The sequence below is a fragment of the Parasteatoda tepidariorum genome, chromosome 1, assembly GCF_982258835.1.
Source record: "Parasteatoda tepidariorum strain Cologne lab strain chromosome 1, Ptep-v5.0, whole genome shotgun sequence".
Lineage (NCBI taxonomy): Eukaryota > Metazoa > Arthropoda > Arachnida > Araneae > Theridiidae > Parasteatoda > Parasteatoda tepidariorum.
The window spans coordinates 10,908,151-10,980,239 of NC_141755.1; the positions used below are offsets into that span (position 1 = coordinate 10,908,151).

The 72,089-nt window shown below is 27.8% G+C and overlaps 1 protein-coding gene across 2 annotated transcripts; it reads right to left on the reverse strand.

The window, feature by feature from the left end:
* Nucleotides 1–7,967: 7,967 nt before the first annotated feature.
* Nucleotides 7,968–56,897, reverse strand: dia (diaphanous related formin 1). Of its 2 annotated transcripts, none has more exons than XM_071180199.2 (26): nt 56,440–56,897; nt 53,282–53,320; nt 50,725–50,889; nt 49,652–49,753; nt 45,097–45,218; nt 44,268–44,336; nt 43,306–43,372; nt 41,953–42,086; nt 39,857–39,962; nt 37,486–37,596; nt 37,267–37,391; nt 35,287–35,403; nt 28,539–28,657; nt 28,202–28,368; nt 27,737–28,123; nt 27,396–27,510; nt 24,971–25,063; nt 24,642–24,838; nt 21,014–21,100; nt 20,771–20,923; nt 20,554–20,683; nt 19,591–19,712; nt 18,698–18,862; nt 15,633–15,765; nt 15,441–15,545; nt 7,968–8,901 (listed from the first exon to the last, which is right to left on the reverse strand). In XM_071180199.2, exons 2-26 carry the CDS (start codon nt 53,312–53,314, stop codon nt 8,786–8,788), a joined length of 3,240 nt encoding a protein of 1,079 aa, XP_071036300.2. In that variant the 5' UTR covers nt 53,315–53,320; nt 56,440–56,897; the 3' UTR covers nt 7,968–8,785. The 2 variants fall into 2 exon arrangements, with proteins under 2 accessions (XP_071036300.2, XP_087015236.1); XM_087159110.1 differs by lacking the exon at nt 7,968–8,901 and adding an exon at nt 14,523–14,622.
* Nucleotides 56,898–72,089: the final 15,192 nt, after the last annotated feature.

Sequence of the window (72,089 nt, forward strand, 5' to 3'; positions counted from 1 at the left end):
TCAGACAACATATTCTAATATGGCAAAATTGAGCCAGAAATTAGCCATTTTGTGTGACACTTTTCAGTCATATACTCCCAAATAAAAAAAAAATGTAGAGTTTAATAAAGAGAACTACTTAACAAACATATATTTATTGTAAGTACATTACAACAGCAAAAACAGCTCACTTTTTATTATTAATTGTAAGAGAATAGAAATACATTTTAAATTATTTTCTTTCTTATAAAAATAAACAATTGAATAAGCTTTTATATCACAATTAAAAGTGAAGTAAAAAGGTCATGAAAAACAAACCTTCACATCATTAAATAATGAGTATTTAAAACAGTATATGAGTCATTAATGTCGCCTTATTTAGTCAAGCTTTAAAATAAATTTCACACAAATAGTATGAAAATTTGAGTCATCAATAATGTAAAAATTAATCAATACATAAAGCATCCTTTTGGATTTTCGCACACAATGATAAAATTTATTTTTATCGTATATGTTAAGAAATTCAGATTTTTGAAACAAAACCATCGTTCTAATCTTTTATCCTAAATTTAGTTGTGCATCCTTAGTAATAGTCATTTAAGGATAATTGAAAAGTTTAATGATGTTTACTTTGAAAATCTTAGTAAAATATTTTTTTATCAAGTTCATGTCAGTTTTAATTAACGAAGAATGTTGAAATTCTACTGTATAAGGGATGTATGGAATATGCATGCACATAGCTTATAACTGAATTTTAAAATGCTATTAATGCAGATGAAAAGCCATGAAAAATCTGGTTTTGGAATACAATATTTTCAAAATCTATGAGATGCTACAATTTAAAATTTTATTTAAAAATAGTGAGTATTCAGATAAAAATACCATAAAAATTTATATCATGGTAAATGATACTTTAATAAATTTGCAGAAATAATAATCTTAAGTATATAATTAAATTTAAAAAATATGTAAACAAGTTTGGAGTACATTCAACTAATGAATAAAGAACCATTCAGATAACGAATTGAAAAAAATTATAATCAAAGTTAAAATAATTAAAAAAATCTGGGTTGCCAGACTTAGAAATATAAATAAACAATTAATCAATAATAAATAGCAAAAATTGTAAAATTGAAGAATTAGCATTACAGCAAAAATTTATATCAATAAAGCATATATGTTGATATCAAAACTAAAACAAATTTTTAAAAAAAAGGAAACACTGCAGTAATTCAAGAAAAAAAAAACTCAATCATAAGAAAAACAAAAACAGAAAGAGAATTTTATGAGTACAATTCTGAAAATTTCATTAAAACTTTATAACTTAACGAAACAAAGGCATGTAATCAAATAAAACAATGGGGGAAAAGTATTAACTTAAACCTACATTCACCTTCTATAAGATACTTTTTCATTTTCTTTCTTTCTTTTAATAGTATTTTGTGGGTGGCTGTAGTGACTGTTAACTGATTGTCCACACATCTTCCTTACTGATATATGAAACGTCGAATAATATAGGCTTTGTAAACGTTTGTTGAATATTTTTTTAAAAATAGCTGTGATAAAGTTCTTTTTAACTCTCTTAATTCTCTTTTCTTGACATTAAAAACAAATTATTCACATATCTTAATTAAAAATTGATAAGCAACTAATTGCATGATTAAAAGTCTAAAATAATTCGAATTCAAATATAAAACGAAAAACTGCTTATGATCACAAAAAATTAATTATGATAAAATTAAGTTTTAACCTGAACAAAAATAAACCATCTAACTTTAGTCAGATTGAGTTTACTGCAGTAAAGGAATTAAAAATGAAACAAAATAAGGCATATATATATATCTTAATTAAATTGTGTACTTATTACTATACAAAAAGCATATACAACTTGTAATAAAAACTAAGCATTTAAACAAAAATAGCAACATAACTAATAAAAACTCTCATAACAGAATAAGTATGGAACTATAAAAATACAACTCATGTTTTAAGCCAAAACATTCGCAAATATGTCAGAAATATGTTCAATAACCAAACAACAGTTAATAATTTAAAAACAGTAATCTCTATTTAGACTAGTTATACTATATACAGACATAAAAGAACTCCATACATTTACCCCAAACAAATACTGCTTAGTACTGATGTTACATTCAGAACACCAGATAAATTTTCCAAAATTAATTAATCCATAAAAGAGTAGTGTGCTAATTTCTACATAAAAGGGTTGCCGAAATAAAAAATGGACACTTGTAATAGCGTCAGACATATACAGTAGCAATAACAGCCTTTTCAAGTTATGAATTAAACCATCAGTGGTTTCGCTATTTTCATTTCTACTGATAACAAATATTCACACTTTTTTTATAAGACTTTAGTTCTTTCTCCCTGATCTATAATCAGAAAGAGGTATGAAGGGTCATTTTTCTCTTATCTTATTCTAAATAGGTGGTTGTTTTAGCCCCCCTCCTCCTAAAAAAAAATCTCAGACTTCGTCTACGTATAGGGCCATTTGTAGGTAGAAAAAAATGTGAGTTTTCTCACGTGTACAATAGGGGTGTACATGTACAAGTGCTCATTCACTAAAAAAAAGGTTTTAGGCTCATAATAGAATTTTCAAAATCTAATTTACTACTTTTAAACAAATATTTGGTTTAGTTATTAAATATAAAAACAGGGGTGATTGTGAGCCCAAGTCAAAATTCCGGAAAATTTCCCGAGTTTAAAAAAAAAAATTTCAATTGAAAAAAATTTAAACTAGGTTTTTCTAGGAGAAGTAATTAAAATTTACAAATATGTCTTACTTTCTTGAGTTAATGATTATAACTATTTACTGATAAAAAATGTATCTGGCTCTCCCTTACAAACAAAATAAATTGTGTTTTTAAGTTCCACTTTTGAAAATTTGATTTCCGGAAACTTCTGTGATCAATGATTTTTTTAAACGTCTGGACCTTCGATCTCCGGAAACTTCCGGATCACTGTTAGCGAAAAATCCGGAAATCCAGATTTTTTCAGGAGCACAATCAGCCCTGTAAAAAATTAAAAATTCATAAGGTATAAAAAATTAAAGCAATTTGTTACTTCTGTTTGGTACTTTTGCTTTATGGTCGCAAAATTTGGCATCCATCCAAAGAATATTATCTCATCTTTACTGTACAACCATACGGGAAGATAAAAAAAAAAATATGGCTGTCTAGGTGCAAAACCGCTGGTGGGTTAAGGAAAGATAAGAGCATCACAGATCCCCTGTAAATGATTAAACAATTTGCAAGAAAGCAAATAAGAAGAATGTAAAGTTATGCTAACAATGCATCCAGAACACACAAATTTTAGTGCAAGAAGGAATTCATTAACAAATAAATGCTGTTTATGCAAACTAAAAACAAATAGTGCAACAATTTTCATGAAGCGCAAATATCAAAATGTGTTCTAAATAGTCCCATGGCAAGCAAATCTCCCAATCTTCAACAAACTACTATTAATTATACTATTCTACATTGCGTTCCTTCTAATACATATAACTCAGCACAACTTTGCAATCTTTTCTGTGAACTGATTAACCTGTGCACTTCTTTTACTTTTGTTTATAACCCTAAAGAGTGATACTGCTATTGCTTCTATATTTCTGACAGTATTGTAAGGTGCAACTTTCATGTGGGCAACATGTACATAGATATAAAAAAAAAATAGATAATATTCAATAGAGTGCAAAAATAACCCATCTAGTACATATTATAAAAGGAAAAAACAAACCATAAATGCATATAAAACTAAGTAGTTTATTATACGAAATTAGCGTGAGGCAGCTATAAAACCTCATTATTGGGAAAGCATTTTGTTTCATTAGAAGCACTTGAGACATTTGGTTCCGATCAGATAAGCGACTTCAAAATGTTTAGAGCAAAAAAAGATCCTTCATGCTAGTTTCAGCATGTTAATTTGGGAATTTTTTTTCCTTGAAACAAAGTTTATGATTATTTTTATAATTTTGGTAGGAAAAAATTTAATGTTATCTAATGACCTTTGTGGTTCATATGTGTTTCTTCATAAAAAAAAATTAATGACCAATGGATTACAAAAAGGTAATTTTTTCAACATGAGGTTAATATTTTGTTTCTTAAATTATAAAAAAGTAAGAAACCTACATTTGTTGAAAAATTGCTGCGAAGGTAGAAAACAAAAATGGAACAAAACTTAATGGAAAAAAGTTTTTGAAACAAAGTGGACTGATCCATTTTCACAACCAAATGTCTCCTTTACTAAAGCTACATAAAATGATTGTTCTCAGCAAACAGAATTATTTATTTAATTAATAAAAAAAGGTAAAAGTAATGATTGTAGAAAACCATAAAGTTACCAACTCATTTTTATAAAATGAATCTTAATGTGTACAAATAATCTGAATATTTTTCACTTTTGTACAACAGTATTTATGAATACTCCAAATAATTGATTGTGCGTAAATCAAGATAAAATAATTATTTAAAAAAGCAAAAATACGGAATGCTGCCAATTCTTTTAGTCTCGGATTTAAAACTAATTTTTGTCTGCTTGACTTATGAAGAATAATTTCTATTGATGAATATAGAAGATAAAATACTATTAAACTAATTAAAAACAGAATTTAAAAAATATGGAGAAAAAATAGGTCTTAATTGACTTAATCTATCTATTATCAGAATCACCATAAGGTTATTAATACTGATTATATATTTAAAACTTGGATGTAAATGCGAAAATAACTTCTATAACTATGCCAAACTGCTTCAGAGTCTATAAACTATCAGTCAAATTATTTTTCTCAGTCATTTTGCAAGTAAAGCAAGTTAAAAAACATATGAGGCACAGATGTGGTCGTGTTATTATTAGATTTGCTTCAAAACAGCTAGTATAAAAGCATACTTTTGTGCGAGTTGAACATCCTCACAATATATTTTGGAGTAGTTCACACATGCAAGGCTCAGTAAAAAGAATATTATCAATAGTAATTCATTTCTAAAATATTCATAGATTAAATTTATCTTCAACAGCTTAACATCTTTTCTTCAGCACCACTTAAATACCAACAACAAAAGCAAGAATATTATTAGTGACATATTCGTACAAAATTAGTTAGAGATTTCTAAGAGTTAATGGCATAAAGATACGTAACACGGGTGCAAGAATTATTGTAAAAAAAATCAATAAAAAATAAGTGGCTTCTAGATTTAAATAAGAAAAATATCTATTTTTTTTATCAAGTTAAAGGGTAATCTTAAGTCAGGAACCTTGAAAAAAGCCCATTGAGATAAATAATTAAAAACTAAAAAAATTGCTCCTCAGATCACTTACTTTGACATATGCATAGATATTTTGGTAAACTGAGTTCATGTCATATAGCATATGAAAGCAATGTTTGATACAGCTTCATTTTTTTTTAAAATTGAAATACACAAGTTGATTATCAAAAAAAATATGGTAAAAATTTCTTATAAAAACAGGGATGCAAACGCAAATATAATTTTAGTTGTATTAACAAAACTTGCATTACGAAGAATTAGCCCATGTTAAGTTGCACAGCTTTAATGCACCTTTTTCTGAGAAAATACTGAATTCTAAAAAAAAAATTTGTTTTTTAGTTACTTCTTTTTCATGTTATAGTGGAAATCTTATTAATTTGTTTCAGAGAGTGGAAATGTTGACTCTTGAATTTTTATTTTTGTCAAACAATTAAATTACAAAATAAATAAGAGGTCAAACTTTTTTCCTATAAATTCTTTTTTTTATCTGAATCCTTTATCTAAATCTGAACCTCTTGACTTCTAAAAACTGCACAATACTGTGCATCGTAATAGGAACAAAATTTTAAAAAAAAGGATTACAAATCTCTAAAGTACAGTACTAAAATATTGACCATTTTAAAATGGACTGTGACAGGATATCTGGTCCCCTTAAGTTGCAAGATTAATTAAATAAAAGCAGTTTTGCTTGATTTCAATGATTAACTCTCCCTTTTATTCAAAACAAATTATTTATTGCTGTTATATCTCACAAGGGTGAAGGTAATTACCTACTATTATTTTAATTACTGACTAATCTAAGTAAACAACCAAAAAATCAAAATAATTTGCATAAATTACAATACATACATTACTATGGTAAACAATAAATTAATATTTTTGAAGCATATTTTTAAACTAGTTTTTTTTTATTTCAAATTTAAAGATTTTAAAAAATAATTAAAAAAATAGTGATTAAGAATTGCATGAAATTCATTAAAAATTTTTATAGTAAATTAAAAAATTATAAATTATCATAAAATAATTTAAATAGCAAAAATGTGCAAATTTTAAACATATATTTGAAAGATTTTAAATTTAAATCGAAAAAAAGCATCATATTATTAAATTAAATACCCGTAAAGAGTGACAAAAATTACTCGATGAGAAACCAAGAATCACATTACTCTGATTGCACACCATTATATAAAACCTATACAAAAATATTCTAAATAAACCCTAAAAGCTTTGATAGTGTTACAACAAATTAAAAAATTTTCTAGACTCGAGAGAAATCTTGATTATTAGTAAATTAAATTAAAGAATGCAACTTAGTAAAACAGAAGCAGTCAGCATCCCTGAACAAAGATAAAAGTTTTTTGTTTGTGACAATAAAACACAAATAAGAGAAACAATTAACTTTGTTAATGCAACAAAAACGTTAACTTAATATAAGCAAACAAAAGATTAATATGCGTATTTGAAATATAGAATTAATGAGAGCATATGCTTAAGTGCATAGAGTTTGGCAAGCATACTTTGTTTGTTAATCTATAACTAGAGTTATGTACATTGTTTGGCAAGAATCCTTCTCCTTACAAAAGTAGAACTCGATTATTTGAGTATTATGCTTGCTGTCTAAATCTGCAAGTCAAGGTTTTAGAATTACTTTCTAATGATTAGGCTATGTCAAAAAGATATCTCATTGAAACAAAACAGCCAAGGCAATTTCTTTTCTTATCTATATCCTGGCATTTATTTTCAAATCTATACCGAAGCATTTGCATACTTTTTTTTTAAATGTTTGAGTCCAGACTTAGAACATTCAGTGAGTCTTCTTTCATCATGATACAAAAATCATAATGGAAATAAGTTTGTAAAATGCTCCCCTCTTTGTACCAAGTATAGAAAATATTAGTTCTAAAAATGCCTTTCTTCAACAACAGTCACTAATTTAATGATCCAAAATAAGTTAAATCTAAGTTAACTGAAAGCATAGATCGTTATCTTTTCTATCAGAAACAAACTGAATCACTTTTCATTTAACTTGGTTGTTTTCCTCGATAGAAAATCATTCCTTAACCGGATTATTCCATGAGAAAAAAAAAATTTATGAACTCATCCAGGGTTTAGCACTCAATGTCTCAGGCAAACAAAAATTATGCTTCTCATAAATTTGTTTGAAAGTGCATCTATGACCAGATGACCGACGATCCATTATCTTACATTTTAATCCTCTGAACATTTTCAACTTTAATCTGGTGACTTTCCTGCATCTAAAAACAAGTTTCTCAATGGGATAAAGTGCCTAACAAGAAGATTTCAGAACTATTTTGCCCATGAGCTGAATGCTTGAATGGTTAAAGAACACTCAAGTGTCACGAGATTTCCCTTACTAGTTTGGAAAAGGAAGTTATGCCCCCTCAGGGTTATGGGGAATATCGATATATAAAGGTAAATGTTCCATTAGTCATTTGATCAGATAATTGGTATATCAGGTTACCTGGCAAAAATTAAGGAGATTTTTTGTTTCCTGTCCTCGTAGTAAACATAAATAACTCTTCAGGATTCTATTTTAGCTACAAAAATGCAAAAATAAAAACAATTATTGCTCCAGACGAACATTCCTTTCAAGTCTATATTTTAATCTGATTTCTTGAAGTTTATCAGCACAAATAAATCAGATACAATATATCAGACATACGATAAATCAGATACTATATCGACTTAAAACTTTTGCAGGTTTTAAGTTACTAAAAGATCAATTAAAGTGACCGCTGTGAGAGGTATAAGGTCATTGAGATAATCCGCACTTGATTTATTGGTAGATTTAATGTATGAAGTTAAACTTTGCAAATTATATCTTGTTATAAAATTACTTGTCTCATGTCACTAGGATTTTTCTGGTGCCTATTAGCAGGATTATTGAGCTGATGTTATTTATAAAAGTTCATAATATTGATTTCTGCTGCATGGTGGACAATAACACTTTAATATTATTTGAGCTTAAAACTTATTTCACAGTAAACATTATCAGTACTTAGTGACCTGTTCATTGGCAATCAATTTGTACTTTCAAAGCTAATTTTGACCTTGAGTATTCGATTATCTTAGTTCACTTCACGTTATATTAACTCAAATAATCAAGTTTTCACAGAATACTGCAACATACAATGGACGTACATTATGTCTGATATAACACAGAGAATATAAGGCAAGGTGGAACATTGTTGCATTCTGAGTATATATATTACAGTTTAAATCCATTTTTATTTTCATACATAGAACTAGTTTATTATGAAAAAGTAAGAATGAAAATTTCGAAAATACAAGCTTTCAGTTCATAAAAATCTTGCTTATTCTTACTAGTTTGAGTAAGAAATTTATTAAAACCTCTCTGTACAATATCTCTTTTTTTCTAAAAAAAAGCATCTGTATTTACATAAATACTTCAAACCCAGCACAATACAGATTTCAAAACCTGCAGCTTTTACACTACAAACAATTTGTATTAAGTCTTTTAGCTATTTGTGTTACAACTAATCTCATCGTACAACATCACCATTTCTTGAATCAAAATTAGCTAAATTTTCTCTACCAAGGTTATGTTGAGCTAAAATATTACTCCTAGAGCGGCTGCGGTTTAATTGTGCTCTCCTTTCTGAAAAAAAAAATGAACAAATATAATTATTACACGCACATAGGAAGAAGAAAAAAGATGTAAGCAGCAATGAAAATAAAATTGCACATTTTTCTATAATACGATTATCATTAGCAAAAAATATATATATATATATAAACTCTATATATATTTTACAACTAAAAACTTGCTTTTTTCAGGAAAAATAAAGGCTTAAAAAGAAAGGATTAAAAATTTTCAGGGCTTCAGATATGCCTATAACAAAGACTTACAAGACTGGTTCTACTATATTGAAACCATAGAATATTATTTTAAAGACTATGGTATAAATGCATGAAATTAATAAATCCAGAAATAAATTACAAACAAAATATGACTTAAGTTTTTTCTTAGTAAGTTTTTTAAAGAAAAGCTTAATTCTTGTCATAATTTGTACAGTGAAACCTCACATTATAGACACTCCTACAAAACAGGCGCCACTCATTGCAGATATATTTTTGATTTCCTGCGAATCTTTTAGAATGAACCATTATGTACCCTTTCCGAAAAACGGACACTCCAGTAATTAGACGCGGACAGTCATGTATGCCCCAAATCGTTATCTTTTCTTTTAAACAGAGTGCATAGCCCAATCTTTCAACAAAAAATAAGCACCTTTTAAGTACTTTTTAAGCACTATATGCATAACAAAATGCAAAATAATTTTTAAAGACTACATGATCATGATAAAATAACTAGTTTGTGACAAAGAACTCTTTTCTTGATTATATTAGCCATTAAAAAATGATCAAGAGATTTTTCGGTTCGATTTCAGAGGGTGGAAATTGAAGCGTGAAATTGAGATTATATTGCAAAATGTAGTCGTAATTCATTTACGTCGCACTAGAGCTGCACAATGGGCTATCATACCTGCCAACCCGCCAGGGAAAAAAATAGGAACACGTCACGTGGTCGCGACATTAAAGTTTACTTCTTTACACTAAATGTTTGCATAATTGTAACTGTATAAGATTTAATGTAACAATTATTATTGATTATAATACATATCAACTGACAAGATTTCTGATTATTATTATTCAACAAACTAATTAAACAGAAATGATAGCTGATTTTAGTAATTTAAAACATATTTAAAAACAAAATATTTTATTATTACTCAAACATATGTGACAATAAACACATATAAAAAAATAATCAATTATTCTTGTTAAGTGCTACAATTGTAGTAGATTTGGCTGATTTTAAAAACTTTTCATCAAACACTTGTCTATAACAAGGCTGAATCATTTGGGACTTGGTAAATCAAAATTGCCTGCAAAGTAGACGCATTCATGCTACCCCTAAACTCAGTCTCATTTTTTGGAAACATCGCACAAAACAACTTCGATGCGTGGTCCGCAGCAGCTAACGTAATATTGTGTTCAAGGAGAAATCCTGTGAACAATAGTTTGCTTCTAATTGATTGTAGATCAATAGTGGACGACACAAAATCGGAAATTTTTGCTGACTTTTTCATATTTGTATATACGGTAGCATGCTTGGCTGTTTTCCCGTGTGAAATATCACACTTTCCGCCATGTGCTATACTAATGTCTGTATTGCAAGCAATACATAACGCGTACGATATCCCCTTTCTTGATTTTTTGATGAAATCAAATTCTTCACTATAATTCCCGCAAAAACACTATCTTCGCGGAATTTCTGACATTTTTTCAGATTACCACGTGGAAAAGCATTCAAAGCTAAACTTAAATCGAAGAGATGCGCTCCGAGTAAACATTCAACACCGGTACGGTTGCAAGTAAAAGACAAGGAGTCAGGAAGCTAAAATTTCCTCTTGATGTCTGTTAGAGCCCCTGAATTAGACAGGCCAACTCATCATCTATTTTTGCTCCAAAGAGCTAACATAAGCACAATACTAACATAACGTTAACTTGCGAACTTTTTTGCTCCAATATTGCTTGATAGGTCAGCTCTGATAGTATAGGAGCCTTAATGTCTGTGAATCGACCTGTACATACGTCATCAAATATACGAATGTAGCTAGAGGCAGAGCTAAGCGATAACGCGACTTGATTGGATTTCGCCAATCAGACATGGATCACTTTATAGAGTAAAAGAAAAAATTACGTTATGATGAAAAATCGGAACATTTTGACCCAAAATCGTTTTATCGGAACAAGGCATAAAAATCGGAACCGTTCCGATAAAATCTGTACACTTGGCAGCTATGGGCTATTGGCGACGGTCTGGGAAACATCCCTGAGGATGATCCGAAGACATGCCAGCAGAGTTGCACATGAGAGTGCAATAATCTCACCAAACCTAGCTCACAATACGCACATGTGGACTCACAAGTATTTCATCAAACCTGTAAAATAATTGGCGCTTTCATAGATTATGGACCGACGGTACACTGAAATAGATTGTGGTTGAATGAATTGTAAGACGTTGAATAGAACAATGTGAAAAGCACATTTTTGTATAATACATGTCGAAAATTGGCATGGTAAAAAAAAAATCTCATTTTTTAAAAAGAGAAAATTAAGCATTTTTTAAAAACATCCAATGAAAAAAGCACCTTTAAGGGCTTTTAAAAAACAAAAATCCAAAATAAGCACCTTTAAGCACTTTTTAAAAATGCTGCGCACCATGTTAAAATAAGACACCAATTTTTCTAAATTATTTTTTTTTTAGCACAATCATCTCTGATTATTTCTAAATCATTGCAATTATTCAGAAAACAATTTATGGTATTAAACTTCGTTATTAGTGTACCTTTCTTGAAAACGAACAACTTTCGCAAGCAGAAAATTTTTTTGGTCTCAAAAGTGCTCGCTCAACCAAGATTTCACTTTCGTATAAATATTAACAGAATAATATACAATGCAATATTATTTAAATTTGTATGATTATACACAAATATTGAAATGCTTTGACATGTAATAATACAGACAAAAATAATAAGTTCAGACCAAAAATAGAGAGAATCATTTTAACACAGCCCACCTAATAGGTAAAAATAAAATTCAGCAAAATAACCTTTTTCAGATTCCACAAAAAGCAATAGTATAAAGAAATTTCATTGCAAACATTTTATAAATCTTCAAGATAAGCAATAGTGCAATCAATCTTTCAAAGCAAACAAAATTTATTACTGATTTAAAAATAAAGATAATTTTACATTTATTCCTGAAAGCAAATCATTATAAACAAAGTTAAATTTTCATTCTTCATAGAATACATGCTGAAACTGAATATAAAATATAATACTTTTAAATCAGAGCTTGAATTTTAAATTTTACTGATTTATAATTGGTTCTTTTCAATAGCTCTAAGAGACAGGGCCAGATGTTTGGTCAATCATTAAAAAGTTTCTACTATAAGACTGGATAACTCGATTGTAAAGGATGAGATAACTATATAATAATGGGCAGGAGAATGCAAAAATGTTCACTAATTAGAGACATCAGATATTCGGGTGTGTTCCCAAACTTAGGGCCTACACTGAAATTAGTATGCTAAAATAGTTGCTTTAGTAGCCTTTAAGCTTAAAAATAGTAGTCTAATTAATATCTTCTGACAAGAAAAGTAGCACATAGGGTAGAATAAATTTAAGAGGAAATATAGAGAATGTTCTGTAAAGACTACTCTTGACATGTTTTTTTTTTTAAGGATACTTATTATAAATGAAAATATAAAGGAATACACATTGGCTCTTTGCATCAAAGGATATAATTTGCTTAACCTTGCAAAAGTGAGGTTAATGATGTAAATTTGACGAGCCTTTTTCACAGGCTTTTGACGTTCAAAGTTTGCTTCTAAGTACCTGTTTTCAGTCATTGCCTAAATTGGGTACAAGAAATGTACCGCTGTTATTTATTTGTGAGCATTGGTAAGTAAATAGAAAGTTTTGGGGTTAACATTATATGCAGACCTGTATAATATACACAACGCTGTTCATGGAAAATTTGCAATCACTGCAAAACAAATTTACTATTACTAAAAAAGAAACAACATTTCTTTTTCAAATTCTCAAGAAGAAGAAAAAATATAAATATTCACTCCATTTCCTACCAATGCAAACACAATTTATAACTACCTTCACAAGACTTAAAATCACACATTGAGACTCCTATTTACGAAATATAAGATCGCAAATCATGTTTCGTATTTTTACGATTTTAAACCAAATATCACGATTCGTATTTATGCAACTTAAAAGCCACTATTATGATTCATGTTCAAGTGACTTAATTGTATATAGGAATTCATGTTCAAGTAACTTAATTGTATATAGGAATTTGTATTCACGCTATTTTAAAAAGAAACATGGAGAATCGTATTCAAACGATTTTTAAATCTAATATCTAGATTCATATTCAAGCGATTTTAAAATCAAACATCGAGATTCATATTCACATGATTTTTTAAATTAAAGGTTGAGATTTGTATTCTGATGATTTAAAAATCACATATTCACACAATTAAAACAAATAAATAACATCTTGCCTCAATTTTTTTAGTAAAACATTGATAACATTCTGTCAATAAATGCTTCCTACATCAGTGTTCTCCCTAAGCGTTTTCAGAAGGGTGGCCCATTCTGCCTGCTCTTTGATCCCTATAAATGTGCCCTCTTTGTAAAAATTAGCCATCCCTTAAAAACGATTACATTGTAACCCCACAGCAACAACAATTACATTGCCTTTTTAGATAATTTATTTGACTGTTATTTATCCCTTTAGCTGTTTCTATGAGGTTTTTCAAATTTTAATATTTTAGTACTATTTTATTACAACACATGAATTTCAAATATGAGTGACCATATTTTGGTGAGTTCAAATTGCGACGATTCCATCACAATTCTACGCTGTTTTCCAATAATTTTCTCAGTTTTTGGTTGTCATTTATTTCAATTTCCATATGTTTCTCCAAACTCTAATATTTTAAATACGATATTAGGAGACTAGAATTTTGAATTAGAGTAATCACATACGGGCGCACTTGAATCGTAAATATTCCCTCGGAATTTTGATATACTCTTATTTTTCCAGCTATTTTCCCATGCAAAATCTGATATTTGTATTATGATTTAAACATGTTATTTCAAATTTGAGCAATCACTTTTGACGCACTTGGTTCACAGTGATTTCATTGTAAATTCATTATCCAATCATTTTTCAAAAGCTATTTATCGCTTTTTTTGCCAGTTCCATATGGTTTTAATAATTTTAATGTTCTTATATTTATTTTTTATGTAATCTGCCTGTTTGTCAACAATATTTTTTTCTAAATAGTCACCTTTTTATGAAAATAGTAGCTCTTAAGCTATTTTTTATAATAATTATTAGCCATACTCTCACCTTCCCTTGGTTTTGATTTTAGCAGCAAATAGTTGCCAATAGAAGCCCTGGAATTGCGAAAAATATCTGAATTTTGAATAAGTGGCTGAGAGTAATCATGTCTAAGTTTCTATTTTAGATTGAAGATCGGATATTCAGACAAAGGCATTGCAATCTTGTCCTTAAATTCAAGCCCTTATTTTTTTTAAAAAATTCAGTCAATTATATAATAAAAAAAAGAGATTTGCTTTTCATCATGCAAAAAACAGTCATGCAATTTTTTAGACACATTAAATACATGCAATAACATTGCATGACATGGTCATAAAAAACAAGACCTGCTTTTCTATATGTGATGGCAATTCTAGTGCTGGTTACTGAACTTCTAAAAAGGTAACTAGTGAAAAAATACAAAGAGGAAATGTTAAAGTTACTTGAAGAATAGTAAATATGGAAAAATAAAATCAGCTTAAAAATTATTGCAAAAATTAATATTCCATCAAAAATTAGATGTAGTAGTTAATTTTAATGGAGGAAAACCAATACAGAAACTACATTAAGTTATTCCATTCAAGAATTTTTAAAAAAATTACTATAAATAAACATTAAATATTATTCACATTTTAAATGTAAACAATTAATGTTTCAAAAATATATAAAATAATTTTAAAAAAAAGGCAAATTTAATACCCTATCCAATTTTCTTTCTGACAAAAAAAGGTGAAAACTGGTCAGTTAAGTTACCTTTTGCTGTACCTAGTAGAATATTTCTCACAAGATCTATATTGTTTTTCTGCTAAATTTACAATACACTTACGATTCTTAGTTACATATTTAATTTTTAATCTTTAATTATTAATTTTTTTTTTACCATTGATATAAGCAAATTCTAAATCTACTTTTAACCGTTGCTTGTAAGACAAATTTGAAGGTGCCAGAATATCTGAACCACATATAAGCCTTATTACATATATCTTGTGTCTTAAATAGATAATTTTTCACCATATTATTGTATTATATCTACAATATGACATTCATAAACATGAAGAGGCACAAAAAGTAAGAAAAAAATATGAGAGTTGGAAAAAGAAAGTGAAATAATCCTATTAACTTCCAATTTAAATTTATAAATCATTAGAATTTGAATATGTTGTGATAGAAATAAATGCAACTGGAAAACAAAATAAAAATTGGATTTAAATACTAAATACAGACCGGCAGCCCCTCTGGCAGGTGCTTTACGTCGAGGTTTGTGTGAAAAAGCAGAACCGGTTTTGAGTGCTTCTAAAAGACTGTCCATAACACCTTCCTGATCTTCTCCTAAGCGAAACAAAACAAAGAAATATTTAAAATTTCATGCATTTGAGCAACACAGCAAATAAGGAACGGATACAGAAAAACAGCTACCTGTTATATCTACTAATTGTTTTTTCTTAGCCATTCTCTCTTGTTTTTCTTTTGCAGCTTTTTCTTTGGCTTCTTTCGCTCTTCTCATCTTCTCCTCGACTTCTCTCGCATGGACAATATCTTTATAGGCTTCCTATTTAAATATTAATGTTAGTAACAGATATAGTTTAGATGTCATGATTGAAAATACACGTAAAAATATGATAAAATTTAATGTTAACTCATGGTAGCAGCTAGTCCAGTTAGTGGTAGAAGAATTATTGTAGTAGTGGTGACGTTCTGATATACATATACGTTTTCCTGAAGAGGCATTATTGCATATGTGTATATTAAACATTGCTTTATTTCAGTCTTTCTCAAAGTGGGCAATAACGCCCCCTTGGGGGCGTTTGAAACCTAGAGGGGGGGGGGCTTTAAGGGGCCCAGAAAAAATGGGGGCGATGACGTGGGTTAGGGGGCGATGTATAATTTGTAATTCCATTTACTTTATATAGTAACTACAATTAAAACCCACATACTACACAATAACGAATAATTAGTTTATATTTCTAACCTGTATGATGTTATAAAAACTTAAAATACTTAACATAGATTTCGTAGGATAGCCCGCACACCGTACGCAATCCAGCTGTAACAAGTTTCTGCGGATAGATAAAGGAACATGATCGATGATAGTTAAAAAATTAGAGCAATTTTACCTTAATTACATTGCACCAGAAATTATTTTAAACATTAGGAAAAAAACTACCATGCAGAGTTTTAAAATATTATACATATGTAAACTAACTTAAATTGAAGTTTTCTTTACTTTCTTTCTTGTTTTTAACATAAGGGCATTTTACAGCATTTTCCTAGCATTTTATAAGAAATTACTGATGTAAAAATCATCATTTTTACATAAAATGGAAATACGTATATAATTATTGTTCAAAAAGTTGTGTTAGAAAATTTTTTTTACAATTATCCCATTACCGTCCAGTGTCAAATAATATAGTAAGCCTAAACAGTTCACTTATTGTAAACATCGTTTACTATTTCTATATATTATAAATATTAAATATTAAATATTATTAAATATTAAATATTAAAAATGCAGAATTTGGCGGCGGTTTTTATTTGAACCAGTTCTAAATTATAAACTAAAATTCTATGAAAAATTACCCATACTTATCTATAATACGAAATGATATTAATTTATTTTCCGTAGTTAAATAAGTTATTATTGTTAGTAGTATTATTTACTAGTCGAAATATAAAATTTTAATTATCTTATGATGAGAATTTTATCTAATATTAATGAGAAAGATATTCAACAAAAATAGTTTCGTTCTAATAAATTAGTACAATAATAGTACAATAAAATAGCAATGTATTTTTCTTATAAATTAATATTTCGTATTAAAACTTATTATGTTTGTTTATGATAGTTGAACTGCCTATGTAAAAACATTAGAAACGAAACAAGTTCCGGTTGCTCCGGAAGTTCATGTGGATCAATTCATCTGCAAGCAAAAATAAGCTCCGCCTACGGATAAGGTGAATATAAAAGCTTGTAATTTTTCTTATATTTTCATTTGTGGTTTCGTGCGCTATCTTTAAACAAGTATTTAAGTTTAACACTTTATTTACATATTTTTGAAAACAAAGCCATATCGGAAGCAAAAAAGAAGAAACGGCAATACAGTGTAGAGTAGAATATATTAAATATGGATTCATAGAAAATTCGACAAACTCCTGTTTGCCTTTGTGCCTTCCTTGCTCAAAAACATTTTCAAATGAAGCGATGAAGCCTTCAAGACTTCAAGATCATTTGAATAAAATGTATCCGGATAAGAAGGACAAAAATGTAGCCTATTTTCAAGATCTGGAAAAGAAGCATAATGCTCAGCCAAGTGTATCGAAACTTTTTTCGATGGCTGCTAAGCAAGATGATGACGGACTTCGAGCTTCATACAATATCTCTCTGTTAATTGCTCAAACAGGTAAACCACACACACCATCGGAGAAACGTTAATTTTGCCGGCGATAAAAGAAGTTATAACTTCTGTGCTCCATAAAGCGGCGGCAGATATAATTCGAAAAATTCCCTTGAGCAATAGTTCTGTCCAAAGACGAATTGATGAAATCGCTGAAAACAAGTCATTGTGCAATCATCTGAAGACTAGTAAATTTTCAATTCAGTTGGATGAGATTTATTAAAGATGAAAAATTATGTCAAGATCTTTTATTTGCTAGAAATTTAGAGACAGACACAATAGGAGAAACCATATTTAAAACACTGGAAAAGTTTTGTGATGAAAAAGGAATTCCGTTGAAGAATATTATATCAGCTGCTACAGATGGTGCTCCAGCTATGACGGGGTGTCAAAAAGGCTTCATATTGTACTTAAAAAAGAAAATTCCTGATGTGCTTGCTGTACATTGCATTATACATCGACAGCATTTAGTTGCTAGAAATTTAAGTGAACGACTATTTCAATCATTGCAACATGTCACCAGAGCAGTCAATAAAAACCGAAAGAGCTCTTTAAATGACAGATTATTTAATCAGCTTTGTGTTGATAATGATGAAGATTTCAACAGATTGATCTTTCACACAGAAGTGCATTGGCTATCAAAAGGAAATTGTCTGACTCGTTTTTACAATCTGTTTGACTCTGTGTTCAAATTTGATTACAGTCATATAGCATAAAAACGAAACAAAAGAATTTGTTATATTGTAAACACTATAATTATAATAATATAGGATGAAGTGCTTTTTCACACTCAGATGTAAAAATAAATCAGAAGTAGTAACCCAGAAGTTTTTTTTACAATGAATTTTAACCTCTTCAAGCTTAAAGTACTTAAAACTGAGGCCTTTTAATTTTAAATATGCGGCACATGCGACTACAAATAAGAAAATGAGGAAAAAATTCTAATTGAAATAGCTGAAAAAAAATTTCAATTAAATTGTCAATTACATAATTTCAATGATATAATTACATTGCAGCAAAGGATACATTATATATTCCTATAATAATAGAAATTACTTACTAATATAAAAACTACTTAATTTTACTTACTTGGAACATGTCCTTAAAAGTTTTAATGTCATTGAAAAACTCATCTGATTGATATTTTTTAGAATCAAAAGCAAAATATTCAGACAAATCATTATAAAGCTTCTCCATTTGCTTGAACATATTTTCTAAAATTTCATACTGCATTGACGCTTCCGTCAGAAAACTCTAATAATTAGTTAAGATTAAATAACTTAAAAACGTATTATAATACAAACAAAAATCAGATGTTACTTTAATATTATAAAGAATGTCAGAACTATATGTATGTTGATAACTATACATTTTCTAAAAAGAGAAAGATAATGGTGAAAAAATACTTATTTTTACTGTTACAGTCAATAAGTCATAAAAGCTAACAGAACTTAGTATCGACAGGTATATTGCTAATTATAATAAATCAAGGCCCATTCTATCATCTTCTTATTAGTTAATAAAATAGTTCTCACATAAAGTTTTTATTTTATTCCGATAAATCGTGCATAGGAGGGGAAAAAAACATCACATTTTTATTCTTTTTTATTTTTAAGTTAAGTGATGTACAAACACTAGGTTTTAAATCAAGAATGTTGAGTAATCTTCACTTTTGAAATAAATAAAAAATAAAAAAGAACTCAAATTATTATAAAATTCTATTAACATGAAAGGGAAAAAAAGAGAATTTTACAATGTCAAGAGAACAGCACCTTAAAATGCATTTTTTACATGCTGAGTTGCCAAACACATTTTTAAAACAAAAAGGTAAATTATAGCAAAAATTATAGCAATTATATAGCTTTACATAAAATTATATAAAGGCAAAATTATAGCAAACTTTGCCTAAATACTGAGTTTTTTTTAAAAAAAAAAAAACATATATTTAATTCATTTTAAATAATTTCCTGCTGAAAGGATACAGACATTACTTCAGAAAATCTATCTTCTTCACTATGAGGACGGAAATTTTTCAAATCAGTCTCTAACTGTTTAACTGACTTCTTCATTTGACTTAAATTCTTCTGTATCTGTTCAGATGACACTACAAAAAAAATATCATGTTTAGGCAATTACCTGTTAGCTCTGAATGAGTCAATATGGTCATAAAGTATTACGAAGAATTATTACAATTAGGCTTGGCTTATTATTTAAACATGTTTATAGCAATCTTCGAAGACTGTTTTTTTTTCCTTTCATTTTAAGGAGAGCATTTGTTAAGTATTAAAAAATATTCAGGAAAACTTTAAAATATTATTAAATATTCCACATTACTATTATATATGTGGAATTAGAAGTTTTGATCATTGAGTATCAAAATTTAAAACAAAACAGTACAGTTCTGCAAGGTTTAAGCCCCACAGGACAACTCCTACTCGCAAAAAATCATATAAATTATCATAGTAGTTCAGACGCCATGAAACACTGTGCCAACCTTTTACAGGGAATCCATGATTTTGTTAAGAATATTACTAATATAAAAAAATATAAACTATAAAAAAAAATATAGCAGTAATACTAATTATTACTGCTATGTTTTTTTAATGGTTTTTATCTCTTTCTTGGCCCTTGGCTTCAGAACTTAAAAAGTACTCTTGGTAAAAATTAAAATGAACTATTTATAAACCCAATGATTGTGGCAAACCTTTTATTACTTGATTTTCAATTATGAATTTTTGTGTAAATGTTCTTAGCAGTAGCAGAAAGACAATCATCTACTTATAGAACTGATTTCTCCTCATCAATAAAATATTAATGATTATAAAATAAAGAGGATAAATTGAAATATCAGTCAAATTTTAAATTTTTGGAAATATGTAATGCTTATTTTGATATGGCACTCCTAGAGCAGAAAATAAATAAAGCAATGCAAAAACCACCTTTACCTCTAGCCGCTCTATCAACATGCATCAATTCCTCAGCGAAATTTAGGACATCAGGATATTTTTGTTCAATGACTTCAGCCAAATAATGCAACAGAGTTGTTTTATGATCTGCAGCTTTTGTTGAATTTAACTGTAAATTTAAAGATAGATCATGAAAAACCAATATAACAATTATAAATCAAGAAGATTACAATAAAATTTATCAAATGACAAGTACTTTGGTCAGCAAACTAATTTCAAATCCAACAGCTTGTTCATTTCGAGAACCAGCATTCATGTAGTTTCCTATTAAGAGAATGATTTGCAAAAGGAGGCAAAATTTTTTGCTTTTCTTCACTTCCTCACAAGCAGCAGTTGCAGCAACAACATCCTAAAATGGATCATAAATGTTAAACATAACTTTTCAAAAGCTAATCAATGTGCAGCACAAATTAATTTAGATCTTTTTAATATCACTCACTGGCTTGATATCTTGCACAAGTTCTTGAAATCTCATTTTAAAACTGATGGATTTTAACCTAGGTACTAATCTTTTAATGCTCCCCATCTATAAAAATTAAAATCGAATTATGAAAGGAATACATATCAGAAAAGATATAGTTTAATTTACTTAAATAATCTATGTAGCTTTCAGGAACTACAACTTTTTGTTCCAGTACAGAAATCCTACAGCATGACAGTAGGCGCTGCGGATTATCAGAGCATCTAAAGATTATTTTCACAGATTTTTTTTTTTAAAAAAAAGCATAAAATATTACTGAGAACAGAAAAAGAAAAATGATTTTTAATTAAATAACTATATGATTACAGAACTTCACAAAATTTGTTTGCCAAGTTGCAAATATATAAACAAAAGAAAAGTAATGACTTCTGAAAATTTTAAATGTTTTTTTAATTAACAGGAATTTTGAGAAGGAAAAAAAGAATTTAAAATACAAAAAAAAATTAACAATTAAATTCTTAATTTCTAAAAATTCTAATTACTTGTTTATATACTATATAGGGACTTATTACATTTTTAAAATTTCCAATTATTCCATTCATATAAAAAGTGTGTAAGAATATTTAATTCAAATTACAGATTTTTAATAAATTTTTTTACACTAATTTTTATCCACCTTACATGTGCTGATTCTGCTGTAAACATGCTAGATAAAACCTGATTTTTACAATGATAGTCTCTTTCTGAGAGCGTTAGAGTCAGAAACATATTTAAATTTATGAAGAATGTGCTGCAGGTAGACTATGTAAATTCTGCTACCGGGGCTACTGCTAACAGTAACTTAGTTACAACATCAGTTTTTTTTTTTAAACTGTTTCTACAAGAAAAATTTTTTATATAATGGACACCATTTCTAATAATCTTAAATATGAAAAGTCAAATGGGATAAATATTGATCTCTTTCAGATGAAAATAGAAAAACATGTGGGTTTAAATATAATAAATTAATCTTTACCATGCAATTAATTTAAACCTACATATTTTTCAAGTGCATTCTGAGAAATAAAAATTTCTAACCCCTCACCTCAATCAATGATTTTAAAGTTTTATTTGACTAACTTTTATTCATGGAATAGTTTTTGTGTGTGTATGTATTTTGTATGTTATTATATATATATATTTGTATGTTATATATATATATATATATATATATATATATATATATATATATATATATATATATATATATATACAAGTTCAAAATGAAGAATAAAACAAAGAAAAATAATAGACATATGAAAAAATAGAGACTTGCAGCTTAAGCTCAATAAATGAAACTTATTGTCTTTCTTAACTTTCTTCGTGTTTTCTTGTATTTATTTATTTATTATGTATATATATATATATATTCATTTATTAGGTCTAAAATTATTGACAATGAAGTTAATCTGAAATTAACAACTCTTTCCTTTTCTTGCTAGATTTATCAAAAAAAAAGGCACAAAAATTTTACAACTGAAAAGTTTTAGGAGAGAAACAATGTTCTAATTGGCTTCTTGGGAATAAAAATTTTTAAAAAAAAAAAAAATTCTTTTAGAAGAGATGTTTTTTGTCGTATTTGGAAGTCAACTTTTCATTCTAGTTATTCGTAAACAAAAGTACAAGAATACATATAAAATTAACAAAATTCAAATTACACCAATTTCAATGGGGATGAAAAGGACCTTAAACAGGCCAAATGCAGCATACACTTCAAGTCGAATATCCAGTATCAGGGAACAGTATCTTTTATTTTATCTTAGTATTAATATTTAAAAGTATAAGATTAGACTATATTTTAATTTTGTATATATTTTCATCTATTTTTCTTTAAATAAGCTTTTAATTTCAAGTCAATGTATATTTTAAATAACGAAATATTAATAATGCTAATAATTGACAAAGATCATTAAAATATATTATTTGACCCATTTGAAATTTAATTTTCAAATATCATATATGCAAGATTTATAAAAAAAATATACAAAAATATTATTTGAATCAATTTAGTCTCTGTCATATTTGACATCAGTCTCAGTAACTTGTTTCATTGCAATATTACTAAATAACTTTCTCGGAGACCATTACTTTATTGCAATATTTGTGTGATGCAATAGCTGCCAACTAAGCTGATTTCTATTCAAAATGAAATTTGAAAAATTAATAAAATTACAATCATAAATGACTAAATCTTTATTTTATAAGATTTTTAATTTTACTTCCTTATGAAAATCACAATGGTATCATCTTAAAATACATATAGTTATGCTGTGCCTACATATATAGATGAAACTATACATATTAATTAATTTATTTATATACTAAAAATACTACAATATGATTTTCAAACTTTTAAAGCAACATGTGTGAAAACATTTATATCAGTGGTTGATTACATAGCTATAGCAGGACTGCCCAGCATAATTTCATTGTTTTGTAACAATCATAATTGTAGAATATTTGAAAGTTTCTTCAAGAGAAAGAAATATCAGTATAAAATTGCAATTTCCAGCATAAATCTGAGTTATTTATTAAATATTACTTTATATTTAGATAAATGAAAAAGCAGCATGGCTCAGCAGGAGAGATCAATGGGTTGAAGCAAAATAAAGATTTTTACAAAGTAATCATTGTATGAGAGCAAGAAAATGAATGGAATAATCCAAAATCAAAGTGCTTTCTCTCATAAGTAAGGGAAAATTTTGAAAATAAGTCCCGATGAGCTTTTAAATCACACAGAAAAAAGGGGATATTAGTAATTACAATTGGTCCATTAAATAGGTCGAGGGAATAATGTGGTTCTCACAGTTAGTAAAGGGTAAACTTTAAAATGTTAATTCATCTATTCTTGAATCCAAAAATAGAAAGAGGAAGTGAATAATTAAGGGCCAGAAAGCAGTTAATTTTGAATAAGAAATTACGAAGGAGAATTTAGATAAATAAAATGAAATAATTAGTCAAAGCTTCTTATGTTACATAACTATTTATTTTGGGCCAGATAATACTGCCTGATAATCAAAATATCCGGCCAACTGGCCAGATACATACTGAAAGCTGAAAATATCTACCTCTCTAAATTTCAAGGTGCTTATTCTACTCAATTATACATAGTTATGTACGTAATATTAATAATATAGTGCATGAATTTTCAACTAAATAAAAAATTTAGTGTTACTTTTTTAAGAATGTTGGCTGCAAACAACAAAACTTAGTAAAGCTTGACAGTTAAGGTGAAAAAAAATATTTTTAACAGATCATTAAAAAAATTCTCAGAAACCATAACTTTTATATCTTGACGGTAAGACCATCGACCACCTCAAGAACACAAAATGGTAACAATTACGAAGAACCTGTAATAGTTAGTACTTCTGAACTATACACCATTACATGAAAGAAATAAAGGCAGAGCAAACTCAAATGAAATTTCACTTATGAGTTTCCAATCATTCTTCAGCTATTCAATTTTGTCAAAATACGCATTGAGCATGCAAGGTGGCAATCAAAAACAGATAAAATTTGTTTCTTTACAACTTTACATTTTAAATTATCAGATCAATTTATTATCTATTTTTTTTAATTAAATATATATTTCTATAAATATACATACTGTGACGGCAAATTGTTCAGCTTCTGCTAAATCATTATACTGATCTTTAAATTGTTCTAATCTTGCTAGCTGTTCTGGTTCCGGCATGTACCGTATTAACTGTTGTAACATGGCATCAGTTAGTTGTTCCTCATCAACATGCAATATGTATTTTACCATGTCATTTGTAGATATTTTAACAGATCCCAGTAGAATCACTAAAATAAAAGTTAAAATAAAAATTAAACAGCTATAAGCAATATTTTTAAAATTATAAAAAATAAACTGAACAAACGTAAAAGTTGTATTGTTCAATATAAAAATTGAAACTCAATTTTCTTCACACTTACTTAAATTTTGTGCAGATTTGGCATCTAAAACTTTCAATTCTTTTACTTTTTTAGCTGGTTTCTTCTCATCAGGTTTATTTGTATCTTTTTTAACTTTAAAAATGAAAGAAAAAGAAATTAATAAAGGAAAATGAGGGGAAAAAATACAGCTAAAATATAAGATTCAAAATAAAATAAAAAGGTTTTTAAAACATATCTTTACCGAAAAAGAGCATTGAATTTTGTTTTTCCCAAGTATATAAAGCTTGATTACGGATTATATTGCTTATAAAAAGTGTAGATTACATAATATATAGATCATATATAATAGTAGTTGATACATAATAGTAGATTATATAATACACATCAAGCTTTAGATTACTTAAAGTTTGAGTATAGATTATATAAGAAACTTAATCAAATTGCAATTAGAAAAAAATAAATTTTTAATACTTATAAAATTCATGTCAATTATAAAACTTGGGTTTGGCATTTAATCAATGGCACTTAAAATAATATACTAACCATACTACATCAAAATACTAAAATATTTTAACAAAAAGCATTTTAGTATTTTGATTATCATAACTGCCATTTTATAATTAATATTAAGAACAGATACAAAGCACAGTAGTACGTTAGAGTGAAAACATACCAAATAATCTTTGTATTGACGAAATTTTAATAATAAATTATGTTTGTATAAGCACAGCAAAAATTGATCTTTTTAAAAACTTGGAGTTTTTAAAGGTTTCAGTCATGAAAAACAAAATTCAAAGAATTAATGCAAACATTTCATAAGTTTATAATAGTTTAAACCTTTCTTGTTTGTAATTTTTTGATGTAAATCAAACCTTAATATCATAAACTGGGAAGGTGACACAAAAATACTTAAAGCATGAAAAACTGGCATTTTTAACCTTTTAAGTGAAGTAATAAATGCATTGGACTTTTAAAAGTAATATAGGATATCTGCACTTGAAGAACTGGAAAATAATGAGACTCTATTTTCTATTAATATTTTATCATCAATAACTTACTCGATTTTAACTAACAATTTTCATCAATATAATAATAATCAATATAATACATTACATATTTTTAATTTTTTTCCTGCTAAACCAGGTTTTCTGAATTTGAAATAGTTTTAAATTCAATAGATTTCCTTACAATGTTTTATCTTTATTTGAGATCTTTGGAGATACTTTTTTTTCATTTCAACTTGTTTATCTTCTGACATAGCAGTCGAATATATCACCTTATTTATTTTTTTCTGATTTTTCTTGGAGACGAAAAATACCAAAATTGTTCGAAACCCTTTATCAGTATCAATTTCTTCAGGATCCATTACATGTTTTATTCAATCATTTTGTAAAGAAATTCTTTAGAATATTATAATTGCATGGTTGCTTACAATGTGCTTAGGCAGGAATAAGTTTTGGGAGACCACTACAATGCAGTCAACATACAATATCATTAACAAAGTAGGTTTTTATTTAAATGGTTCTCACATTTTATGTCTTTCTTATTGTTAGGACAATAAGTGAGTCATAAAATTAATCAAGAAGACGCTACTGTCTGGAAATCATGAGATGAGCTCTCCATGAAACTATCAGTCAGTCACCACTACAAAATCCACAATAAGTACCGACATACAACAAAGATGTATTTTTTATAAATGGATTTAAAACATTATCTCCTTCTTATTGTGGTGACAATAAGTGATTCATAAAATTAATCAAGAGAGAAGCTCTCTGTGAAATTGCTGTTAGTGGGGACAAGGACTTGTCACGCAATTGTCTGGCAGCATGAAAACTGATTTTCAAGAAAGTATTTTAAAAAACTAACATACAAGCAGCAAGAATATTTCATGTAAAAGGAAGTCTAGAACTAAATTTTTTTGTCTAAAAAATTTCTTTTCTCATGCGTGGAAAAATATTACAAAGTTTGACTTTACTTAACAAAGCAAAGATCATAAGCAGTATTGATACAATTCAAAGAAATGCATGCTATAAACAATCTCACATCCTTGAGTCGAACTTATCCTGAGTTTTATTTTAAGAATACTTAGTCTTCTGATGGAGAAAAAATCAATATCATTATTTAAAATTTTTTTACAGAATTTAGCATTTAGAAAAAATCATAATACATATTTAAGAATGTGAATCTCAACCATTTAAAATAATTTTTAGATTTTTTTTATACATTTATTTTACTAAGAACCTTTTAGATAAAACCTATAAAGATTCCTTTCTGCACTCAATGTTCAAGTGCCTTAAACAGTTTTCACAATGATAATAATAATATAAAATTAAATTAAATGCTGATACTTTTAGTGTAATTTAATTATTTTTGCAAAAAGTAGTGAATATTAACTAGCATATAAACACTCGTTAGACACATTTATAAATATTTTGACCAAAAATATTTAACAAAAAATTTTCACCTTGAGGCTTAGAAGAAAATTTGGAGGACAGCATTTCAAAAATATCTTCACTAGCAAGCTTTTCTTCATGAACTGATACCCAAAAAGCTTTTTCTGATAACTTCTGTGGATGAATCTACAATTGAAACAGAAAAATATCAGTTTACGACAGCAAAAAAAAAAAGGAATATCAAAAAAAAAATCAAAAAAATCTGAGATTTATTTAACAAACAAAAATACTATAAAAATCCCTGTTAGCCCAAGAAAAAATTTCCATTTTACTTAACACGCCATAAATGTAACAATTTATCATACCAATAATTTATTATTAATCACTAAATCAAACAAATTTTTAGCTTTACCTTTTTCCAGTTTACTCGTTTTAATGGAGTGTCTAAAACATATTTCTTCTTGGGTTGCATTCCATGAGGCAAAACATTAGTTGGCGGTGGATTAGGGGAAAGACCACCAGGTGGAGGAGGTGGAAATCTCATTCCGCCCATTCCAGGAGGAGGTGGTGGAGGAGGAGGACCACCCATACCTGGAGGAGGAGGTGGTGGTGGCGGACCCATTCCAGGCATGGGAGGAGGTGGGGGAGGACCCATTCCTGGCATTGGAGGGGGAGGAGGTATTCCACTGCCAGGCATAGGTGGTGGTGGTGGAGGACCACCTCCAGGAGGCGGAGGTGGTGGAGGAATAAAAGATCCACCCATTGGATTAAATCCTTCTGGTAGTTGAGGTAATTTGCCCTAAAACAGAGTGTTCATCATAAAAATTTAAGTATTGGTAATCACTTTTAAAAAAGTGCAAGTTTGATATAAACTTACTCCTTTACGAACTTCAGAAATAATTGCTTCATATTCCCGTAATTTATTCTCAATTTGTGATAATTTGGCTTCAGATTCTTGTTTTGCAGTAAGTGCATCTTCAAGTTTTTTGCTAAGCTCTTCGCCAACCCGATCTTCTTCCTGTTTTGATTTGTCAATTATGGTTTCTGTAATAAAAAAAATAAATGCAACGAATAATTTTATATACATATATATTTTTTCACTTATCAAAAAAAAAATAGAGAATTTTATGATTTTTAATTATTTGATTTTTTTTTTTTTAAATAATAAACATTACAAACCAAAAAAAAAAAAAAAATACTACTTTATATCTTACCTATTAAAGGTTCAACATCAATTTTAAAACGCTTTGTGTGCCTGAAATCTGGATCACAGCCACTTTTGTGTAATATAATTTGTGAAACACATTCTTCTATTAATCTATAATATGCAGACCTAAAAGAAAATAACTTAATTCAATATTTTGTTTATTCTTGTAAAACACAAAAAAATATTGCTCCACATAACTATCTAATATGATTCATTGAAATAGCTACTCAAAGATTTTAATAACACAATAAAATGAATAATAACACAAGATAGAACAGCTAAAATATTAAACAGCACATTGAATGAACAAATACAACTGTTTTACATGTTTCTGTAAAGGCATGCTGAAGAATTCTCAGAATTCTTAATTGAAACATCAATAATTGAAAGCATATGTCTGTGTAAAATTTAAGTTTTTTTCAATAACTGTGTAACGAAAAAAAAAGTTCATTATAAGTTGAATAATTTAAAATTGTATATTAGTTTCGTTAAACAATATATTAATTTGGTTAAAAGTTAACTTTAAGAGTCCCCCTCAGGCTTAAATAAGATTCAACTTCTTCCATGCTAACTTATTATGAATTATAAAAACACAATTTCTTTATAATTCAGAAATTAATAAATAATTTTTATTCATTGAAACATGTTTCATTCAACCTTCTCAACAAATTTTAAGGCTCTACCTTTAAAACATTTTCATCAAAGTTCCAGATTTAAAAATACCTACAGGTTAGAAATTTAAAATTTGGCCACTAGATTCAATGGAGCATATTTCAAAGGAGAAAAATTATTAATTAGTTACTGAATATATATAAAAAAAATAATAAATACCATTTGTAATTCTTCAGTTTACCTAAGGAAAGTTGAATCTCTTTACTGCTGAATAAAAATTTTATCTAGATTTGAGTAACAAATGTAAAAGTGATTACATTACAGTAAATTCAAAATGTATTCATGTTCTGAAAAAAAGCTACGAACAGCCATTTTGAATATTTATGGAGATACTCAGCCATTAAGTTTGATTATACCTATTAACTTGTCATTACTGTCTAAAACAGTGTTTCCCAACCTTTTTTGTGTCATGCCCCACCTAAGCCATTCTAAAATTCTTATGTCCCCCTATGTAACATATACATAATTTTTAATATTAAAAAATTTAATTGTTCACTTAAGAAACTTAAATGATAGGTTTTAGAAAAAAATCACTAAGAAATTGCTAACGAAACACAGTAAATAAATTTTCAAAACATGTAATGAAAAAACTAAAATTCAAATAGTTTTAATAAAGATTTTTCTATAATAATTTAATATTTTAATTTAGTGAGATCATTGCTGCACAGAGATTTTATGTTAGGTTCCAATTTGGTTAGCTTCCGTCTCAAGTATCCCCGTTGTGTTATATCCAGACGATTTCTTTTTTTAGCAGTAAATCATTTACAGCACTAAATCCAAATTCAGCTAAATATGAAGATGGAAACGGTAGCAATAGTTTTCTTGCACATTTGGTTGAATTTGGGTTTTTGATTTCCTCACAAAGCCATGCCATCACTCCTTTTATATTAAATAAAGTTTTAACTGACTCATCATTTTGCATTTTTGCGAGTTCCTCTTGATACTGCATATTTGATATATCAGACAAATCCACTAACTTTGGCTGCATCATCCATGTTGGAAAATCAATTTGTTTTAAATCAGAGAATCTTTCTTTTAAATCAGCCGATAGAATTTTCAGATGATCGGCAATAACAAGTAAGGTGGTATTATTTACTTCGCATTTTTGGTGCCAATGTTGTTAATATATATCTGACATAACTGACATAAGGGTAATGAAACCAAATATCTTCGCTTTTGCATCAACAAGAGTTTTATTTGTTCCTTGAAGTTGCTTATTTAATATATTTTGTTTTTCAAAGATATCGAGTGAGTAACTCACAAATGCTTTATCATCGACTGTTAACAGATACTTCATTTTAGGTTTGTGGCTTAAAAAATCACTAAGAATATCAAGAAGTTCCATAAATCTTTTAAAGCAGTTCCCTTTAGAGAGCCATCTTACTTCAGTGTGAAGTAAAAGTCTAACATGGTCTGCATTTTGTTCTTCACAAAATAGCTTGAAGAGAAGCTCACATTTGGCATTAGCTTTAACATCATTGATGCACTTTATTACTGAATGCATACTTGCCAACTTAAAAAAACTGCCATCAGTAAAACTTTTTTTACGAAAAATTTAAGACCATTCGAATTATTTAATAAGTAACAATACACCACAAATGAATAATAAATATATTAATTATAGAATCTATCACATGATTGAATGTTGATGAAGTGAGAACCAAATTTTCAGTAAATTTTTTAATTGCACTTGTTAGAAAATGTACCGAAATATCTAATCAACCAATCATTTATCATCTCAAATTCTATTACAATTATTTCAAATTCTATTACAATGATGCTACTTTTTTTTAAAAATGTTATATGCAAAATAAAATAGTTCTTTAAGTTTCTAAAGTTAAATAGTTAATAAGTTAAATAGTTTCTTAATAAATCAACAGCAAAAGAGGATGCTGAATTTAAAGAAGCTGAAGTAGCCTTCTTTGCTTTAATTAAAAAATCTTTTTCAAACACTTGTTCGTGACAGATTTTAGAAAATTTGGTTTTTAATATAAGCAGGCTTTCTAAAGTTTTATTAGACATAATTGTTCGCGATTCAGTACGGTTCTTTCTAACCAAACTAAAAATTCTCTCACATTCTGAATTTGAATGTGGTATGAGAAGAATTGACAATACAATGTTTCCAAATTTTTCATACTTAAAAATGCCATCCGCACCTTTCATTTGACTTATCATTGACCACTGCACATCAATTGATCTATCTGAAACAGTTATTTCACTCAAATCTTCCAACTGAAGTTGGCAAAACTGTTTCTGCAGTTCATCCATTGCTGTAAGCTTGGTTTCATTACTTTTTGTTTTTAAAAGGAAGGGAAACAAATTTACAAAATATCTCACGCTTTCAAAACTGGAGTTTTCAATTTTATTTAAGTCAGCAACTTCAGCATGTTTGAGTACTTGATCATTTAAAGGGAATTTCTTAATAATATATTCACAGGCAGTTATGAAATATTTGATAACAGCTGAATAAAACAATGATTTTTCTTCTTCCGAAGAATTTGAAATTAAGTCCATTGCTGCGTTGCCTATAACTAAATCTTGCTAATCTTTATGGTTGAAAGAAGAATGAAAATTGACGCATGTTAACTCTTTTCCTTTAACCTCAGAAGGTTTAATAAACTTGGAAAAAAGTTCTTTTAACAAATCCAAAAGAAGAGCTCCTAATCGATGAATTTGTGGGGAAGATGACTGCAAAATCACATTTACCTTTTCAAATGTAGGGATAACATTTAAAAGAAATAAACTAAAGCACTTATTTAAATCTGAAGACAAATACATAAAAATTTTCTCTTCTTTGGATAAAGTTGAAGAATCTTTTTTAGCTTTATGTCTTTTAACCATATTCACACTTTCTTGTTGTGAACTTTTCCTTTTTTTTTATCATTAGTTGGGTCCTGTTTATGTGTCATAGGCTGTTTTATTATAGCACAAGTCTTAGTTTCCACTTTAGGCTTATCCTTCAATTTATCGACTGTGTTGCTTTCTGTATCAACTACTTTTGGTATTTTGAAAAATGACAAAGTAGATGATACAGACACACTGGAAGTAGAAACTTCAGCTCTAAAATAGCTCATAAGTGGATCCCACTGATTAACCAAGCGTGTAAGACTTCTCCCTAACGATAACCAGCGAGTTGACACATGTTTAAGCACTTTTTGTGCTTCTTTACCATACTTTTCCTGAAATTTCTTAAGAGAGTCTTTACAATTAACGCTCCTTTTTAAGTGGTAAAAAATATCTACCAAAACTTCATCTATCCTAACGGGAAAAGTTGCAGCAGCTTTTTCAGAGGCAAGATGTATTAAATGGCAGCAGCATCAAATTGATATTATGTGCTAATTTTCCTTCTCTAAAAATGAAATCACACCATTTTTCTTTCCCTGCATAACAGAAGCATTATCTGCACTGAATGCTATACAATTTCTAAAAGGAATGTTATATTTAGCAAACACATTTAAAAGAAGGGAGCTTATATTTTCACCTGCGGAGTTTCCTTACAAATTTGGGATTGCCAATAAAGTACTTTCAATGCGTTTAAGATCCACGTTAAAATAACTCACCACAACTGGGTTCAACTTATAATCAGCTTCGTGACTACCATCACATGCTGCAGTAAATGCTTGTTCTTGCAAATATTTAATAATTTCTGAAGTTCGATCCATAGCCATTTCATGGACAAGGGATGCAGTTTTGGTTTTAGCACATCCGTAACGTTTCTCAATTTCACTTTTCGGAAACATCTTTCGAAAAAGCGGACCCACATGACTGGCGGCATTTAGCGGAACATTATGCTCAACTAAAAAAGAGGTAAACAATAACTCAGCACTTTACAAATGGTTTTACTCTAGCTCCGTAGCAGCTGATAATCGCGGAATTTTGCCGATGCGCTAATCGTGCAACGCTAAAAACGGGGGATCCGTATAAATTTCAGGTTAATCCGTAGGCCTGCAAAATTTGACGTAAATCCGTACATTTTACGGATAATCCGTAAAAGTTGGCAAGTATGCTGAATGTAGTACTTCATTTAGAACAGACAAGATGTTTCTAGCTACCAAGTTTTCCCTATGAATAACATGCACGAGAATCATTTCTGAATTCTCATCTTTCATCAATTTTAAGCCGCCATTTTTCTCAGGAGCACCATCTGCAGCACAAGATATTATGTATTTATTGGTATATTATTGACATCTATATACTTTTTTAGCTTATTATATATATATCGTTGGAGGTCATGGTGCTTTCTAATCTTTTACGGAACAACATTTGTTCAGCAAAATGTCCTTTATCAATATATCTTATGTAAGTTATCAATACTGCCACACTGCCTATCAAAATTGATTCATCCATTTGCACTGAGAATTTTCTTGTTTTCAGCATGTTGTTTTCAATATCTTCACTCATTTCGTCTATTCTTCTGCTAACAGTATTGTTACTGAGTGGCATAGCTTTTGCATCTTTTTTAAGAATCGTTTTAAGAGATGCTGATATTGGCGATTTTATTAAATTCTCTCCTGTAGTATGATTTTTCCAGATTTAGTGATGAATAAAGAAATTTGATAACTAGCCTCAAGAATACGATTATGAGTTGAAGTGTGAGCAGTAAATAGAGACTTTACTTTTGTCCTCTTTTCAAAATTTTTCTTTAAAGTTCGAAAGTCCGCGTGAAGTCTGCTGCAGGTAGGTTACCTTGACAATGCCAAAAACCCAGTTGATATTCTAGTCTCGTCAAAAGAATTTATAATATTTATTGGCTGCAATTATTTAAGAATTTGATTTTTTCTTTCAATTTTGGCACCGAAATCTAGCATTGCATTTAAATGGTCCGGAGCAAAAGGGTTAAACTCGTGTCGAGTGCATTTTCGAATTGCCCCCATTAACAATCAAATTGCCCCCCAGTGGGGCGTGGGCCCCACGTTGGGAAACACTGGTCTAAAAGATTATCCTTAAAATAACAGCAAAAAAATTTTAATGAAATTATTGTATAATATGTTGCATTTATAGAATTTGGAGGGGGGGGGAATGTATCTCAAATATTTTAGTCAAGAACACACTTTAGAAGTTAGCAGGGATAGTACCATATTGAGAATTACAAATTACATTGAGATATTCAAATAGATAAATCATTATTTCTAAATTTCATCATTTCATAATTCTTATAGCTATTTATTCTTTGCCTATGATTAAGAATTTATTAAATCACATTATTCATAGTTAAGAAATTATGAGTGAGAGTAATTATTTTAAGAATAAGAGTATTATTTTACAAGTAATATAATTTAAAAAATAAATTGATCAAGTAAAGTTTACAAATCCAAAAAGAAACTAGTTTTAAAAGTGTAACAAAACTAAAACTTAACATTTTTATTAAATTATGTTGAGATAAATTATGTTAAAAAAAACAACTGATATATTACTATGTAAATATTTTAAGAATAAAAATATTATTTTATAAGTAATATAATTTTAAAAAATAAATTGTTCAAGTAAAGTTTAGAAATCCAAAAAGAAACTAGCTTTGAAAGTATTACAAAACTAAAACCTAAATTTTTATTACATTATGTTGAGTTACATTATGTTAAAAAAAAAAAAACAATTCATATAATATTACTATAAATTACATAATAAATTAGTATAACTATTTAAAAAAGCTTTTATAATAAATAAATATTCAGTTTTTTTTAATTAATTATAATAATTATAATTTTTTTGTGACTTTTTCTACCTTTTTTATGTTACCAATTCGACAATTATTTTTACATATCAAACACTATATACATTTACACAATTGCAAAATTCGAAATATCTTAACTTTAACATATTGATGAGCCTTATCTAAAAAGGGAGTCCTCAGATTTCTCTCAGAATTTTTTTAAGACTATACTCCAATTAATGGTATTTTAACCCTATAATGGTAGGTTTATATGTGAAAAACATATTTGTAAGAATCGTTTAAAAAATCAAATACTTTTTTTTCTAAACTTCTGACTATTCAACATAAATATCAGGAATTCTTCCATGTATTGAGAACTACACTAACTGGAATACTTCTGAAAATTTAAAATTATATATAATTATTAACTTACCTTACAGTAATGTCATCCCGAATACAAAGCAAATGTTGTAAAATTGATAAGAATTCACTTTCTGCCGGAGTATCTGAAATTGATTGCCTTAGTAATTCATAGCAATCAGTCATATCTCTATTTTTAAGTTAAGATCTAAACAGACAAATAATTTCACAATGAAAAAAATTGGAAGTCTGTACATTCTATATAATTTATTTATTTTTTACCAATAATTAATAACAAAAATTCCTTAATTAATAAGAAAATTCAGTGCAAACTTAATATTGTAAATTCAGATAAGAACAAAAAATCCTTATATTTCATGGTAAATTCAATACTTTAAATATGGATAAACATAACTTAAATTTTTATTTTAAAGTAAGTGTTTGAATTCAAAGAGTAATTTAATTGTGGTAATAAAATAATATAAAAGCTCCTTTTTTATTTCTGTGATACTTTTCTAGCATTTTTTTTTTCAATATTTCCAGAATGTTAATAATTAAGAACATAAACAATTTAACATTTCACTTTTCTTACTAATTCAAAAAGTAAAACATTTTGTTAATTAACAAAAATTTCCTTAGTTCCTTCAAATGTTTAATATTTAACTTATAAAATTCTTTCTAACTAACATCATTTAGTATGTGAGCTTTTAAAGTGAAACATTAGCTAAAATTCATACAAAACATATTTTTAAAAAAAGCTTGCAAAAAAAAAAAGAATAAGACCAGTCAAATACTTAGTAAATAAAGTTCATGATATCTTAATATTAATAATCAGCAACATTAAAGAAATATATTTATTCAAGGAGGCTTAGTTCAATATCATTTTACGAATTTAACTAATTCAGGATTGCACCCTTTCTAGAAAGTAAACTAAAAGTGGCACACTTCCAAAGAAAAAAACTAACATTTTTGAGTACCACCTATTCTAATATATATACTATGATTGGTCTATGTTTATCAGACATAGCCTGTGTCTAATGCTTTCTTAGTTGAATGTTTCTAAGTTCTATTCTTAGCTGTGTCTAATGCTTTCTTAGTTGAATGTTTCTAAGTTCTATTCTTTGCTGTGTCTAATGCTTTCTTGTGATATTTTGTAGATGGGTTTTCCAAAAATGTTTAGATATACTTTGTAGTTTAACTCATGGATTGATTGAAATCATAAAGATAAGCAGCTACTCTAAGAAAAATTATAAACTTTTAATATTTAAATGTTGATGCTTAATGATGTTAAGGTTAGAAAATCTTTGAGCAAGAAAAACATCAGTTTACTAATAAAAATACTCTTTTATACATTAATGAATAAAATGTTCAATAATTCTTTGTTGAGAATATCAGGATGGTTTAACTTATGAATAATTACATTTCTTGCAATTTTAGTGCAAATCATTTCAACAGGTGTTGGTACAAATATCACATAAAATAACATGTTGAAAATAAAATATAAGGAATAGAGTAATTATAAATCAATTTTTTAATTACTCAAATGAAAAAGATTTTTTAATTATAAATTTGGAAAAATGGAAAGAAAAGTGCAACCAAGACTTAGAGACCCTTAAAAGTATAAATCCTCCTGACTTTAGATCCAAATGTGTAGTAATAAGAAAATATTTTGCCAAGCAGGAGTAAAAAACCAAAGATTTGGTAATATCTATTGATTACTGCTATGAACTCTTTTCTTAACTTTAAAATGCCTTGGTGGTAGAAGGTTAATAAGAGTTATTTGCAGTCAAAACCTTGTCATGGTTATTGAATTTTGTGTAAATTTTTAAGCAGATACAGGAAAACCATTTGCCGACCTGATTTCCACTTGATTACATTCACACAGAAAACAACAATTTAAGGAATTGTTATTTTTTGAGAGGATAAATAAATGAAACATTATTTTTTAAATTATAGTAAATATTTTATCTCTATTTTAGCATGCTTTTATTTTAAACTCTTAATCAAACATTTATTTAAGCTGCAAAAAAAAATTCTACGCAAAAAAGGATACTCTAATTCTAATCGAACATTTTCATATCGCTGAGAGAATTCATCAAAATCTTCTTCCTTATGGTCTTGAAAAATTTTCAATTGAATACTCAGCTCAGCAGTTTGATTTCCTTCGGCTTGCAAGTTCTAACAAAAAAAAATTTAAAAAAGACAATTTTATAATGATTGTAAGAGGATAACACTAAGAAAAATAAAATATAAACAATGTAACACTACTCACTTCCAAAACATCAATTAGGCCTGATCTCATGAACTCATTCCTTAAATGCAAACGGAAATCCAGGTCATCTGGAGAAGTTACTAAAGCATTTATTAGCTGTATACAGGCTATCTATGAATGAGAAATAAAAATCTATTAAAAAAACTAAGTCAAAAACTTTTCAAACTGAAAAGATTTTAAAATCCTTGATTTTCTGGAAACTCATCATTGAAATTAAAATTTAAAAAATTTATAAATTAAAATGATTCCATACCTTTTGTTACTTTAAATAATTATAATGTGGGGAAGTATAGCCCAAACCTCATATTTATCGATGAGTAATAATATTGGGCACTTATTTGGTTTAGCAAAAAAAAATTTTACTTTGAGAAACAAGACATACTGTCAGAAATAATAATGTTTTCCTTCAGTGAAAAGCTAAGCATTTTACACTTTAGTATAAATTCCCACAGTTACAAATGTTAAATAACGAAAAGAGCATGAAAAAACATCAGCTGGATGTAGTAAAAAACCCTAACATTTTACTAATATCACACACATCGACAATTTGCAATTTAAAAACATCAAAAACATGATTTCCTTTCGAATTGCACAAATGTGCTTCATTTTTTTCTTCATCATATAGTAAAAGAAAAATACTTCTTCGAGAAATCAAGGAACTGAGGAATCGGCCGAACATTATTCAGCACATACTTTAAAATTTCAAATGAATTATTATATAATTGTTCACTGTACTTTTAACAGCTGATTAAAAAGAGCATGATTTTTAGTTGCGGACATTTTTATGATATTGCTCCTTAGAACTGTCAACACTGATAATTTTTTTCTTTTTCTTTAACTCTTTTTTACACAACTCCCAATTTAACAGATAGAATGCTCAGTACTAACAAATTCTTTAAATTGTGGTGCAAGAGTAACTGAATGTAAAGGGAACTGACTTAGTAAGACATAAATAATGTAATGGGACACTTTTTTTTTAACTACATCTTCAAAAATTAAATGTTTCATAAGAGGATAAAAAGAAATTATACAAGACAAAATTAGAAACACTATAAGCATATAAAAATGCTTAAAATAAAGAATAATTTTAAATTTCAAAATTAATTAAAATTGTTGACTAGTGAAATTGAAAAAAAAAATCCATTATATCAAAAAGTGTACAAAATTTAAAGTGTACAAAATTATAATAAATTAGAATTAAAATATATCTCAATCTATTAATTTAAAAACATTCCATACAAATTTTTATTTTTATTTCATTTTAATTATTTTTGTCAATCTTAGCATTTAATAAAAGTTTGAAATATTCCAAATTTTAGAATGTCAATGATCTTAATCCTAAAAAATATGGAAGGTTTCAAAATTTAACACCATGCGATTTACAGTGTCTCATCTCTACTAAGCAGAGATATTCAAAGATGCCAACTTGCTCCGGATAGCGAATAAATATTTTAAACTGGTAGCTTATTAATTGTGATTCTTGGTTTAATAAATTCAATTTAGTAGGTTTTTATCCACCACTATTTTTAAATAATTCGACGGCTTATATAATTTGCCACTTTATTATTATTAAGTCATGCTAAACCTTTTAAAAAGTAAGCAAAATTAGTCAAAAATTTGCACATTTTAGTTTGTAGTTATTTACCATTTTTTAAATTACTTTGGCGTGTCCGGAGCCGTTGGCATCTCTGGATATTATAAATATTTAAATTAAATTTCAGAATAACTATATAATTGTTTTTAAGCATGACATAAGCTTGGTGACAGACTTTAATAATTAGATAATTGAAATACAGTACAGAACCCGTTATCCGGAAATCAAAAAACAGGAAAACCAAAAAAACGGAACGAAATTCGATAAATTTTCCCGCCATATTTTTTAAAAAAAAAAAAATTTCTTCATAACATTTTAGGATTTTTCTTTCTTTTTTGAAAGATGTTTACCTTACCATCATTTTGGAAATAATCATTAGTGTATTACTTCATCGTTTTTTCTTCTTTTTAAGATTATTTCCAAAAATTTTTTTATTTTTTTTAGTTGGGTTTAACAATAAAAAAACGGCTTTTTGTAGCGATTCAGAAAACCGGAAAAATCAGTTATCCAGAATAGCGATGGTCCCGATCGTTCCGGATAATCGGTTCCCTACTGTATCTATTTAAAACTATTATCAAGAGATTGTTTATATGAATTTGATAGTGTTACATATAAAAACAATTTGCCAGATTTAACCAGTTTTATATTTTGTTACACAACTCTTTCAGCAATATAGACTATTTGCATAAAAAAGTTAATTACTTTGATACTTATTTAGTTACAAAAATTAATGGCGGATAAAATTAAAACTATTAAAAAATAAAATTAAAAAGTTACCCTTAATGTTTCATTCCTAGTTTCTAGACCTTGAACAATAGGGGCAAATCTTTCCCTTTCTTCCATTTCTCCGCAGATGGTTATAGCTTCAAGTGCTTTTTCATGTCTATAAATAGAATGTATTATTTTAGTAAAAATATCAATACATAATATTACCATTTTAAATTAAAAAGACAATTATAAACTTGCTAAAACACAAACCAAAAAATTAAAAACTTATGACAAATCACCGGTGATGAAAAGTCCGGACAGATTTGGTATTCTAGGAAAATTTATGATTGAGATAAAGATTTAAGTTTTCCCCTAATATTACTATTTGTAAGATTAGCCATTTTATTACCATGAGGAGCCATTTTATTACCATATTCTATCAGGTGATGGAAAAAAAAATACTAAAAAATATTAAAAATAGTGGGAACAAATTAAATAAATAATGAGTAGCTATATTTTGATAATTATCACCGATTTTAAATATTTATTTGATTAATTATTGATTTACTTTTTTATCACACTGTACTGTTTATGTATTCAATATTATTCTAAAAATTGAAAGAATTGGAAAAAGAATTGGCTATACAGAAATAAGAGCAAAGCAATCCTGCAAAACCCCTGATGATCTTAGTGCCTTAACCAATGTATCATTGCAGCTCATAAAAAATAAACCTGCAATGATAAGTTCACCCATAAAAATTATAACTATGGCATAAACAAAACTAAAATATTAACTCAGATGTATCTTTATATTTTTCACTGCCCATGTTACTTAAAATTAGCTTTTTGCAGTAGTTACCCACGGCATTAACAAAGTTTATAGTACAAAATGTAACAACATGAAATTGAATTTCAGCTAGGAATTATCACTATCAGAATATAGGTAAAACAGGAGAACACTTATCATTAATTTCATTAATTAAAAGAAATATGTGTTCTCAGAAAAGCACTACTGTGATTCAGTATCATGAAGAAATGAGAATACATTGAACAATATTTACAGTTTTACGCTTGTAGTATTTTATCTGGTTAGGTTTATTAGGATAAAACAATATTCATTACATTGATAATAAATTAATCATTTTTAGAAGAATACACAATGAGTATATTAATTTAATACACAATGAGTATATTAATTTAATACACAATGAGTACAGACAAAAACAAACTTTACTGATTTTTAAATAATACTATTTTAAATTATACTGTTAAAATAAATTGGTAAAGAGGTTGAATAAAGAGGTTGAATTACTAGATGCAAGTTTTTTAAGATTTATCACAGATTTAGTGACAAAATTTCGAGTATATATTCATATATAATCTTAATACTTTATTACGAAAAGTGTTTCCAAATAAACAATTTCCAAAAATTTATATATTGTGATGAACTTCAAATACAAAATAAATTACATGAAATTTTGAATATGAGTTCTTCTGGCAGAAACTTCTGCATTTTGTACTGCCAAAAATAAGCTTATACTTATAAATACCTAAAAACTAACAATATTAATGAATTTATTATTCCATCTGTTTGCTATACATTTGATAGATTTTTCAGCATATTTAACCAAGTTTAGCTATAAAAAAAAATTGCCTTTCATTAAATGTTAAATTCTTAAAGTAAGAATACTTAGAAGATATTCAGTTTTTAATAATCTTTATTAGCTTTCAATCTTTATTAGATTATCAGCTTTTAATAATCTATTAATCTTTGGTCTGCAAGATGGTTTCAGTAATGTTTACCCAAATGCCAAAATTATTTTAATTGAACATGACACATAAATCAAGCAATCCAGAAATGTGAGGTTGAAGTCACAAATGGAAATGAAAGTGCAGCTTTTGCAATCAGCAAAAACTGGAGCACCAACAGATAGAAAGCAACAGCATAATGTTTACTGGTATCTTACATTAAGGACTTTTCTTTTTATGTTTAGCACTTATTAAAAAAAATAAAAGACAATTTAACTAAAATATATTTACATTTTTTGGAAACCTAAAACAAGCTGTAAAGGCACAAAAAACATTTAATTAGTGAAGATGAACAATGAGATATGAACATCAATTTGGTTTAGATGTCACATTAAACAATCAATAGTTATACATACCCATTCGGGGGAATCAAACACAAAGCTGCCATGAGTTTAACAGCATCAGTCATAATAACTGGCACAGATGGGTCTATTGAGCGAGATAAGATAGTGAGAGCATCAGAATGTTGGAAGATTTGTTTCAAGCCAGCCTAGAGTGATGAAACAAGATAGTAAGATATAAATCACTAATACAAAAATGAATTCAAAGTTACAAAGGCAAATATAGTATAAAAAAATTACTTCAATAGACTTTCATTAAAAGATATACATACATTAATCAATTTAAGAAATTTATAAAAGTCTTTTTTTAAGTTTGTTTCATGCATTAATATTTGGACGATCCCTGTGGCAGAATTTTTTTGGGCTTTCTGCGACATACCTCTCTAATACTAATATCTTTCTGCAAGATAATTTTAAAAATAACAAATATACATGTTACTGAATTAAAGTAACAAAAGCATAAACTTCAAAAAAAAAAAATTCAAATAAACTTTTTGGATCAAACAAAAAATTTTTTTAATTAAATATGTAATACTTTTTATTCTAATATTATGGGCCACATTCTCGCATTTTGTAGGGGGAAAACACACTAATTATTTTCTTTTTCTCAAAATCATTATCTAATTAAAAAGTTTTTTTAAAAAATCGTGAAATCCGTAGCAGTAAATCGGACTCTTCAAAAAAGGGTTACTAAATGCACGTGTTCATTTCAAGATTCAGTTGTTGTAATAAATAATATCATATTAAAAGGAAATGGAAATTAAAAGTAATAACCGCATTAAAAAAAATTAGAAAGAAATTTTCTGCAGAAAAGAAAACCAAAATTTTTACTTCATTAATCTTTATTTATCATTGCTCTCAAATGAGAATAGAAAAAGCATTTTTTTCACTCGGATGCGCAAAAAAGGCATCTTTTGAATATAATTCTGACGAAAAAATGAAATCTTTCGCAAATTTCTGTGGAAAAAAAAATTTACATCACATAACAAAAATCTTTCTGTAAGAGCTCTGTAACATTTTGCGACAATGTCGCCGTGTCGCCACGATTCTGCCACTGGGTGGACGATAATGTAATAAAATAATCATATCTAAATTATATTTAATAAATTTACTTCAATAAATAATTAGAAAAAAACTACAAAATTAAAACATGTAGCACTCCAAGTAATTCAAAAAAAATTTCCTCTGTAGATACATTTGTAAATATATCTAGAAAGAAAAATTACTCGACAAAAAGCTAACAGATTAAATGTAAAATAATGCTAAATTAAGCAATTGAAGTAGAAACAAAATATTAGATTAAAGCTTACTATTGAATTTTTTATAACATTAAAACAATTAAAAGAAATAAAACAGTTATCAACTCACAGTATTGTTCATTAATGCTCGCAGGCATTTGATACATTCATGCTGAATACGCTCATATTTTACACTCCTAAAATCAAATTAAAGAGATTAATAAAAAATAAGTCTTCTTATAAATGGCTAACAAAAAAAAATATAAATACAAAACAAACAAAAAAACTTAAAATGCGAACAAGTTATAAAGAACTTCAATATAATAAAAATGTTAAGTTTAAATACAAATAGAAAGAAATGTTGTGAATATTTTTGCCACAGCAATGCTATAGCCTTTTGTTATGGCTGGTACAATAGGTAAATCAGAATAACAAGTTAAATAAACAAGTCAGACTGTAACAAATGAAAAATTGTCTTAAACAAAAATTTTACTTTATGAAAGTACATACATCTTTTCATCTTTCTAATTAAATAAATAAAAATACAGATAAATTTGTTTTAATTCTGGATACAATACTATACAGTTTTGTAATTCCTCATAAAAATTTCTTGTACAGATCCTATGCTAACTGACTTTTCAGCAGACAAAAAATAAAAATGAGGAAAATGTATTAATACTAATGAGATTTATAGAATACATAAACAATTTAATGCCAAGTAATAAATAATTTCTTTATCTCATTAGAAGCAATATATATATTTATTATTTTCAGTAATAATGATACTGTCATTGGAAACACAAACAAATTATAGCTGCTTATTCTTCAAATTCATTAAATACAAATTATTTTTATTGAACAATGATCGCATTACTAAAAGTTAAGTAAAATAATATTTGAACAATAATCAACTATAAATAAGATAAATATAATTTCTAAAAATGTTTAACTAGTGAACATTTGCTAATTTGAAGCAACTTTTATTGAAAGCACAAAATAAAATATCAAAACCAAATATGATAAAATCCTTAATATTTCAATTTAACACATCCATTTAAAAATTTGCTATGCAAATAAATATAATTGACTTACTTTCCATAACAAGAATTCAAAATTTGTAATAACTTATCGAGTCCACGGCTTCCAAATTCTTGTACCCAACTGTAAAAAGAGAGACAATTAAATATGATTATAAATTATATAACATAAAAAGGCAATAATAAAAACTTTCTGCTTTGGATAAAAGTATAATATTAACAAAACTTCGAAATATGAAAACAAAATTGCATTGAAAATGTGTGCATTGAATAAACATTTCGTAAAAAGTCTGAGCGTATTGGCTTTAAAAACAATCTTAAAAAAATGCATTCATGTTTATAAATGGAGAGTTAATTGCTTTATAATTTTTGAAGTCATTGTCTTCATAAAAAACAATGATAGTCCAAATTACTGATCAGGAAATTAAAAGACAAAATTCTTTCATTTCTTTAAAAATTTAATTTGTGATATTTTAAATCTTTGCATTCAAATACTTAATAACCCTACTTTTTCCAAACTGACCGAACTATGGATTGGAATATCTTGTAACATCAAAAGATGTAGTAGCTAGAATGCATAGACAATATAAAATTGTTTAATATTTTATATTTATAATATTTATGTATAATATTTTATATACATAATATTCATGCAAAATATTTTATATGCATATTTAATACTTTTCATCCTTATATTTTCCCGTAAATATCAAACTTAGTAAGTAATAAAAGAAATCCATAGAAAAACATTTCTAGATAAGTGAGTTTAGTTTTGACATTTAGTGTCAAGAAAAATTGTGTTTATTTTCACACAAAATTTCTGTGGTACACCAGTTTCATTTAAATAAAAGATTGATCATTAATAAGTGAAATTTTTACATTACCTTACTGTATTGTTGGTCAAAGCTATTCGAAGAGATTCTAAGCACTGGAATAATTTATGAACACTCATGTCTGAATTACTTAGGTATGAAATATAGTCTGCAGGACTGTCTAATCTACCTTTCTGTTGGAAAAAAATGAAAAAGAAAAAAATTAATGCTCTTGATTACAAATTAAAGACAAAAATGATAATTAAAGTATGGCATTTTTAACATTCCAAAAAAGCCAACTATCTTATCGTTAAAACACAATGATGGGTGGCGCGATGAGGGAACAGCACAAAATGTCTCAAATATAAAATAAAAATATGATAAAATATAAAAGTTTAAAATCTTACTAAATCAATGCCCTCGAGTGTGTTTTTAAAGAATAGAAATGTTAACATTTCCCCTTAATAGTGATTTGTCCAGCAGGTGGCGCAGCACCACAACTACTGTGTCTGTTTACAAATGTAAGAGAGAGATTTTTAATATGAAACGATTAGGAAGCAGCAATGTACTCGGCTGCTGAAGTAGTTTGTTTTCTCTTACTTCTTAATTAAATTTATTGTTTTATTGTTGAAATTATTCTTAACTTGACTCATCGCCACATCGAAGAGCAAACAGCGATAGAAAGTAAAAGAAGACAACAGAACCCAGAACTCCTGAGTTCCAACCTTTGAAAACAACTGGTTACAGTATGAAATTAGTAGCTATTCAGAATCCATAATTTGAAAATTATTATGAGTTGTCAAAATCTTAAATGCCATTTTTATGATTAGTTGCACCTGCAGTCATATTTTATCACAAATTACAAAATTTGAAATGCAGGTTGGAGTTATCTAATATAAAACTTAAACAAAGATTTTAACAGTAAATCCTGAGATGTCTAAAGTAACATAAAACCTACGCCATCAGATTAAAATATGAACAAAATATCATTTTATATCTTCCACCAACCATCCCAGGTTCCAATATTTTCCTATGAAAGCATATCAATAATATAAATATATTGCTTGATATTATGTTTTGTAAACTGAAAAGCTAAAAGCATCAACTATGCCATAAATGTTTCCATAATATATTTGCACTTTTGAAATATATTTACCAATAATTTTTTATTATATCTACTGCACTAAAGCGATTAAATCTTGCAATAATATATTGAATTACTAAACATAATATAATTGAAAATAGCATACTGAAGGAAAAAGTCAAATTGAATATGGTGAAATTGAGTTACATATTTATTCATAGCATTGAAAATGATAAAGATTATAAATTCTATTGACATATACAAGGTGTGACATTAAATATCAAGAATGGTCAGAAAAATATGCAACAGTGAAAGCTATTAAAATCACTAGTTCATTTCCACATGACCAGTTAATCTATAACAAATTTCTTGTCGATCTCTAAACTATGTCTTAAAACTATTGCTTATGCGCGCTCTTTCATCTAAGCAAAACTAAGATGCAAGCCATCAAGCATTACTCTTTTCAGTAAATCTAGTTTTTAACCATGACCTTTCATAAAGACTGCTGAAAACATATCAACTTGAATATACTTTTCACTTCAAAGAACAAGTCCAAGTCCTATTGTTTAAGATCTGATAAATAAAGTGAATGTTGAATGAGAGACACTTCATGTAAACTGCACCCTAATATCAAACCAATTTTTTTTTTTTTTTAATTCTTTTTTTTCATGTGTGTGTATGCATTTCTTTTAAGCCCAAGTAGAAAACAGAAAAATTGTTGTACAAAATGCTACTGAATATTTCTTAATCAGTGTTGGTTATGCTGGCAATCTGCCAGAAAAATTAGATTTTATGCATCAATACATAAATTTTTTGAGCATTTTTATCAATTCTAGATGATATACATTGACAAGAAAATTCATTGTTTGTCAATTCCTTTCTGCCATATTAAAAATGACTTCCACAAGTAAAATAAAGTAACATACATCGATGGCTCTACACCTTCTTCAGCAATTTAAATTATTCAGCAGAAAATTATTTTAACAATGCTGAAAGTTAAAGAGAATTTAGTTTTGTTGATGATGATCAACCTGTAGTGTATCTACCACTACAAAAATACAATTCCAGTTCCCAACTCGATTCTATGTTGGGGTACCTCTTCATAGATGAAGATTGACAGTGTCGAAAACAACCAGTCCCACATGACACATGATGGCAACTTCTAACCTCGCATTGGTGACCTTCGGACGTGATGTGAACACACCTACCTTGGTAGAAGCACCCACTTAGATTTGAACACGCCTACTTCGGTGGAAGGTCCACACTGAACAGTTGGCTTGCTACTTGTGACTGCGACATTGTCCTCCTCACGCTATTGCTACTCAGTCTCGATCAAACACAGCGTCGGCCTGTATACACTCGACTGCTAAGGGCAACACAGTAGCAAACACAACTGAGGATTTAATACAGCTCTCACAATCAGCACTCAAAAGTACGGTGATCTTAAGGCAGCTCTCCCGGTTTCTCACAAAACAGCAATGAATCAACTAGTGGTATCCGTTCATCAAATTCTATCACAGATATAATTCTGGTGGGGTAGTACTGTAGTGTATCTACCACTACAAAAATACAATTCCAGTTCACTAATATATAAGAAATGTTAACTCGATTCTATGTTGGGGTACCTTTTCATAGATGAAGGTTGACATTGTCATTAACTACTATCCCCACAAACCTGAACTATATGATCAAGTTTAAATATGATGATTAAGCTAAAAAATACTAGCAATAATAAAAAGGCAAGTTTGTTTTCTCACTATTTCTAATACAAAAAAAAAACATAATAGTAATGAAAATTACAACTTCTATAATTCTTAAATAAAGCAAAGGAAACTTCTGTTCCCAAATAGGCTTAAATGCTATAGTGCGTCAAATATCACAAAAACTGTAGAGTGGAAGTAAAAAAAATATGTTATGATGCCTTCCCTGAGACACCTAATTCTTCAGCACAAAAAAAAATTATACACTAGCAATTATACATATGCAAAATTATAACAGAACATTAAATAAATGTATAGATAAAAAAATAAAAAAAACTATTTTTCTTCTTTATTAAAAGCTGAAGGAGAAATAAGAATAATTCTGAGTATCAAATAATATTGTTGCTTATCCTTGATGCAAGTGTTTGATCAGTCTAAATCAAAGTCCTGATAGTTCAAATATAACTTTTTTGAAAAATTAAACTTCTTTGTTTTGTCTTCAATAGATGTAACAACTACAGTGAATTCGCGATAACTCGAATCTGATAGGACTGACGAAAAACTTCGACATATCGGAAGTTCGACTTACCGTTAGTTTCGGTTTTGGACTTTCAAAATATTGTCGGATTATTTAATTAATGCTTATTAATCATTTTTCTGACAAGCCATTTACGATAAGACTGCTTGAAGCACTTTATGATACCCTGGTCCATCGGCTGCAACTTTGCTGTTGTGTTTGGCGGGAGAAACTGCAAGTTTACTGCTTTCAAATTAGGTTGATCACTATGTGCTGTGCATTTATCCATAAAGAGTATCACTTTTCTTTTTTTAGCGAATAATTTCCGATCCAATTTTCTTACATAGTCTTCAAATAATACTGATGTCATCCAAAACTTTTTGTTAGACTTGTAATCCAAAGGATACGTTTTTACATTCTTGAAACATTGGGGATTTCGCTTTTTTTCCGATAACAAGTAAGGGCAATTTCTCTGTCCCAGACGCATTTCCTCCAACTAGGACAGTCAAACGTTCCTTGCTCATTTTACAACCCTGAGCAGTTTTCATCCTTAAACATCATAGTCTTATTTGGAAGACATTTAAAAAATAAACCCATTTCATCAATATTGAAAACATCATTTTAACTGTATCCTTGAAGTAAATTTGGTAACGTTTCACATAACCACTGTTCACATACTTCAAGAGGGACAGCTTTAGCTTCTCCATGAAGAGTGCGAAAGACATTGTGTGTGTGCTGCAAAGGAAGGGGCAAGATATCAGCTCCTAGGTTTTTTTTTTCCTGCTTCAAAAGATCCCAAAAAAATCGAGTTAAAGGGAGTAAAATTCGAGTAATCGAGAATAATTAACATGAAATTGAAGATAAAAGGGTCGGGACCTCATAAAAAAATCGAGTTATAGTAATATTCGAGTTATCGTACTTCGAGTTATAGCGAATTGACTGTATTAAGATGTTTATTGATAGATGGATTAAGAGATAGAGAATTTCTATGTTAAATAGGAACCTGCTTGTAATATAAGGAGTTATGTGTCCTAATGACTCAGTTTTGAAAGTCTATCAGAATCACTGGAATATACTTTTTTTTTCCTTAAATAAAATGAGTCATGCAGTACAGTTTTGTTATATTACTTAAACTAGTATATGAATGAAAGTCACAAGGAACAAACTGACTGACAAAAAGGAGAAGAAAAAAAAAAGAGTGCCTGTAACAAATAGACTTTAGTTAACAATAATATTCTGATGAAAAAGGTTGTACTATATATCTATTTTTTAAAAGAGAATCACATTCTAAATTAGTACTGAAAAAAAAAAACTTAAAATACAAACCACAGCATTCCCCTTAATGGCCATGCTCAACATTGTTTTCTTTTTAGCTATGTCATGTTTCCTCAATGGTTCTTTTTTCTCTTCAGGCAAATTCATGTCATCCTGCACAAAGTAAACAAAAAGCATATTTTAAACATTTAGAAACAAATTTAATACAAGTAACAAGTTAAATAAAAATAAAACATCAGAGCTATTCCATCATTTAAAAATTTGATATTTGTAGACCTTAAATTTTATTTTAAAAAAATGAAAACAATTTTTCAAGTTATTTTGTTCAAATAACTTTAGGAGTCATTTACACACTTACTCAAAATTTGAGTAACTTTGGAAATTTTAATTATTTTTAAAAACTGAAAACTGGCTATTATGGGTGTAACATATTGTATTATGTCAATTAATGAAAAAAATGTCTGTAGTTTTAATTTTAACAGAAAATATGCTGTAAATGTTAAAAATTAAAAAATCTAAATTTTTAAAACAATTAATTTTTTTATAGATATAAAAGAAATATAGAGGAAATAATGATAGAGGAAATAATTTTAACAAGTTTGTGCCCATTTTATGCCAACGTGAAAGTAGAAACTTCCACTGGCACAAGATAATCAGCAAATTTGTAAAAAAGACCAACCGTGTGACCTATGTCAAAATTTTAGTCAATAACTTATCATTGACAAATACAGTAATACAACATAAATTATTTTGTTAAAATCTATCAGTAAAATCTATCTCAAAATACACTAAAAAAAAAAAGAATAAAAAATTCAAATTCCATTTAAATGAATTTAGGATTTTTTTTTTTCAAACTTTTAAGCAGAATACTAGAGCTTTTAAAAATAGAAAAAAATTACATGCAAGCCGAAGGTGATAAAGTCTCTTATTTTTACTGGTTAAAATAAAAGTTCCATTAAAAAAAATTTTAATGCATTAAGTATCTACTTTTTAAACAACAATTTTGAAAGATACATTATTGACATTATAAAATATATAACTATTACGTATATCAAATCACAAATAATTATGAGCAACAATCACAGATAAATATAAAAATTTAATTCAATAAAGAACTAACTTACCAGCATTATTTCAAACTGCCTATTAATTTCTTCTGCTGTTAAATTTTCTAAATTGTTTTCAGCTTCATTTACTTGATCAGTAAAATCATCAGAATGAGGTCTTTGAGTATGTGCCCATTTTGCTTTATCTTTCTTTGACTTGCCTAAACCACCAAATTTCTCCAGCTTTAAGAAGAAAAAAAAAATATTAATTTTCTCTTTTTTCAAAAATATATAAAAGCAAAAGTTATAACACTAAAAAATAAAATAAAAACTTTCATAAGGAAGAACTAAACCTTTCATTTAAGTAAAAAATTACTAAATTAGGTTAAGCAATATAATTTATTAAATTTGTTTATTTAAAATACATATATGCATGATTCAGGCAAGTACGGCGAAATTTAACGCTAATGATTCTACAAATATCGCTAAAATCACCTGCGTAAGCGACAAATTCGTTGCCTTGAAATATTAGGGGTCTGTCTAGGTTTTTCTAAGAGGTACTATTTCGTGAAAATTTAGACATAATTTGGAAAATTAAAAAATATATTAAAAAATCAATACAAAAATATGGTGAAAATATGGATTTATCGTTTCTTAAGGGATACAAATATAAAATTTTAAGAAAAAGTATTTTGTGAAATTTCCTAAAGTTGAATTTGTGAAGGTACCACTAAATGATAGTAAATTTGGCCTAGACAGACCCCTGAATATGCTCAGAATTTTCAAAGTAGCATGGGGAAAAAAATTTCTATTTGCATTGAATTTCGCACATTAGAAAGAAAAATAATGAGTACTAATTTTGTTGTTCGGCTCGTGTTAAAGAATTCAAATGTGTGGTATTCAAATGGAATTACTGATACGAAAATTTTTAAATTGAAATTTCAAATTTACATGTGCTGTGCGCTGCATTCATGTACTGGCAGTTATAATTATTAATCAATAAAACTTTTTCCTTTAGAATTGACTTAATTTAAAATTTTATAATTTTTAGATAATTAACTGTTAATATAATATTTCGTTAGCTTTTTCTTTTTCTGTTTTCCTAATTTATTTATTTATTTGGTCTCAGCATTTTAATATCTATGTCGAATCTATTTTCTAATAACATTTTAACTTTTTTCATCACTTAATTTTAATAAATAATAATCTTGAATCCTTATGGGGTAATTAACCTAATTAGTTTTAAGATGTTAAAGATGATAATTAATAATTGTTGATATGTACCATAACATGAATTATGCAATTATAAAGTTTGATTTTATTTCTCTAGCTGGTCTACCATATTAAGTTTTTGGACCACTAAATTCTAAATGAATACCTAGAATAGATAATTTAGTGGTTCGATTGTACCACTAAATTATCATTGCTAGTGTAAACCCTACATATATGTATGCAACATAAAAAGCTTCTTTTAATCTTTTTATGTTATCCTAATTAATTATTCTAATCGAAATTCTTTCTCACTTTTAAAAGCCACATCCTGTTCTTAAATCTATTTTTGGCTGAAGTATGCATTTAATTAAAAGCAGGATATTTTTCCCTTTGCACTCTGTGGGAATCATTCGACCTATTTGATAAACCAATAGTAACTACTAAGATTTCCCTCTTTCCCTAAAGTGAAACATTTTACTGATTTATTTTGCAAGATTTTCCCTAACATATAACCGAGGAGCGCAACTTTTCAAGTTCACTTTTTACACACTCTCATGACTGCTCTGTCTAATAATTAATAAATAAATTTTGCACCCTCCTTCCTGGCCTAAGACCTGTTTTAATCCTTCCACTTGGCAACGACGTTATACGCATATAGTATACATACATATGAATCCTCTGACCAAAGCAGCAGAACACTAAAAGCTTTCTGCACACAGATATTAGACTAAATACTTTCAGTACTATGGTATCACAGTGCAACGTTGTTGATGAACAAACATTTCAGAACTTAATATTTATGTAGCACAAAAGTGTTATTTATTACATTAACACAATTACAGTTAATTTCCCAAAAATAAATAGCAATAAGAAAATTGTGAAAGTTACAAATCTATGAAAGGAAAAGATGATTTATCATTAATCAGTTTGTCAACAGATTTAGAACCAGTCTCCTCATAAAAATTGCAATCTTTAAACCCAAAATGTGAATCACTCTCATTTTCGGAAAAAAAAGAAAAAAAAACTAAATAATGGAGTCAATAATGTTTGTCAACACCATATTATCACATTTAAAACTAAACTCAGTGGTGCGACAGCCCAGAGGGCAAAGGCCTACTGTGGCCATCTCAGTTTTCTTGACCTTGGGTTCTGGGGTGCAAGAGCAGATGTTCCGGTTAGGTGGTCAGCCGAATGCGGAACCCCCAGTGTTTAGTTCCCAAGCATGCTTGGTACTAATTTATCGACCCACTGAAGGGATGAAAGGCTGAGCCATCGTTGCCCAGTTCGAGGATAGAATCCAGGACCTGCAGCATGGGCAAATTTAACACTGTTTTTAATTCATTTCTATTCATGAAGATACTATTTACACATTTTAATGATTATCCTACATTATGTTTTAGGAAGGAAAATTAAAATTTCTTACCAAATTCACACTTTTTTTATCCTTTGCTGACATGATTATCTGTAAAAACATTTGAAAAGTATTAATTATCAGCAAAAAGTTTAATAAGTAATAAATAATAATCAAAGTTAAATAATTTGATCCAAAAAAAATAAAAGAAATAATCAAACTTTATGAGAAAAAAATCATAAATTCAAGTCTGTTTGACTTTTTCAACCAGCCTTTTGTTTCAAAATACCATTGGTCAGTTTTCTTAAGAAAAGAAATATAACTCAAATACAAGAACTAATAAATAAAAAAAAACAAAATACATTAAGAATAAATAACTTTTAAATATAAGTAATAATTTTATTTATAAAAATGCAGTTTAAATGCTATTTTTTGGACCTGTGAGTCTTATCAAATAAAGTTTGTTCTAGAATTCATGCTCTGGTGTGATCTTTGTTGTTGAAATACTAGAGCTTATTCTAGAAGCCTCTATGTCACTGTACTTAATATGGGACATAGATACTTAGTTGAGAGAATAATGGAAGGCACCTCAGCATAAATACATTTTTCAAGTTAAAAATATACTTTGAAAATTGATGTCTTCCATATGAATTAAAATGAAATATTTATTTTTTCACTTAAACATTTGTTAATTTTGCATAATTCATAACAGAAAGGATAAATCCTACAAAGGTAACTGAACCCTATTATTGCCATTGAAAATATTATTGCTAATTTATCAATACAAATGACATTGATAACAAAATTTAACAATAATTATAGTTATATATGACCGGGATGGGCAAGTTTTGACGATTGACAGTTTTATCCTGTTTTAAGATGTGTCAACTAACAAATATCTACACATTGACATACGTTTTTTTATTAAGGAAAACTTTCTCAAAGTGACATTTTTCGACAAAAAATTTTTTGGGAATTTTTTAAACCAAAAACTTTCCCAGGATTGCCAGAATTTCACTCAAAACATTCTTGGCACAATTGGACATATACTGCTCCCCTGGATATAAGTAATAACAATAAATATTAAGAAAGAAAAAAAAGAAATTTTTAAGACAATTATTGGCAAATATAATTTTACAAAACCTGAAAAATCTTTCGAAATTATGACAAAAAAATTTTTTTATCAATATTTAGATTGATAATAATGAACAACTCATAGTTATTACCAGTAATATAAACTGAATTTCTAATATAGCAAATAATATTGATCTTAAAATATTAAGAGTGTCATGTTTTTATTAAAACTGTTTAATAGTTTTTATAATTATTAAAATTTAAACAAAATAAAATTAATAAATAAAGTTTTATATTTAACCATTTAATAATTTTGGCTGTATTTTTCATACTTTATATATAATAATAAATCATAATTATGGCTGCATGTATAATGCAATTATTATGTAGGATTTACTATCAGATAAAATCTCCCCAAAGACAAAAATTTTTTTTGATTGTTTTTGGTATGTCATGCGAAAAACTAGTTTTTGAGATCAAAAACTAAACCTGTTCATAACTTAATCTTTAATCAAATTAATAGTATTTACTAATGCAGTGAAGCTTACTCTAAGACTGTAAAGAACATTAAAATGATGAAAAACTGAATTTATTTTGAAAAAAAACCAATTAAAAACTTTAAAAAAAAAATCCCTAAAAAGAAACACAAACCCTGAAAAAACTCAGTCGGTTTTTTTCCTGAAAACGAAACAAGCTTTTTACAACCCTGAAACTTTCATAAATTTTTAAAAAAATATGTAGAGGTATGGCCAACGGTAGTTACAACTAGTACAATTCTAGTTGCGCTCCTTCTATGATGTTTCTTTTTAGTTTCTTGCAAGCCAACGCAAAGAAGTAGTCAAAACTATTATTTTGACATAGGTACCGATAAGGAAATCTTTCGTATTCCTTCATATTTTTTTTCCTGAAACTTAGACAGCATTGTCATTGCATATTGCTGAATAGGTCATCACATAATTTAAAATCAGTTGCTCAACTTTTACAATAAAATAGAGCAACTAACAAAAAAAAATTTTAAAAAGTTATATCAAGATAGTTAATAGTGAAACTCTGTACACTGCCTTGGTACTAAAGTAGGGAAATCGCTGAGATATGATCTCAGAAAGAAAATAATCCTTCTTCATTAGGAGCAGTTTTAAAATTAACAAATGTGGCCAAATTTACGAGTTTGCTTTTACAGAGATGAAGACAGTTCTTTTTTAAAACTTAAATTTTTGTCAATTTTGTAACACTTTCAATGATCTGACTGAGAAGCAATCAGACATATATAAAAATAAATAAATAAAAAACCTAGTCCTAAACACCAAGATATTCAAATTACCAGTGAATGCATAGTTGCTAACAGACATTTGAGAGCATGGAAAGAGATCCAAAATTTGGTAAATTATCAATAGATAATATAATCAAAAATAAAGCTAACCCTGCGTATTTAAAATAAATTTTAAACAATCTTGATACAACTTATTTAAAAAAAAAAGGATAAGATTTAATATAACCCTGTAGCCAAAACAACTTTGTGGTTTGAGAAATAACGTAGCTTAAAGCTGAAATAGATTTATAAATAAAATTCGATTTGCCATGACACTGAATTATAGAGTTATACACCATTATTAAATTAAAAAGTTAGCCGTTACACTAAGAAAAGAATAAATTTATATTTACTTTCTATAAAATTTGATAAACATTAAGTAATTGATTTTATTATAACAGTAAGAAAAATGAGTAATAAAATTAAATTTATGAAAGCTAGGAAATTATGTAATGTTTATAATGGCATAACAGCTCTTTACGTTGAACAATGACAATATGAAATCTGATATACACTCTAAGGGTTGAGGAGGCTTTTATATCAGCACCTGTTCATCTCAACCAAAATTGTACTTATTAAAGGATTTGTCATTACTTTAAAATTTGATTAAATCAATTTGTGCTCTTGTGAAAAGGTATGAAATTTTCTAGAGATAAATATCTTTTAGATGACACTGATAGCATATAATTACAAACAGTTCTAAATACATAAATCGTCCAGTTTGACCTTTAAATAAACATATAACTCAATATTTTCATTAATAAAAAATATCAATTAACACTGGCCAGGTAAAATAAAAACTTAGAATTCCGGCAGATAGAATATTTCAAAACAAAATTTAACTTACTTCATATAAAAGGTAATGAAAAATGATAAGGAAGGTTGACCAGGGTCAGAAAAGTTTTGTAAACAATGCTAAAAATATAAAATGTTTAAAGACTGATTGATTTATATGATTAAACATTTATTTTCACACAGGCATCACAATACGATGAATAAGCATAAAGTTTATTTTCTTCAAAACCGGTCCTCCCATTTTTGGATTAAATCTAAAGTAAATCACATTTATCTGTCAGGGACACAGCAAATTTTGTAATTTCATTGGAAAAGTTTAACACAAAAGAATAGATTTGAAGAATATTTCGCATGTCCTAAGGAAATAATTGCAGAAGCTTTTAAAATTCCTCAAATAAAAACAAATTAAGAGTTTAGAGAGTCCGCCAATTAGTAAATTAAAAATATAAATAACCACAACAAATACCACACACGATTCCTGTTTCCGTATTCAAACGAGTTGCCATCAACAACTTAGGATACTAAAAGTGACTCATGGCTAAAAAAAGATATTTAAATTTTAAAATTTGGGTTTCCGTTTAGAAACCTAAAAATCTTTTCTTAATTGAATTACAACATAATTAACCATATCATTAATTGAAAACTGATGCAAAAATAATTAAATAAGCCAACTTTTCCTTACGTAAATCACTGGTCGATACTTAGTACTAAATTTGGTGGTCTGAAAGTGAACTTGAGCTGAAATTTGTTTCTTGTCATAAATCGTTATCACAAATGTCTTTGGATTATAATTTAAGCAAATTTAATCGATACCATTCTTTAAATTATATGTCTTTGTTCAGAAATTTTTTTGATTGTTTATTTCTGTCTTTGTTTATAACTCAAGCAAAAAATATTAATGAATGATCATCTATTTAAATTCATCAAAGTTAGAAACAAGAAAGAGATAAAAATAATCAATTGTTTTATGAAATTTAGAGAGTAAGGAAACTCTGAAACGTGAAAAATGTCCAACCGTTTAATTATAATTAGAAGCGCTAAAGCTGAGGCGTCTATAACGCATTCTGAAATCAGTGATGGTTTTCTATTAAACAAAATTTAAAATTTGAGATCTCAGAAAAAGGAGAAGCAGGTGACTACCACTACCACTATAAATATTGAATACCAATTCACTAGTATATAAGGCATGCTGAAAAAATGAAGGAAAAATATAATGAGCAAAATTGATAAAAATAAATAAACAGCATGAATCAACTGGTGGTATCCATTCATCGAATTCTATCACAGATAAAATTCTGGAAGGGGAGTAATGTGGCGTAACTACCACTATAAATATTGAATACCAATTCAGTAGTATAAAAGACACGTTAACTTGAGATGTTAACTTGAGGTAACCTTTTGATAGATGAAGGTTTACACAGTCGATTTATAAATCCCCACAATTACCCCCCCCCCCCAAACACACACACACACAACCAATGTAGAACCACAGGAGCGATGTGCGTGGAAGTCCGGGACAAACTTCTCAATTACACATCTCGCCTATAAAAAAATGAATGTAATCGTGGGGAGAGGGTAAATTTAATTCAAAAAAACATTTGAACTATGCTTATTTTAATAAGTCTATTTAAAATTTAAGTACTTTTAAATAAATGACATAAAACTTCTTAATTTAATTTGTTTTAAAATCATATTATTTTTCTTAAAATATTTTACTGTAGACAAATAAAATCTGTCCGTTGTCTCTTTACCCCCCTCCCTCGATTTGCATGACATGGTGAGAGAACTCAAAGTAAGCCTTCCCATTTTGCTTTTCAACCGCCATTTTAGATGCTTTTTCGACATTTTTGTTGCTTTATTCTCTTTTTGCTAAAAACCGTTCGCATCAAGTGGAGTGTGTGAGAGATGTTTGTTGGCTGCCAGCAAGATTCAAACCTGTGACATGTTGGATCGTAGTAGGATGTCTGGGTGAGTTAGGAAGCTATATGGCAGATAGTGGCTGCCTCAAATTTCTAAATATGATATTCTAGAAAAGAGGGAAAATATGTGCACTAGACGTGAGCCTGAGTCTTCTTAATGTAGCTCTAAACATTATAGGAGGGCAGTATAACGCAATTTGAATGACCCGATCCACAAAAGAGTTCCAAGGGCTTCAGGAGGAGGAGGTTAATTAAAATTATTACGATTCATTTTTGAAGAAAAAAAATTTTTTTTTTAAAAGAACATTCGGTTCACCTTGATTTGGAAGTTTAAAAAACAAAGCAAAAGTTTTACAACAACATTTTATTTATTTATTTGATATCGTTGAAGTGTGATTTTGTTTTCACCAAAAGAATTTTTTTTCAACTATGAGACCATGAAATATAATTTTGAGACATAAAAAAATTAAACAGTGTTATCGAGTGCACTACAATTAAGATATTGCGTTCTTTTCTTAAAAATGAAAAATACAATTTTCTTTGTGGAAAACATTAAGTTCTTTACATACAATTAATATTTTTTTTCTACTTCATTTATTCCAAATAAATTAAGCATTAACTAAGAATACTTTTTACATAAAAAAATGCGTTTTTTTAACTCTTTTATTTCTCTCTCTTTTTCAGCATGATCTTCTCATGCATTTGAAGGAAATTTTTAGTGGGTTGTAAAAAAACTTTTTACCGAAAGCCACATTCCGTTTTGTAGCTGAAGTTTTCTTTGATGGCAGAACACTAAAAAATTCTCTATTTTTTTTAAACTTTTTTTTTTAAAAAATAATAACATGTGAAAGAGTTACAGAAATTATTTTTCTCTGCATTTGGTTAAAAGCTCTATTATAAACGCTATGAAGGGAGACAGTACCATCATCACATTTTTTTTTAAAGAAAAGTACACTAATACTAACAATAAAAGAAAAAAAAAGTTTGCTTTACGAGAGCATTTAATTCATGATCAATAATTTATTTTCAAAAAATATCAACATTGCTTGGTTTTATTTCTAATTTTAAAAAGAAATTTAAATTATTCCGTTATTTATTTTTTAAATACTTCTCAACTTTGTTTTTCTTTTTCACTCTGCTACTTTCTGTACTTCGTCAAATAAAAATTTATCTGGTATAAAATATTCAGCAGCGAGAATACTTCAGTCGGATGACACACAGATTTTGTAGAAAAAATTAAGGTCGCATGGAGTGTTGTAGTGTCAAATTTTTCTGACGGGGGGGGGGGACACTAAAAATTTTAACAATTCTTCTGTATTTTTCCAGAAATAAAAGAACATATCGAATTGCTTTATGAATTAAAATTAAGAAGATAAAATTAAGACAGAAAAAAATTAAAATTAAGTTAACAAGAAATGTTATATTTTTTTCAAATTATATTTGTTTTAAAAATCTTTAAATTATATCCATTTTAAAGTAAGGATGTTTTCATTTAATTTAAATTCATAACATAGTTTAATCATAAATAAAGAAAAAAAAAACAATTATTACGAAATATTAATGCCTTACAAATGCATTTATATTTGTTTAATTTAAATGATAATTTCTCTAAAATGTTTCATCGAAACGCTTTCATTCACGTTGTCATCAGTGTTTTCACGATCAGGCTTCGCTCTTCGCTTTCTACACTTAGTTACAATTACACTTTTAAAATTTAAAAATTTGGACTTAATAAGAAACTGTAAAGATGAGGAAAAAAAAATCTTTATCAAAAACAATACATAATATTCCATAACCATAACCCATAATAACTCTCCATAAACCCTTTTCTTTTCCTAACATCTATGTTCACGTGGGGATCATGTCGCGGCACAGTTATCAAGTTGTATAACTTAACTATTCAAGTTGTTTAGTTCTGTCTCGGCAATGACTGCATGATTGTCTGTTAATCCCTCTTCGCATCAATCACATTGTTGGCGCAGGATATTCAGAGAGCAGAGGTCATGGATTCGTAATACAGGAATCGGATTTAAAAGCTCAGATTTAAGTTATTAAATATTCGAAGGACATGAAAGTGAATGCTGTTGCATCATATTTTGAGCAAGGATAATCACAAGTAGTAATAAAATAAGTTGTATGATTAGTTTATAATGAAACAAGTATTAAAACTATAAATTAAAAAATACGTTTCCTCCTCCGAATTATTTCTTTTATTCTATTATTGCTAAAGTAAAGTTATGTTTTTCAATTAATATATCATGAATACTTTTACAACTTCATAAAAATTGAACAAGTAAAAAATTTGAATAGGATTGTGCAATAAAAATTGGATAAATTGTTCGAAATAATTTTACAAATGAAACGAACTATCAATTGGGTATAATATAGCCTACGTCACAGGTTGTGTTGTTCCTACTAAATTTAACCCATGAACGGCATTTTCTGCGAGCCTAACTTCAAGCCACAAATAAACAAACGAAGTGTTCGATCGTTTAAATAGCTGCTCGCCAGATTTTATTGCATTATAAAGAAAAGTTATTGAAACTAAATACAACTAAATAAACAACAACAACTAAAACAAATAACAACAACTACTAATAACAATAACTAAATATACAACAACTAAATTCCATTCGTTTAGCCAGGGACTAGCATTGCGTCATATGTTGCTCCTACTAAATCGAAGTAGTTGTGTTTTTTTCATATTATACCCAATTATAATAAAAGAAAGAGTTTGTGGTTTGTGCATCTGTCTATCTATGTATATATCTATCTATGTATGTTGTCGCACATGCAGGGTGGTTCGAAAATATATATAAAAAATGTAAAGGTAGGTAAAGGGGACCATATTTCGTATGGATGGTTGACGGTGTAAAGTTAGAAGCAGATGGCGCTATGGGTTAAAAAATTTTGCAAGATTTCCGGGTTACTACTTCAAAATGATTTTTACGCCTAAGCTTGGTAAAGCGCGCCATTTAATAGTGTTTGCAATATTACGCGTTCTTTCAATTCAACTTCTAAGGAAACAAATAACAAATGAATTCGGAAAAACTCGTAGGCATGTTATGATTCTACCCAAAAAAATAATAGTCGGCGATATTTCACACAATTATTGCCAACTAAGGGACAACTCTCAAAACACGGTAAACCATACACTTCATTTATGTTGTGATATTAATTTTCTTAATGTTGCTTTCCGCTCACGACTTGTTAGAACTTATAAATTACTGAAAACTCTTATGGATAATGCTTTTATATAATGTTTTCGCTCAAATTTGATAAAAAATCACAATAATAAATCTATCTAGAATATTAAGCATCGTAAGCATAACATAAGCGGAGGAATAAACCCGAAATATTCTAAATTCATTCCGGTTTTAAGAAGTTTGATATTGTTTAGATTCAACCATCCATAAAAAAGTGTGTGTGGAGTTGCTGTGTTGCGCCGACAGAGAGCGCTGTCGCTTGCAAATGTGCGACAATCCATTTGCCACCGTGGATCTTGCATACCTGCTGGTCATCGCTCTTTAGAGCAGCTATTGTAAACTGAGATTGACTGTAATTTGATTGCAAATTGTTTAATTTTGTATAAGAATGCAGATGCGGAAACGCGAAGCGTTAAAGCGCTAGTATGCAAAGCAGCGTTAATTATTAGTAATAAAAATAAAAGTTAGAAAAAAAGGAAACAATTATTTTTGAACTGTTTACAAAAGCTAACAATCAAATTGTAGTTTACAATAGCTACTAGTAAGAGCAATCACCAACAGCCACTCAAAAGTCACAGCAACACATGGATTGGTATACAGTACACAAAATAAAAAACGTACCACTCTGAATAACTTTTGTTCTAATTATCGGATCCTCACATCTATCTCCATCTTAATGGTTCGAAGAGGGGACCTCAAATGTGCTAATTAATTAGGGCAGTCGATATTTTAAGTTACGAAATCAGACAAAAAAAAAAAAACGTACTTTTACAGAATAAACATATTTTTCGGCGGATTTGGATTTCGAACCCCCAAAATTTAAAAGGTAGTCGTAATCTGGGAAAACCTTTATGTTAATTTCATTTTTTGCGAATTTCGCCATATCTTGATAACTCTTTAAAATAAAAATAAAAAATTTGCACACAAATATGAAATTCCTTTATCCAAAGATAATTCCATGCAAGAAATAACTTTTAGTAAATACTTATCATTTTTTATTAATTTTAAAAATTTGGTTTAATAATAGTCGACAAAAAAAATTTGAATTATATGATATCGAATTTTTTTACGTCATTTTATTGAATCAAATTTTATATGTCAAAATGCAAACTTTAAACGAAATCGGTCGAATAGCTCATGAGAAATCAATTTTAAAAAAGCCGCATTTTTATATTCGAGAATTTTCAGAGTCGTATTATTACGAGATATGGCAAAATACGTAAAAAAGTAAAATTAACATTAACAAACTTTGGACCGCTCTTCTGATATTTCCCAGATTATGTCTACCCTTTGGTGAGTAAGAATTCGTCGAAAAGATGATATGTTTATTCAGAGAAAAATACGTTTTTGTGTCTGATTTCGAAACCTAAAATATCGTCTACACCTGAGTCCTAGAACGTGAAGATGCGATCTCTAAATCAGAAAAGGTGTTCAGGATATGGTTCGTTTATTTATTTTTGTGCTCTCTACATTAGCAAGCAACATTGTCAGCGCTCTCTATCGACTCAACGCGGCATTACCGCTCATACATTCCTGCATGTAATGTGCTTATTTAGATCCCCTTTACTCGTCTTTACATTTTTGGCACATTTTTTTGAACAATCCTATACAATTCCAGAATTATTTGTGCAAAAATCCTGATGTTTCAAAAGCAACTGCGATAAACAGTTTTAACCGTTACCCTAAAAATTGGCCAAAACTTTCAATTAATCCACTCTTGATGTAAATCGGAAAAACGATTATTTCTCATAGGATTAGCATCGCGCCTTTTATCATACAAAACTGCTGATTCTATTCATTTAACTATTTAAAAGTAATCAATAATGTAATCAGTCATGTTTGCTTACGACTTTATTTAATCAAATAGTCGTTTCACTGGAAGTTTATGACATGTTTTTTAATAAATATTTTTTTTCCTTCTTTTTATGTCATAAGCGCAAGTGAAATCAGCTTGGATGGTATAAGAGGGTAAAGCTTTCAAACGGGTATTTTGAAAGCTATCTGAAACCATGTTTTTCTTTTGTTTATAATTACACTTTTTTTAATTTGTTTTTATGAACCAAAATAATTTAAAGTCATCGGTAACAGAGCAATTTAAAATAATAATAATAATAAGTTGTGCCTTAAATCATTCATCGGGAAATTCCTTCATTGCAGTAAATCTGGAAGTAATAAGATAAATTATGTAAGTTAAGTGTCCTGGAACTTGTTTTCTTAACCTAACATTGTTAAATTACCAGAAAGAGCAACAAATAAGTTTTTTAAAATGCTTTATTTTTAAAATTTTTTCGTTATTTTTTTGTTATGAATTATTTGTTATTCAATTGTACAATTGTTTTCAGATTTTTTGAATTTTATGTATCATTGCGTAGTATCAATTATACCGATTTATTGGTGTTTTGTGATTTTTTTTACTACGTTCGGATAATTATAGCATTATCAGACAGGGTATAAAGAAAATTCTAATCAAATCAATAAATGTTTCCCTTTTACAAATATTCCCTCATAGGTTAAAAATAAACCAACTAATAAATTTCCCCAGTCGTGTGAATTAGGTGATTTTAAGAACTAAGAAAAATACGCCGTAATTACTTAAAATTTACCTACACATCATACTTAATCAACAAGATCAGATAAAAATTAAAACTATCACTAAAAAACGTTTTTTTTTCGAGAAGGAGAAGTAAATAGTTTTCTTGCTTTAATAGATCTATAGTTGGTCATTTTTTTCTTCTTGTAACAAATGTTCCACTTCAAAACAAAGTGCACAATAAATGATAGATGAAGTAAAATTACCTAAAAGTATTTTTACTACAAATGAAACGAAGCATATGGTATAAAGAAACTATAATCAAATCAATATATTTTTCTTCTTTATCGAAATTTCCCTACAGAGAAAACTCAATGAGGCAATGAAGTTTCATAGCCGTGTGAGTTGAGTAATTTAACAAAACCGAAAAAAGAGAAGTTTCTCTTATCTCTAGAAAACCATTCAATACAATACGAATATATTTGATGCGGGGAAAAATAAATACATTTACAAATGCTCATATTATATTTTGGAATCGATTTACATGAAATAGCAGTAAACAGTTCTTGTGTTGCTTATCATCTTCCAATAATTTGATCAATCTGCGAAGAAAAATAACCCGCGGCAATTGGAATATCTTTGTTACAATGAAAATTGGAAGAAGTTTTTTTTTTTCTCCCATTGGCTTAGGAAAAAGAAATATTGGCAGTAATCGATTATGCCTTTATAGATTACTGATAAAAAGTTTTTGTAAGCTAGACACTCGCTACATCATTGAAAATTGGAGCTTGTTAGGACAGCAAGACTTAAATGTTTTAATTATCAATCCTAATGAAAAAGGATTTTTAATCTTTCTCTCGGTTATGCCTTAAAAAGATATATTGAAGATTTTTGTTTAGTTTCAGGATATCTTTTTTCTTTTTTTCTTTTCTTTTTTTTTTTTTTTTTAGATTTAGAACTGAAAATGTAACAAATTACTGAACCTTTGTTAAAGTTATAAATATGTTAATAAAAAGAAAAAGAATTAACGACTAGGTATAATATGAATGTCGATCAAGGACGTTAAAATACGTTACTTATAATTAAGTTAGTTCAAGTTATTGTTAGAACTGAAGTGAAAAAAGAATACTTGGTAAACAAAACTATGTCAATTAAGCCACAATTCTTGCAAAATGAAAAGAATAGTGTAGTTATCTTAATAACTTTTGTTCTGTTAAACTGCCGGTTTGCTAAACTCCATATTAAGAAATTTTTTTATTCTATTTCGGTTGAGTGGAAAACATTCTTAGATTTAAACTTAATTCCTTTTTAAATAATAATTCTTTTTAATTTAATAATTCTTTTTTAAATATAAGAAGATAAAGAGTATAATATAGTTAGTCTAAAGAAATAACTCCCCACGCTACTAAGTCAAAGGCTGTCTGCAACTATGGAAACAAGATGTACCGCATTTCAAAGAGGATAGCTTCTTTCCCCCCCTGACTCTCTCTCTCTCTCGCTGACCCTAGCCAAAACCTATCTTTAATGCCCAACAATCTTGCTTGAAATTGCTCTAACCTCGTAACCATAACTACCGCCACTACTCCAGGCGAATAGTTGGAGGAGTTCTTTACATAGACAAAAAGTAGTTGCGAAGAATAAATGAAAGGTTGCCGATAAGTACATTTAAACTCGCCACTGGCTTTACATGTTACATTTTGTGATTTATTCTGCATTTTTCTTGAATTTTTATTTGCTGTTTTTTGCTTGATACGTTTTATTTTGTTATTTTTTTCTTAAGGTGTTATGTTTTCGTTTCGATTTATTTGGTGCTCTTCTCACTATTGTATTGATATATTTTGCTTTGGCTATATTAATACAATATTAGATAGTATTCTCTTTGACGGAAATAATTGTGTGAGCTGACGAAGAGATTATATTTTTCCTTAGTTTATTATTCGGCTTTATAAAAGTTTTTAAATTTTTAAAAAAAAACATTTTATTTAGTAATAATTTTTCTTCATCTCTTTAAGAAAATACATAATTTTTTCCGAGTTTTCTTTGTATTTTTAACTTATTTTATGTTCTTTAAGTAATGTAGCTTATGGGCAGTAAATAAAACTTATTATTATTTTTCTTTATTTAATTAATTTTATTTGTTAATCTCTTTCTTCATTTATTATTTTTTGTTTCTTTATTGTATATATATATATATATATATATATATATATATATATAGGTTTATATGAAGTTTAAAGCTTTTATTTTTGAGGGACCGACAGTAAATTGCAAACGGAAAATAGCGTTTTTGAATACTATAACAAAACATGTAGTAATAAGTTTGTAACTTAAAACAATAAGTTTGGTTATTACATGCATTAATTGCACAAACGTGAAACATTTCGTAAGCCTAACTCATGTTTTTACGAAAATACGGACACTTTTATTAAAAAATGAAAAAAAAAAACATTTTTTATTTTGTCTTGCGTTTTTCTTGTTTTTTTTTGTTTTGTTTTTGTTTTTTAATTTTTTTTGTTTTTTTTCTTGCTACTACAAAAAATATACAATGAAATTAACAAAAAAATTTATATCAATTTAAAATACATTAAAATCAATGCTTTAAAATTTCTGAAATTTTCTTCTCAGAAATCAAAATTTCTGAGAACTACTTCAATTACTTATGTCTTGCACGGTGCACAACAGTTTCTTTTCAAATTTTAAAGCAATAATTTTGTAATTAATTTTAATTTTTTTATTTTTGATCTTTTTTAAAATTTTAAATTAGTTTCGGAATTATTAAATTTTGTTGTTTTTTACGTTCTATTGAGCCCCGCCACTACTTCCTTTTTAATTATATTTTTAATGCATTATTAAAAATTATCATTAAAAATATGTTAGTTAAGAAGATATTGTCATTCTAACTTAAACAAATTGAGGAGTAATTTTAAGAAACATGCCTTGTTCTTTTCTTTATTTCAAAAAAATTAATTGTATCATTTTGTAATAAGTTGACATTTGAAATTATATTTTTTATATTTTCATGTGAGCTAATATTTTAATGAGTCCAATCCCATAATGGGTTGAGCAGAAGAAAGAACTGCGTAGGCAATTCCCAGGTCTGAAAAGGTTTTATGTAATTATAATATTATATAAAATGGAGTTATTTATATAGTCTCTTACACTGTTTCAACTCATGATTAAACATATAAAAATTTTTGAATACATAACTTTCAAAAATTTATATTTTACTTCGATTTCTTTTGAAAAAAAGCTCCTTTATAAGACGTGAAGGATTTGCTTTCATTTTAAGCTATTTTTTCTTTCTCTTTATCTTCTAATTCTAAGAAAATGATAAACAAGTTTACTCAATAAAAATAACTGTTTATTTCAATACAAAATATGTTTTGCTATGCTTTTAACTTTTGCATCAGATGTTTAAAAGTTAGTGCTTCAAATTTTCCAAGTTAAGGTTTTAGTGTGAAGTAAAACCCCAAAATTTATCATCATGTTTTTAACTTAAGAACTAATAAAACACGAATTTAAAAAAAAAAAAAAAATTAATTTTACTAAAATTTAAACTTTTAAAAATTTAATTATATAACATTATGGTGTATGTGTTAAACATTAAAATGAAGTTTGCATCTTTTCCAAAAGATAAAGCTTAACTTGTTCATTCTTTGCATTTATTTTGGAAAATGAAAACATTAGTGTCCACCATATTATTAAGAGTTACATTCTTTTGTTTAAAGAAATATCCTCAAACCGAACTGAAATCATTATTTCTTTAAATTAGCGCTGGTAGCTAATGAGAAGAAAATATCAACTTTGCTTAAGCACTAATTTCTTTTTTTTTTTAGGTCTCATTAAGGCAGTTTTTTTGTCACTACAAAAGGTGCTGCATTTACGACACATTCTGTTAGTTGTTTCCCTAATGAACAAATTAATGCCGTTAGAATATTTTAAAATTATCAAAATTTTCATTTTTTGTATTGGATAGAGTAATGTTTGAAGTTAGTAGAATTATGAAAATATTCTGAAGAAGGCCTTAGCCCACAAAGGGATGTTGAGTAATAAAGAAACTAAAGAGGTATGTTAATTTTTCCAACATAAATTTAAAATTTTAATTAATTTTTTTCAATTGGATGCAGTAATGTAAGTTTTTCCAAACACAAATTTAAAACATTAATACATTTTATTTAATTGGGTATAGTATTTCGTGATAGGTTAGTTTATGACCATCGAATTGTTCCAAACATAAGTTTGAAATATAAATACAATTTTATAAGTGAATATAGTAATTTTATTTTTACAAATATGAGTTTAAAACATTAATGCACTTGTTTGTTAGCGAGTGCAATGCTAGTTTTTCCAGGCATCAATTTGAAACCTTTGTCTATGGCAATAACCATAAAAAGCGATTTTAAAATAGAAAATGACACCTACTAATTATGACTTTTTTTCGATCTTTTTCTAATGATGGTGTTTACGTATAAACAATATTATGATACTCTATTTAATTGTAAACGCAACAAATGAGCATAACACAAAAGTTGAAAAAGTGAGAGATACAGCAAAATAATTATAAAATAGAATAAATGAAATGATAAAACGTTGCTTTTAAATGCTGAACGACTGGTAAATATTTTCACCCATTTGTCTCATATTACGCTAGATTGAATGAAAAATAATACACAACATTATTATTCTAGCAACGTATGCATTCTTTCCTTTAAAATAATGACATGAAATTAAAGGTATGTTGAACATAGAGAGTAAATTTGATTTTAAAAATAAGTCCTTTTTCGGAACAATTTATTGTGATCTTCAAAAAGTTAATGAAAGTCACAAAATCTGAAATATTCTCAATGGATTTCTTTTTAAATAACATTAACTTTATTATTATGATAAAATAAAGTAATTAAATATTCGCATCATTTTTAAAACTGGGGATCATATTATTTGATTATCAACAAGTCATAGCAAAAATTTATTTAAGTTTGCCGTTTGTATGCTTATTGAGAATTGTGCAAAATTGTTTTTTCTTCTTTTTTTGTCGATTTGTTTTAAAATTAAATGCATTACCATTGATATATTCTGATGAAAAATCTGGGACTTGAACAAACTTAAAATGTTTAATGAGTTTAACTGAATCAACTCGTCTTGTATTGTAAATTCAGTAAGTTTATTCTATTAATTGAACCATTTATCGCACAAATCGATTACATCTATTATTTGAAATGTCTTAAATTTAAGTATCAAAACAGGCGTAGCTTTTCATGTTTGTAATAAATCCCCTTTATAATGAAGAGTAACACCTCTAAATGTTTTTTAAATGTTAAAAGTTTTACCTCAAAATGACATAATACTTACAATGATATAGCAATGTTTATGTAATACTTAAATTATAAAAGAATTTTAAAAAAATAAGCGATATTTTATCAAGTTTTTCGATTTTTTGTTTTAGAAAGTTAATTAATTTGTGCAGTGAACAACTCGATACGTTTATTTTGATACGTAAACACGTTTATTTTGATGCGTTTGATGCGTATTTTGATAAGTAAACGGCACAAACATTTTCTGGTATATCTCAAATGAGGAACTCAGGCCTAACGAAAAGAAACAAACTCTAAATACTCCCCAGATAATTTTCATAAAATGTAAAAAATAAATAAAAAATCGTTACTCCTAAAAATAAAAAGAAAGAATATTTGGTATTTACGCAGTGCGTGTAAAAGCTATATTAATGAGCGATGAAACTAGTGCTGAATATTAAGAATAATTATAAAATAATGAATATTTAATAAAATTTCGAAATGCATACTAGTATCAAATTAATGCTGTCATATGCAGCGAATCATATGAAATTAATGCAATACACGGGGAAAAAATTCTGATGACATTAGCGTACTCTATGGTACTGAAATTTCTGGTAAAGCAAACCATAATTCTGGTTAATAAAACCAACATATACGGTATCTAAACCATTCGTTTGGTAATTTTTCGGTTCATATGGCAATGGTTAATTGGAAATTCTGGTTTTCAAAAATATAGTTCTTTTTACGACACATTTAGTAAAAGATGCAAAATTGAGAAGTAAATTTAACAGAATAAGTGATTTTCATGACATGTACTGAGATATCATTTTAAAATAATCAAATTTTGCCATATTTACCAAATTTTATAAGATATTTTAAAATCATATTTTATTGTTAATTTTACCAAAATCATTACTAATGAGCTTCAGTATCATTACCTTTTCGGTGTTTCCATTGAACCAGAAATATTGCAAATTTTATTACATTCTGGTAGTTTTGACCTTACTTTTTTTCAGTGTCGTAAAAACACGCATTTTCATGTATAATTTATTTAAAAGAGCAAAAACAGCGTAATATGGCCGTGTAAAAACTTTGCGTTTAGCTATTAATATTTGGTTTTCATAATGTGGTTTTTTGTAAAATGGTTTTCATAACATGTACTAAGGTTTCATTATAGTATAATTTATTTTAAAAAGTAAAAACAGCCTAACATGGCCGTCTGAAAACTTTACGTTTAGCTATTAATATTTGGTTTTCATAATATGGTTTTTTGTAAAATGGTTTTCATAACATGTACTAAGGTTTCATTATAATATAATTTATTTTAAAAAGTAAAAACAGCCTAATATGGCCGTGTAAAGACATTACTTTTAGCTAGCTTTGATAAACTAACTTCATATTTAAATAAAAATGAAGTAGATGTTTTTCGAATTGTGAAAGTTATTTTATATTGAGAAAATTTACTTTTCGCCCTTCTACATTTAAGAAAATAATTACTGAAAGAATTGCATCAGGAAATTTTCGCTCTGCGTGCTTTTTATTCTCATAACTGAAAAAGCATGGATTTTTTCATTCCTTTAGAGAAACAATAAAGAAAAACTCTGATAGTAAAATACTATTCATGCAGAATTCAGTTTTTGGTTTATATAAGGACAAAGTTTCTATACTTTTGTTCCGTGTAATTTATTTTAGCGAAAACTGTTAGTTTAGCGTTATTTCAGTAATTATGATTTTTTAAGCCACGTGAAGACGAGCAAGGCGTCTTACATTGTTTAAATTTTCAATTAGTTTTGGCGTAATTAAGTGAGTAGAATAATTTTTCTTTGACAGTTCTATGGAATTTCTTTTCGTGAAAGAAATATAAATAGAATTAAAATTATACATTTTTTTCGCAACTACATACTTTTATGTTTGATGATAAAAATGAACTTGTTTTTTTTAGAATTTCGAATTAGTCTTCGAGTTAAGATTTGTATTGATAACTTTTGAAGTTAGTTTCAAATGTAAAGTTTATTCTTCAACTTTTTTTAGTAATGAAAATTATTTATATAATACCCTAAGTTTAGCAGAGATATCTTATAATTTTTCTTTCGTTTTTTTTTGAAGATAACCGTCGTAACTTGAATTTCAATTAAAAAGGAAATCAACATAATTTTAAATGAGGAGATCAATGTAGATTGGTCAAAATAAAAAAAAACGAACCACCCAAAATAACTTTTGATCTAATGTTCTAGGACTCAATCTTAATGGCTCTAAAATCAAGTGGCTCTGCAGATATGTTAATTGGTAAGTTTCAGACGATATTTTAAATTACGAAATCAGACACAAAACCGTACTTTCTCTGAATAAATAAACCTTTTTGTTCGACGGATTTGGATTTCTGACCCTAAAAATATAGGGGTAGCCGCAATCTGGGGAATATGGACACGAATAGTTTGGTCAGGAGAGCACTCCAAAGTTTTGACCACTTAATGATAATTTTAGTTTAGCGTATTTCGCTATATCTGGAATCGCTATATCTTATCTACGATTCTTTCCCTTTTTAAGCGAATTGAAAATAGTTTGCAAGAAGTTATAAAATTTTTTTATCCGAAGGCAATTCCACTAAAAAAAAACTTTTAGCAAATATTTATTATTTTTTTTTAATAATGATCAAAAATTTTTTTAATTGTAAGGTATACAATTTTTTGGATATTTTTAAAGGGCATAATTTTACATGTCAAAATATAAAATTTGAGAGAAAAAGTTCAAAT

Excerpts from the sequence above, each read along its gene's own strand:
- dia (XM_071180199.2), bottom strand. The coding sequence starts at position 53,314 with ATGTCAGCAAAGGATAAAAAAAGTGTGAATTTG. Across the intron at positions 35,404-37,266 it reads AATGTTCGATTAGAATTAGA|AGATATGACTGATTGCTATG; the intron begins GTATCCTTTTTT and ends ACTTAAAAATAG. Across the intron at positions 15,766-18,697 it reads CTTTTAAGGACATGTTCCAA|GAAGCCTATAAAGATATTGT; the intron begins GTAAGTAAAATT and ends ATATTTAAATAG.